The sequence below is a fragment of the Diceros bicornis genome, unplaced genomic scaffold (assembly GCF_020826845.1).
Source record: "Diceros bicornis minor isolate mBicDic1 unplaced genomic scaffold, mDicBic1.mat.cur scaffold_96_ctg1, whole genome shotgun sequence".
NCBI lineage: Eukaryota > Metazoa > Chordata > Mammalia > Perissodactyla > Rhinocerotidae > Diceros > Diceros bicornis.
In genome coordinates this window covers 1298205-1370293 of record NW_026691855.1, presented here as the reverse complement: position 1 = coordinate 1370293, position 72089 = coordinate 1298205, and the positions used below count along the sequence as shown (strand labels likewise).

The window sequence follows — 72089 nt, the reverse complement described above, 5'->3', positions numbered from 1 at the left end:
TGAAGGGCGTTGTATTTTGTGAAATTCTTTTCTATATATATGGTTGAAAATACGTGGTATTGGCCCTTATTCTATTAATATGGTGTATTATATAATCAAGTTTTCAGATATTAAGCCAACCCTTCAACTAGAGGTGAGAGATTAAGATGTTCTCAAGTCTGTCCTGGGCCTGCCACATCCCTGAGCCTTTGTGGCCTTCTAGATGCCCACAAATACACTGCAGCTTTCAAAGCCCCCTGTGGACATCTCATTCCCCCAATTTTTCTTCTAAGTTTTTGGCTCACCTCTTACCTGCCTCAGCTGGAATCACTCCCTCAGGCCACTACAATAGAAAACAATTAGCGCTGATTGTTTTCACCAAGTGCCTTGGGGACCAACTTTCCACCATGGGCAAGCTCTGAGTCAAATAAGGACAAGCCCTGAACATGGCGATTTTCAGGGAGCTACCAGGCAGGTCAGCTAGTGACAGTTCGATGGGGATGGTTCTTTTCAGAGCTCTAAACCCATTATGGCTGCTGGGCTGCTGGTTGTCTCAGCTACCATGGTTCGAAGACTGATAGTTTTCAAAGTTATGGAGGATATTGTGAGAGCAGGATGGGAATAGTGAAAGTTATAGTGCCACAAAATTTGCTACCTTTATCAAGATTCCACCGTGTGTCTTCACTAAACCCTCCTCAGATTCTTACAAGCCGTTGATTAATTTCTAGGCTTCTGAAAATTTGATTTTGACCATTTTTACCAGTGTTCTCATGGTTTTTATGCATTTTCAAAAGTCCTTACTCCAAAATTTCAAAAATGTTCTCCCTGTGGTTATTTATTTATAAATTACTTACTTGAAATTAAATTACATGAGAAATTCAGTTCCTCACTCACACTAGCCACATTTTAAGTGCTCGATAACAACATGGGGCTAATAATGAGTGTATTTGGGAGTGCAGACTTATGTTTACATTACTGCAGAAAGTTCTCTTGGACAGGACCCAGAGGCAGGGTACGTAAAATCAGGGTAGAATTCCAGACACCCTTGTTCATCCTTTGTGCCCTTCCAGGTCTGTCCCCCACAGTAACTACACTGGAGTAGACTCCCTGTGTACCTTGCCACCTTGGCACAGAGACTGGACAGAGTTGCCATCTATCAGGAATTCCTGTGGCTGACCCAGAATGGTACCCAGCTGCAGAGCTTGACCCTGGACAGGGAGAGTGTCCTTGGGGATGGTAAGGTTCCCTGGTCATTGGGAAAGGAAGTGAGACCTTTCTGGGGACTCTGGATGCCTGGGGCTGAGAGAGCATTGAACTTTCTCAGGCTAGCAGGTAGTAGCACAGTCTCCCAGTCTTTCCCCACCATTGAGAGAGAGAAAAGGACACCAGTGTAATATAGGAGGCCCTCACCTTCTCCTAGACAGCTCTGTGACCTCAAACTAGTCACCGCCCCTCTCTAGACATTTGTTTCCTTATCTCTGCACTGACAGCCACTGAGCCAGATTGTCAGTGAGGGCCTCCAGCTGTGTGTGAAGCAGACTTACAGGTTTGGGGGTGAATGTGTTTCCTGATCCACAGGCTATAGTTTGCCAAGTCCCACTCTAGATGAGCACCAATGCTCTAGAACTTTCTGCAGTGGTGGGATGTTCTATATCTGTGCTGTCCAGTGCATAGCCTCACGTGACTGTTGAGTGCTCGAAGAATGATATTGTGACTCGTCTTTATTGTTACTGATTTTTAACGTTACTGAGGTACTAGAATTTTTATTTTATTTAACTAAAGTTAATTTTAATTCAAAAAGAGACTTGTTGCTGCTGCATATCAGACAGCACACCTCTAAGTGGTTGTCTGGGTAGACGTACACGTAGGGGGACCTGCACCCATCCCCCCATGCCCACTGGGTGCTGTGTGTCCTCCCCTCCTGGATTTTATGTTGTAGCTGGCAATGACAAGAATAGAGAATTGAAACTTATCAATTATTTGATGTGAACAAACTCATACTTGCAGGCGGAAATCAGAAAAGACTTCCTGCAGGAAATTACATTGTAGGTTAATCCTAGAAAATGAATATTAAGCAAATAGATAAAGGAGAAGGGGCTGATGTGTTTCTAGGCACAGAAGAACACTTTTCAGTGTGAATTTACAAATTTAGAGAGATCCCATATGCTTGCCAACTGTGATGACCCATTCTCCCCACGGCCGTTGTAAGAAAGTCCATTCAAATTCAGTCCTCTGTGCCCAGAGGTATGAATTTGGTTTAATTAATTACACTTTTGTTCTGTGATAATGGCCTTGGATTTTGTAGCAAAGTGTGCTCACTTTTTAGAGATGGAACTAAAATGGGGTGAAACATCATGATGTCTACTTGACTTTAATATTTCATTGAATACGTGGGATGAATCAAATGTGGCAAGTGTTAATAATTTATACATTGATGAAATATTGTTTTAATTGGATGGAATATACATTGGTAAATCTAGATGATGGATGTTTATGAGACTGTTCCCTTTATTTTTCTGTGTGTCTAAAAAGTTATATTAAAAAGAGTGAAACACACTCACATGCATTCTCCATTTTATTCACTTCCAGAATATTCTCCCAACAGAGATGACACCTTGATTGTGAAGCCTGGTAAGCCTGCAGGAAGCCCCAGCCCATGGTAGGAGACGAGTACCTTGAAGCTGTGCCTCATCGAAGAGAACCATGTGAACAGGTTTTTGGATGATGAGGAAAGTTGGCCAATCCTTGTCAAGGATGGTTGAGGCACAGTGGGGTCAGCAGGAGTCCTGGGGTGATGACGGGAGGTGGTTCACCCCACCACTTGTCTCCCCAGACCTCCTTTTCTGGGCCCTCATCCTCATCTTCTTGGCGGAACTCTTGGTGCTTATACAGGCCTGACCTGCTCTCTCCTGGTAAGACATGACGTGTTGCTTGTCTTCTTACTATTAGGTTGTAAGAGCTCTTTATATACTATAAATACACGTCCTTTTCTAGGGATATGTTTTGCAGATATTTTCTCCCAGTCTGTGCTTGGCTTGCTTTCTCCTTCACAACTAGAGTCATTGGGGATATGTAAGTGACAGTCATCATGAGATTCCACCACACTTGAGAATGGCTATAATTAAAAAGACTGACTATAGCAAGAGTTGTTGAAGATGTCAAGTCACTGAAACTCTCATCGAGTGCTGGTGAAAAATAGCTTGGATGCGGCTTTAATAATTCCATACGTCTACCCAGGCATTCCTCTCCTAGGAATCCATCCAAGGGAAATAAACCCATATGTCTATACACAGGCTTGTACACACGTGTTGATAACAACCTATTTATAGTAGACAAAAACGGAAAACAACACAAATGTCCATCTACTGGTGAACGGATATGCAAAGTGTGGTATATCCCCACCTTGGAATACTATTCAACCATAAAATAGAATGAATTATTTTTTCTTTTTTAATTATTTTATTGAAATTATAAAGGGTTTTAACATTGTATAATTTCGGGTGTTCATTATTATTTGTGACATTCTGTATAGACTGCATCGTGCTCAGCACCAGTAGTCTAACTTTTATCCATCACCATGCATATGTGGCCATTTAACTCTTTCACTCAACACCCAGCCCCCTTCCCCTCTGGAAACCACTAATCTGTTCTCTTTATTCTTGTGTATGTTTATATTCTACATATGAGTGAAATCGTGAATATTTGTCTTTGTCTGGCTTATTTCATTTAACGTCATACCCTCAAGGTCCATCCAGGTTGTTGCAAACAGGACAATCTTGTCTTTTTTTTCTGGCTGAGTAGTATTCCATTGTATATAATACATACCACATCTTCTTTATCCATTCATCTGTAGCAGGGCACTTGGGTTTCTTCCATGTCTTGGCTATTGTGAATAATGCTGCAGTTAACGCAGGGGTGCATAAATCTCTTTGAATTGTTGATATCAATTTCTTCGGATAATACCCAGTAGAGGGATAGCTGGAAGGTATGGTATTTGTATTTTTGTTTTTTTGAGAAATCTCCATACTCTTTTCCCTGGTGTCTGCACCAGTTTGCACTCTGACCAGCAGTGTGTGAGGGTGCTCTTTTCTCCTTATCCTCTCCAACATTTGTTATTTTTTGTCTTGGGAATTATGGCCATTCTAACAGGTGTAAGGTGAACTCTCATTGTAGTTTTGATTTGACTATCCCTAATAATTATTGATGTTATACAACTTTTCATGTGTCTGATGGCCTTCTATATATCTTCTTTGGAAAAATGTCTGTTCATATCCTCAGCCCATTTTTAGATTGGATTGTCTTTTTTTTGTTGTTGGGTTGTATGAGTTGTTTATATATTTTTGAGATTAACCCCTTGTCAGATATATGATTTGTAAATATTTTCTCCCAGTTGGTGGGTTGTCTTTTTGTGTGTTTTTTTTTTCCTTGTGAGGAAGATCAGCCCTGAACTAACATCCGAGCTAATCCTCCTCTTTTTTCTGAGGAAGACCGGCTCTGAGCTAACATCTATTGCCAATCCTCCTCCTTTTTTTTTCCCCCAAAGTCCCAGTTGATAGTTGTATATCATAGTTGCAAATCCTTTTAGTTGCTGTATGTGGGACATGGCCTCAGCATAGCCGGACAAGTGGTGAGCCTGTGCGCGTCCGGGATCCGAACCTGGGCAGCCAGAAGAGGAGCGCGCGCACTTAAACATTAAGCCATGGGGCCGGCCCTGTCTTTTCGTTTTGTTCATCATTTCCTTTGCCTTGCAGAAGGCTTTTAGTCTCATGTAGTCCCATTTGTATATTTTTTCTTTTCTTTCCCTTGCTGGAGTAGACATGGTATTGGGAAGTGTGCAGCAAAGACCGACGTCAAAGACTGTACTGGGTATATTTTCTTCTAGGAGTCTTATAGTTTCAAGTGTTAGATTCAAATTTTTTATCCATTTCGAGTTAATTTTTGTGTATGGTGGAATATAATGTTCTACTTTCATTCTTTTGCATGTGTCTGTCCGGTTTTCCCAACAACATTTATTGAAGAGACTTTCCTTTCTCCATTGTATGATCTTGGCTCCTTTGTGAGAGATTAACTGACTACAGATGTGTGGTTTTCTGTCTGGGCTTTCAGTTTTGTTCCATTGATCTATGAGTCTGCTTTTGTGCCAGTACCATGCCATTTTCATTACTATAGCTATGTAATATATTTTCAAGTTAGGATTATGATGCCTCCAGCTTTGTTCTTTCTTCTCAGGATTGCTTTGGCTGTTTGAGGCCTTTTGTTATTCCATATATATTTTAGGATTCTGTGTTCTATTTCTATGAAGAATGTCATTGGGATTCTGATAGGGATTACATTGGATCTGTAGATTACTTTAGGTAATATGGACATTTTAACTGTGTTTATTCTTCCAATCCATGTGCATGGAATATCTTCCCATTACTTCAGATCATCATTGATTTCTTTCAATAATGTCTTACAGTTTTCATGGTATAAGTCTTTAACCTCTTTGGTTAAATTTATCCCTAGAAACTTTTTTCTTTTTGTTGCGATTGTAAATGAGATTGTATTCTTGAGTTCTCTTTCTGTTAGTTCATTATTAGAGTATAGAAATGCGACTGATTGGGGTAAGTTGATTTTGTACGCTGCAACTTTGCTGTAATTGTTGATTATTTCTAATAGTTTTCTGATGGATTCTTTAGAGTTTTCTATATTTACAATCATGTCATCTGCAAACAGCAAGAGTTTCCTTTCTTCCTTTCCAATTTGGATTCCTTTTTTTTTTCTTTTTCCAGCCTAATTGCTCTGGCCAAAACCTCCAGGACTATGTTGAATGGGAGTGGCGAGAGTGAGCACCTTTGTCTTCTTCCTGTTCTCAGAGGAATGGCTTTAAGTTTTTCACCATTAAGTATAATGGTGGTTGTGGGTTTGTGATATATGACCTTTGTTGTGTTGAGGTACTTTCCTTCTATACCCATTTTATTGAGAGTTTTTATCCTAAATCGATGTTGGCTCTTGTCAAATCCTTTCTCTGCATCTGTGGAGAGGATCATGTGATTTTTATTCCTCATTTTATTAATGTTGTGTATCACATTGATTTGCGGATGTCGAACCATCCCTGCATTCCTGGTATAAATTCCACTTGATCATCTTATATGATCCTTTTAATATATTGCTGTGTTCGATTTGCTGATATTTAGCTGAGGATTTTTGCATCTGTGTTCATCAGCGATATTGGCCTATAATATTCCTTCTTTGTACTATCCTTGTCTGCTTTTGCTGTCAGGGTGATGTTGGCATCATAGAATGAATTAAGAAGTGTTCCATCTTCTTCAACTGTTTGGAATAGTTTGAGAAGCATAGGTATTAAATCTTGTTTGAATATTGCGTAGAATTCTCCATAAAAGCCATCTGGTCCTGGACTTTTGTTTTTTGGGAGTTTTTTGATGACCATTTCGATGTCTTTACTTGTGACTGGTCTGTTCATTTATTCTATTTCTTCTTGAGTCAGTTTTGGGAGGTTGTATGAATTTATCTATTTCTTTTAGGTTATCCAATTTGGTGGCATGTAAGTTGTTCAGTGTATTCTCTTACTGTCCTTTGAATTTCTGTGGTATCTCTTGTAATTTCTCCTCTTTCATTTCTAATTTTATGTCTTTGAGCCTTCTCTCTTTTTTTCTTAGTGAGTCTGGCTAAGAGTCTGTCAGTTTTGTTTCAATCTTCTCAAAGAACCAGCTCTTTGTTTCATTGATCCTTTCTACAGTATTTTTAGTCTCTATTTCATTTATTTCTGCTCGAATTTTGATTATTTCCCTCATTATGCTGATTTTGGGCTTCATTTGTTCTTCATTTTCTGGTTCTATTAGGTGTAGTTTAATGTTACTTATTTGGTATTTTTCTTGTTTGTTGAGGTGCGCTTGTATTGCTATGAATTTCCTTCTTAAAACTTCTTTTGCTGCATCCCATAAGAGTTGTTTTGTTGTCTTTTCATTTTCATTTGTCTTCAGGTATTTTTTGATTTCTCCTTTGATTTGTTCATTGAGCCAATGTTTCTTCAGTCGTGTGTTCTTTAGTCTCCACATATTTGTGACTTCCCCATCTTTTTTCTTGTAGTTGATTTCTAGTGTCATAGTACTGTGGTCAGAAAAGAAGCTTGATATGATTTCAATCTTAAATTTATTCAGTCTTGCCTTGTTTCACAACATATGGTCTATCTTTGAGAATCTTCCATGTGCACTTAAGAAGAATGTGTATTCTGCTGTTTTGGGAGGGTATCCTCTCTCTATATCGATTAAGATCATCTGATCATATGTTTCATTTAATTCCACTATTGTTGCCATTCTCTGCATCATCTATCCATGGATGTAAGTGGGGTGTTCAGGTCCCCTGCTATTATTGTGTTGCTGTAAATTTCTCCCTTTAGGTCTATTAATAGTTGCTTTATATTCTTTTGTGCTGCTGTGTTAGGTGCATACATCTTTATAAGTGTTATGTCCTCTTGGTGGAAAGTCGCATTTATCATTATATACTGCCCCTCTTTGTCTCTCATAGTCTTTTTGATCTTGAAGTCTGCTTTGTCTGATATAAGTATGGCAACACCTTCTTTGTTTTATTTGCCATTTGCTTGGAGTATTGTCGCCCATCCCTTCATTCTGAGCCTGTTTGTTTTTAGAGCTGAGATGTGTTTCCTGGAGGCAGCATATTGTTGGGTCTTGTTTTCTAATCCACCCCACCACTCTGTGTCTGTTGCTTGGAGAATTCAATCGATTTACATTTAGAGTGATTACTGATACATGAGAACTTAATCCCACCTAATCCATATTTCCATTGTTTCTCTTCCTTTGTGTTTCTGACTACCATTTCATTTTGGGGGTTTTCTGTGGAGGTTTTCTCTTTTTTTATGATCTATGGCTCTGCTCTGATTTTTTGTTTGCTGGTTACTGTGAGGTTTGTATGAAGATCTCATAGATGAGATAGTCCATATTCTGATAGGCTCTTATCTCCATTAGTCTAAGCAGGTTCCATCCCTTTCCTCTTCTCCTTCTGAGTTATTGTTGTCAAAAGTTATTCATTTTTGAGTTGTGCATTTGTGACTAATTTGAAGTGTTTATAGTTACTTTTGATGCTTTCCTTCCCTTCTTCTTTTAAGTTATAATTAAGTATTTGTTACCCTTTTGTAAAACACAGCTGTAGCTTTCTGATTTTGTCTGTCTATTTATCACTCTGGTCAAAGATATGTAGACATTTGTCTTCTTTTTGTTTCAGGTATGAGGGCATTCTTGATCATTGCTTTTATGGGAGATCTAGTGGCAATGAAATCCCTCAGCCTTTGTTTATCTGGGAAAACTTCTATTTCTCCATTGTATCATAAGGATCATTTCACTGGATACAGTATTCTTGGCTGAAAGGTTTTGTCTTTCAGTATTTTTAATATATCATTCCATTATTTCCTTGCCTGTAAAATTTCTGCCAAGAAATATGCTGAAAGCATGATAGGGGTTCCTATGTAGGTTAGTTTCTTCTATCTTGCTTCCCTTAATATTTTTTCTTTGTCATTGGCTTTTGCCAATTTTACTATTATATACCTTGGAGAAGGTCTTATAACATTGATGTAATTAGGCATTCTCTTGGCTTCATGTACCACGGTTCTTCCCCAGGTTTGGGAAGTTCTCATCTGTTATTTCTTTGAACAAGCTCTCTGCTCCTTTCTCTCTCTTTTCTCCCTCTGGAATACGTATAATTCTTATGTTGCTTTTATAATTGAGTCATATATTTCTCCAAGAATTCCTTTAATTTTTAAAAATCTGAGTTCTCTCTCCTCGTCCACTGGAAGCATTTCTATATTTCTATCCTCTAAATCACTAATTCTTTCATCCATAATATCAGCTCTGTTTTTTAAGGATTCTAGATTCATTTTTATCTCATTAATTATGTTCTTCACATCCAGAATTTCTGCTTGTTTTTTTTAATAGTTTCAGTTTCTTTACTGAAGTATTCATTTTCCTCATTAATTTTATTCCTGAGTTCATCAAACTGTCTGAACATTCTTGTAACTTGGTGAGTTTCTTTATGACAGTTATTTTGAATTTTCTGTCATTTAGATTGTAAATTTCTGTGACTTCAAGGTTCATTTCTGGAGATTTGTCATTTCCTTCTGCTCTAAATTGTTAGTGTAGTTTCTTATGGTGTTTGATGAACTAATCTTTTGCCTGTGTGTTTGTGGTAGTATCAGGTCACAGATTTCACCTGCTACCGCTGTGGGGGAAGCATGAGCTGTGTCTCTGATCCCACCCCACATGTTGGAAGTTGTGTGGGTATAGTGGCTGTTCCCACCCGTTGGGAAAGCATTCACAATGGGCTCAGAGCTGCCGCTACACAGAGACACGTACCCAGTTGTGAGACTGCTGCACTACTATGGGTATTTGTGCCATCTCAGAAAACTTTTGCATGTGCGCGTATATCTGCTGCTGCCTTTTCTTATGCTCATGCCAGCCTCTGTGCTTGGCAGGTGGGGCTTCTTCATGGGTTTTGAGCATTCCCCAATCATTGGGACTGCAGTGACACGGTGGGATTTCCAACCATCCACGAAAGCATTCATGTGCAGGACCAGGGCTGCTGCCAAACCCTCCCAGGGTTGCACCAAGACGCATTCCTACTTTTGCGGATGCAGCAGTACTATTGGCTCTCATGCCAACCTGGGAAGCACTCAGAGGTGTATACAGTGCTGCCAGGGAAGTCTTGGGGATAGGAATGAATTCATAGTACATGCAATGACAATCATAAATCTCAAAATAATTATGCTGATTGAAAGAAGCCAGTAAAAAATGAGTACATAATATATGATCCCATTTATAAAAATTCTTGGAAAGTACAGGAAAATCTATAGGGACATATACCGGATCACTGGTTGCCTGGGAATGAGAATGAGTTTGCAAACGGCAGGGAAGTAGGAATTAAAATGAGCATGAGGAAATTTGGGATGGATGGGTGTTCCTTTTCCTGATTGTGGTGATGGTTCAATAAGTTATAATCAAAATGTATCAAATTGTTCACTTTAAATGTATGCAGTTTACTGTATGTCGTTAATACCTCAATTATGCTAGAACATGTAGGGGAAAGAGAGGGAGAGAGAGCCAAAAGAGGGAAAAGGGGAGGAAAAGAGGACTGAGGGTGAAAAATTAAGTGGAAAAAAGGAAGAGGGAGACATAGGAGGCATCGGGTCTCTGTGACTTTGGCATCTCCTTCCCCTGGAGTCTCCCATACTGGGCAGCTGACTGGACCATTCTGATGCGCTCTCCTCACCTCACAAGTCACTGTCTGTCAGCGGAAGAAGGAGGGCAACTATGAGGTCCAGTGACGACGCCTGGGCTATTACCTGCCTCATGGCGACCTACGGAAGCTGCGATGACTAGATGTGACTAGGTCTGATGTCCTGTTTTCCCAGGTGGTGTCCAGAGGAACTTGGCGGGAACACAACGACCCTACATTGGACGGACACAGGCTCCGAGCCTTTCTAGACTTGGCCCCTAACTGGCTTAAAGGGGACTATGCTGAAAGATTTCACCTTCCTTAAGTCCTGAAAATGACTACAATTTCTGTCTTGTGGTGTCACACCAGTCCATCCCTCAGGGACACCAGAATTGGTGAAACCAACACAGATAGTGCCATCGTGTAAAATCGAATCCTCACTTCAGTGCAAGGTTTCCCTTCTTAGGAAACTTTGAAACATCCCTCCCCTTGACTTTGTGCAGCCATCACACCCCTCTCAGTTCCTCCATATTCCTCCCCCACTGATGACCTGGCAGTCTCAGGTTCCACTTTTCTGCTTCATTCTCTGAAGCTCAGATTCACCAGGACTTCCAAATCAATCTCCCTCGATGGCACCTCTCCCCACTCATGGGTCCTCCATGATGGGAAACAGGCCAAGTTAGGAGGAGTGTGTGAGACATGACTCTGCAGTCACCTTGGGCCTTGGGAGCTGAAATGACTAGGTGTCTGGGAAGCCTGAATCCCAGAGTAACACCAAGGCTCTGGGAAGAGAGTATCTGCTCTGGATGTAAAAGTGAATAAAACTCGGGGGGAGAAAACTGAGGGAAAAGAGTCTTTTTTCATCTTTCTCTGTACAGAGTCCAATTAGCCTCATAGCAGAGACTCCCCAACAAGCAGTCTATAGCATTCCAGGCATGAAGCAGGCTGTGCTATTCTGCCGTGGGTCTGTGGGAACAGATTACATTATCTTTACACACTGTGCAGACGACCACAGCTGAAGATACCGAGGGGCTGAGAATTAAATTCACAGTCATACCACTCTCTCATACTTTTTGTATGTGAGCTTCACATTCTCAATCTTAAGCAGTGATTCTCTGAGAATGCACACTTGAAGATTATAATGATTAATAATATTATTAATCATTGCATACATTATACGTTATACATTGTAAATTATAATTATAAATTAATGTTTAATTATTATTATATATTACATTATTATAATAATATCATTATAATGATTAATAATAGTTATCATTATTGACTAATTTCTGCTAAGCAACATGACTGGCAAGCTCTGCGTGTATTATCTCAGTTACAGTCACTATTTTTAGGGTTTTATTCCCATTTTAAGCTAAAGGTATGGAGGCTCAGATATATTAAATAACTTGACAAAGAAGGAAAATAATTACTACAAAGCTTAAATAAACACCTATTCAAACTATGTGTCAAAGAAAAAAAGACGTTATCTGACCCACAAACAGACTCAAAGTTGACCTCCCACAGGCCCGCAGTGAAAGAAGCGGTAAAGAATGTACATCAGGAAGAAGAAATGTGAACCCAGGAAAAAATAACAGGAGTCACGAGGAAAGGAAAAAACAGTCTGTCTAATTTAGTATTAATTTTAAAACAAGACATTAAAAACACATTAGAACCAAACTTCCAGATGATTACCACATGGAAGAATAGAGAAGAGAAGATTTAGCTAAAAGATAACTCATTTCTTAGGGAAGATATAAATACTAAGATACTCTATTATTGTTTAAGGCACTGCTCTCAGAAACTGATAAATCTGTGGGACAAAAGTAAGTAATGATAAAGAGGATTTGAAGAGTGCAACATACTCGATCAGGCAAATAGACAAATCCCAACACACTGGCTTATTGTGAGACTTGTGATGCAGAAAACAGTCGTTCTCCTGACAGCATGATACCGCAATGGCATATCAATTTTCATGTATGAAATTTCCAACACATATAAATCTAAAAAAAGGGACAATCCAGTATTTCGTTATGTGTGGGTGTGATTCAACATGCAACAAATACCAGAAAAATAGAGACCCAGAAGTAGGTGTCTTTTTTGAGAAGACAGATATAACAGCTCTTTAGTGAAATATTATGTTGGAATCTATTGGAATATTACACAAAAAGGACAATCCATTTGGACTATGTAGGTTTTCTCTGTGACTGTGAGGGCAAAACTCGAAAGAATCCACTGACTGTGATAACTCTCTGTTGATCTTAAAATACAAACGCATAACACTCAGGAAAGGAAAATGAGAGAACAAAATGAGAAAGAAAGATCTCCTTTCTCTCCTCACCTGAAACCCAATCTCTCACCTCAGAAGTATCACTGTCTGTATCTTCTCTGTTATGCAAAGTAATCAAAGAAAAGAAAACTATTGGTACATATTAAAGTTTCAAGCGCTCAAAGCAAGAAGACATCAGGACCCCTGCAGAGGCATTAATGTAGTGTGAGCTCCATGTCATCTGCACAGTTTTGTCTTTTCTTCATCGTGTTTGTCGGGATGTCCTTCTTGGCCCCTCACTCTCCCTGCCTCGCTAGCAAGTCTGTCTGCATGAGTGCTACCGCCAGACTCTCTCTTGCTGTCTTCACTTTCTCTTCCTGTTTCCTGATATCTTCCTCAGTCACCAGAAGTTGTTTGCAAAGGAGCTGTGGGATGTACAGTGCAGCTCCTGGGATCGTCTCTGCTGAATCTGAAAACCAGGCAGGGGTGGGCATGGGACTGGAGTTCGGACCACCTGTGAGCACACCTGACAGTGATGCACCTGTGCAACTAGGTGCAAGATTAAGCAGGGCTTTGGCAAGGTCCAAAGGACTTAACATTCTCCTGCACGCTGCAGAACTGGAGACCTTGCAGTCTCTTCTGCCCGCAGAGTTGTTGGGGCTGCTCCAAGGTTTCCTCCCTTTGATGGCATCTGACTTCATTGCCAGGATAGGATGAGATTCTAGTAACTCGCCTCTTGAATATGTAACTGGACATCCTCAAAGGGATGGAGATGCTCAAACAGGCTTTGGGTTGGATTGGTTTCCACAATCATGTCGCTTCCTCTGTGATGATTTGATCATCATACTTCTTTTCCTCTTACCCTATAAAAATTAATTGTGAATGTGGACCAGACTGATAAACAAAGCCTGTCTTCCCAGGACAATTATGTCAGATGCCTTGTACTTCTACCCTCCCTCTCTCCCTGTGGGGATTAATCTGACCTGTGTCCTGGGACATCATCAACGAGATTTGGGTCAAGAACAGAAAGCTCGAGGTCAAAACTCAGGACTACTGCATGTCATTTCTTCTCCCCCATGTTGTTAGACACTTATGAGTATGACTTTATTCTCATTTTGTCCTTGTCAGTCTCAACAACAAAATCCCTGGTGCTCCCTGTCAGGACACACTGTCCCCAGTTCTTTTCTAAATCCCAAGTCATACCATTCTTCTGTATTATATGACTATTCATTTGATTGGCCCATTGAACAGTTGGTGTTCATAGCTCCATTAGAGCTTAAGTCACTAGTGAAATTATCATCCACTCCACTCCTAGTGACTGTTATTTGACATCTGTGAACATTAAATCTCAATACAGAGAATATATCTGAAAAAACTCAACTTACAAATGGAGATTGTGCTGTAAGTGGGAAGTACACACTGGATTTATTAAACCCAGGAAAAAAATGTAAACTCTCTCATTATGAAGTTTTGTGTAGAGTGCACCCACATTGATGATATCTTGGTTATAGTGGGTGAAAAAATACTATTAAAATTAGTTTCACCTGTTGGCTTTCATTTTTTAAAATGTGGCTATTAAGAAAAAAATTAAATTCTATAATATATAGTTCTTAATGTTACTATTGGACAGTACCGTTGAAGCCATCAGTGAAAATAAAGTCCAGAGACAGTGGTTAGGGAAATTCTTTCCTTAGAAAATGAGTCTACACTGACCCACACTGCAAGATGCAGCAAAATCTGTCATACACACATACAGACACACAGACACACTGACAGAATGAAAAAAACCTCCTCCTAGAGTCCCACCTCTTCTCACATGGCATGAGGTTGCACTCATACTTAGTCCTAAGTGGACTAATCTCAAGAAAGAAGGCAGAAGTCAAGGTAATTTACCAGTTAGGAAGATCTAAAACCAGAGACTAAAGCTCAAGATATGTGGTGAAATTCCTGTCCTGGCTTCTGTTATTAATTCAATATGTTAGGGAGACTTTTCCAAGGAGAGATGTTTTAAAACTCCCTTTTTCTTTACTATGTAAAAATAGACAGGCTATGTAAAGAATAATTACTCTAGCTAATCAATCAAAAGGAGATGATAGAACACGAATACCCTTATTATAAGTCACTACTGGATTAAAGAGTCAGGGAACAGCTGACATTGGGTTAATTTGGCCTTAATTAGGCTGATTCTGATTTCATGACCGTCATATTGATTGTATTATACTAGAACCTACGAAACTTCCCAGCCCCACCTACTATTTAACCACCAAGGCCCACCAACCAGACCAGTCCTTGCTGACACATCCCCTGCCTCCATCCCTTCTGACAACACCTGGAGGATTTTCCCCAAATCCCACTCTGTCCCTGAGCTCTTCAACCTGCCCCAGGGCCAGGGAATCATTTTCTCCAAGGCTCAGGCTCTGCGTGTGCCCAGCTCTGGGGATGGCACTTTTGTCTCGAGTGAAGACAAGGATCAGAGCGCAGACCCTGTGAGCTGCAGCAATTGGACAAAGACTGGGGTTTGCTGACAGAAAAAACCTTTAGTGGGCACCGTTACCAGGGTCCAAGAAGCCCCAGTCATTCCTCCAGGGAATGTGATGCAGGACAGAGCAGGTATGTCAGCCTGTGTTTCGGCTTGGGAATGCCTGTAGGGTGACATAGGTAACACTGGTAATGCATTCGCCAATGTTGTTCATTCATTTATTCATCATATGTCATGGAGTGCTTTCTGCGTACATCCAGACAACAGGCTCACCCTCTGGGGCTCACAGGCAGTGTCAGAAAAATTTCTAAAATATAGGTACAGTACTGGTAATACACTAGGTGTTTCAAGCATTTTCCAAACATTAACTCCTTTAATACTCTCCATAAACCTACAAAATATGTATGCTGATCATTATTTCAAACTGACAGATGAAAAAACTGAGGCACCAATCAGGTAAAGAACTCAGTCAGTACAAATATCTAATAAGGGATTGAGCTGGAATTTGGACGTGAGGAGTTAGCTCCATAGTCTGTGCTATTAACCATGACATTTACTCTCTAAAGACTTCACATCATGAAAAAATTTGATCAGTTATCCATTTTCTTGGTGCATGGAGTAGCCACACTATTTTATCTGTGTCTGAAAAATAGAATACCTGCGTAGAAACTACTGCACATACACACTCAAATTACATCTACCAATGTCTCAAGTCCCTGAAAATTAATGCAGAGAACATTTCAGAATGTTTCTTGCCCAGGTTGGGAGGACTCTGAGGAAATCTCAGTGTTTCTATAAGAAGCTGAGGACAGGCTGGGAGTGGGTCTCAGTGGAAAGGTGTCCTCAGGAGTCACCATTGAATGACAACATTGATGGGTGAGTCTCAGCAGTGACTGAATTCAGGATCTGGTGGTGATATAACCTGGTGTTTATCATCTGACTGTGGGTTTATGGTGATGCAGCACAGGGAGAGGGGATGGTTCACTGTGTTCTTGGGGAAACCAGACCCATGAAAGAGAGGGAATGACGCTTTCCTTAAACAATGGACTCGTGGTGGGAAAAATTCGGCTTGGAAGAGACAGTCCTCTGCCTGGTATAACCAGAAGGAGTTGCCTCTGCTTCAGCCAAAGCAGACAGCCCTTCCTCATGCACTCATTTTATCTCAATGGGAGGAAGGAGGAAGATATCATGTAATGCTCATCTGGATGTGAGATATGTGATGGTAGAGACTGTGCTAGGAAGTTCTGAAAGGCTGCCCTGAGGCATTTCAGACCTTTGCTGTGACCAGAATGACAAGTGTAAACACCCCTTCTTATGTCTGGGGAGAGTTAGTGGTTCAAGGAGAAGGCTCCCTGTTGCAGAGACTCACAGGAAGAATCGAGTTTGACCAGGGAAGGTCAGAAATGTGACCAGTGTGGCTGGAGGGAGCCTGAGAAGAGAGAGGAGTGGAGAGAGGAGGGTGATCAGGCTGGATCCTGGGACATGGTAGACTGTTACTTTCTGTTCCTCTGTGACAACATTACTCCAAAACCTGCCACCTATAAAGTACAAATATTTAACATCTCACAATTTCTGTGAACCAAGCATCAAGCATGGCTTAGCTGGGTGCCTCTGCCTCAAAGTCTCTGTGAAGCAGAGGCTGTGGTCTCCACAGGGCTCCAATGGGGGAAGATTTCCACCCAAGATCACTCACATGGGTTTTGTCCGGATCCATTTGGACCGAGAGTCTGAGCTCCTGTCTGTCTGTTGGCTGGACACTCCCTCAGTTCTCTCCTATGGAGCTTCTACCTAGTGCAACTGACAACATCAGCACTTGCATTCCCAGTTCTGGTGATTTGATAGAGAACGATAGTAAGAGCGAGAGAGAGAGAGAGAGATGGAAACTTAAGGAGAGAGGTAAGTAGGGAACCCAAGTAAGTCAGTGAGTGGGAAGTCACAGACGTTTTGTAATTAAAACTTGGAAGTGACATCCCATCACCTTGGCTGTGTTCTGTTGTTCAGAAGCCAGATACTGACCACTTAGTGGTGGCAAAATGATGTGCACTCCAGGAGGCAGGGAGCATTGGGAACATTGTGGAGGCTCCCACCACATAGACCAATATGAGGCTCTTGGGACTGATTCTGAGTAAAACGGGACCGTGGAAGGCTTAATGCCAGTGGATCACAATGTCTGAATAACCTCTAATTTCAACCCCTTCAGGATGCAGACCTGAAAATGAGGTTCAGAGCGGCAGTGACTTACCAAAAATCACACATCTGGGACCCAGAGAAGTTCTGACTGGTATTCTATGGGATGTCCTACTTCTTGTACTTCCTCCATCTCTAATTGTGTGCATTAGACACATGTGACACCAGCCCACAGGTGTTGTACGTATTATCGCATATACACCTGATGAGGTCCCTAGGAAGCTGTTTTTAGCGCAATCCTCATTGTGCAGCTTGGGAGACTGGGGAGATCTTGAGAGGCACAGCAGCTTTTCCAGGACACAGAACTGGTAGGAACAAAGAGGTCTGACCTCATCTCTGTCTCCTCAAAGCTGGGGCCTGGATCCACTCCCAAGGAGCTGTGGGGAGGGTGGTGATGGGTATTTGTCTACTGTGTTGGAGATGACATGGGCAAGGAGGGAGAGCAGCCAACATCCTAGCGGGGGATTTGGGTGCGTCTCATTGAAGGAAGGGGTCAAGTAATAGAACCTTGAATAAGTGACCTCACTTCCTTGGTCACAGCCCCCAAGAGAACTTAGAACTCTGGTTACCAGGCACCCACATTGTAATCACAGACTCCTGTCCAGTTCAATTGAGTGGAGACACTCGACAGAGCAGGATGTTCTCGTGTTGTCCCATGAATTTCCGAGGCTCTGGCCCCCGGAAAGCCCAGAATGAGAGCGTGTTAAGTCACTTTAGACGTTGGCTCAGCCCTCACCTCGAATGTGTGTGGCCTTTTGGCAGGAGGAACCATCAGGTAACAGTTAAGGCCAGGGCAGGCCACTCTAGGTCAGGCCAGAACTGTGATCCCAAAAGGACAGCCCCACACCCCTTGACCCTCATTGTGTGTTTGTAGGGGGGAGGTGGAGTTAGGGAAGTTGGGGATGAGGAGGATCCAGGCTGGGCAAGAGCAGGAAGCTAGATGGTGGGAGTTGAGCAGTGTGTCATGTTGGTACTCAAGATCTTGGTTGCAGGAGAGTCACGTGAGTGCTGGGGACCAAGCTCCTCTATTCACATGTGAATGCCAGGACCTCAAAGTGAATCGCATTCCTTCACTGTTGGAGTCTGTGCAGATGCCGCTCTGTGCCTGATCTGTGTTGGGGTTTCCCACTGTGGCAAAGTCCAGGCAGGCCCCTGATCCGCCCTGGCCTGACTGTTGCGCACTGTCACTGCAGAGCTGCACCCAGGAGATGGTCGAGGAGCTGGTGGATGCTTTCCAGTTTGCCATCTCCCTGGAGTGGACACAGGTGCACCAGTCCATCAATGACCAGGGCTGGTCTGAGGTGAGTGTGGGTGCAGAGGGGTCTTCACACTCAGGGCCCTGAGATTATCAAGGCAGTACTAGAATCCAGACTCAAATCTGAGATTCTGCTGGGAACCGCTGCCCCAGAATTTTCTCACTAGAGTGCCCCACAGTACCACTCCCAAAGGAATCTGGACCTCCACTCCTTCCCACAAGCTACACAGGAGGGTAGAAAGTCACCTCAGTCATCCTGGTGGTTCACCATTGTGTCACTTGTTGTATGTCCCTCCTCCTCTCCCCCAGTGTGAGCATGAGTCCACTGTGAATTTAAATGAGGCCTGCAGGATGCGTGCCTTCCAGGCAGCATGATCGAGAAGCTGACAGATTCCATGGCACAAACTTTCCTGAGTAGGAACACCTCCAGCTTCACCACCTTCATGGTCAACTAATCAGCCTCAGACACATCCCACCGGGTCCTGGACCAGCTGTTTACTAGGTGAGTAGCCACTCCCTCCTCAGCACAGTGGTGACTCTGCCCTCTGCCAGCTGTGTACCTTGGGCAAATCCCTGCATCTCTCGGAGCCTCAGTTTGCTCTTCTGAAAAGTGGGGGGGGATAAATTTCATGGTGATCTTGTAGGGACTAATGGGATCAGCAATGGCAGGTGCTTACCTGGTGCCTGGATCTGCAGAGAGAGCTGTAGACATGCTGTGGTTCTTCATGGTTATTATTTCTCTCTTTGTCACGAAAAGTAGTCTGCATCATCCTTTTCTGGGATGTGGCCTTTCTGAGTTTGGAAAAGCACATGGAAACCACCCTGTCAAGGAGGTGGAGATTCTGTCCAGCTGGTCCTGGTCGTTTTCCTTGTGGTAGCCAATCAGGGGTCTCTGTGGCAGCAGAGGAGTCCCAGTCCCACTCAGGTGTCTGGGATGGTTCTGGTTGGACTTCAATCATGCAACCATGTAGATTAAGCACCTACTACATGCAGGACTTTTGGAGACACTTAGTAGAACTCAGTGAATAAAGGAGATACAATCGCTGGGCCTCAATTGTCGTCTGAGAGTCAGACAGTCACATTGGACATCATTCGCAGGTCCTGTCCTCCATTGCACATCCCAAGTGGTGCCTTGATAGCCTCCTTTACATCTAGAGGCATCTTTCCTTATTCCATCCAGGAGGGCAGAGCACAGGACCATCTGAAAATGTGAGTGGTCTTTGGGTCCCGAAGAACGGCTTCCTGTCTCTACAGAAGAAAGTGTGGAGGGAGAGATGGGAGCTGTGGCTGGGGCGGGCCTTTCAGAACCCACATCTCATGCATCTTTTGATTTCCGTGGGAAGGCCGAGGTCTGGTGGCTTCCAATCCGAAAGGGCAGGACTCAAAGAGCTTGGATGGGTGTCAGGACCCCTGGGAATCAGAGGGGTGGCTTGGCTGAGTTGTCCCCAAGAGACCCATTCCCACCACAGACCCATCAAAATCTGCCTCCCCACATCCACCTCTTCTGAAATCAACCTCCAGGCCCAAGATAGGAGATGTGTGAGCAACCTGCTCACAAATCTGCCTCAGTGCTCAGTCCAGTTATACAAGTGCATGGAGGGCTGGGCTGGGCTGTGTCCCAGCCCTTTGGGAGAAGAGTGTCAGCGAGAAGAGAGTCACGACAGAGTCTGTGTTCAACCTGCTGTATAACCAGACCTGCCACTGCCTGGATAGCCTCACAGGGACCACTGCTGCCGTGGGGCTCTCCCTTGGATGGGAAGGGGCAGGCATAGGGGCCCAGTCCCAAACCAGGTGCCTTGGGGGAGAAGTGTGGAGGGAAAGGCCAGGCCTCTGACTCTGTTGCCCACTTGCCTCCCCCAGTGCCATCTCTTCTCTGGTATGAACCTGCCTGGACCCAGGGCAGGATTTCTGGGAGCCCCTCCACTATCCCTGCTTCACGGTGAAGCTGACCTCTCTGCATGTCAGCTTGCCTGGCTCAGGGCTGCAGGGCCACGCGTACCTTCTCCAGGTCCAGCTGGAGCATCCACGGCTCATTGAGGCAGAGCTGGAAGGTGAGGTGACAGTAGTCTTGGAAGAAAACTTGCTGAGTGTTCAGAGGCTTTGTTCCCTTCAAGGCAGTGGGGTCTTTCCTGTCTTTGACAGGCACAGGGGAAGTCAGCTACGTGAGTGACACTGTTTCTTTCTCCTGCTGCAGTACCATCTCAAGAGCTCCCCCCAGCTCCAGAGCCAGAGCAAGGGCCAGCTCCACGGCTAGATCCAGCTCCAGCTCTAGTTCCACCACCTGTGCCAGAGCTGGAGCCAGTGTCACCTCCATCAGTCCCTCCAGGGCCAGAGCCACCACCAACATCAGCTCCAGCCCCAGTGCCAGCTCCTGAGCAGGAGTCAGATGGACCATTGGCTCCAGGGAGAATCCTCCTTCCACCTGGAGAGATAACAGCAGAGCCAGATCCAGCCCCAGAACCCACCTGCCCCTGGGACGTGACCACAAAAACCTTCTGAGGGAGGAGAAGCCTGACTTCTTGGAGTTCCCTCCCTGGCTGGTGGCAGATCAGTTGACACTGATGGATGTGGTGAGCAGTGGGGCTCTCAGGGCAGGTGGGGCCGGCCTTCCCTGTGCCATGAGCTGCCCCACACCTGCCATTTCCTGATCCAGAATCCTGTGATCTCGGTCCAGCTTCCTTGCTTACCCTCATGTAACCTGAGCAGCCTTCTTAACTCCCAAGCCTTTGCTGTCCTCATGTGGACAGTAGAGATGGACACTGAGAGCAGCTGCCATGCAGAGTGGCTGTACAGATGGATGAGGTGGAGCAGAGAGGAAGTTGGGCATAGTCTGTGCTTTGGTGAGGGATGGGAGCACACTGAAGTGCTGTCTGGTCCTTGGGTAGTTCACTCATTTGCCCAGGAGGCCTCAACAGGCTCAGCACCTATTAGGCACCTCAGGTGTACATGACTACATGGCAGACAAACAAAGCCCGTGGTTGTTGCTCCCTTGGGGGAATGTGCATCTGAAAGAGGAGTCAGACCCCAGGATGATCAGAATGGTTAGAAGATGCCCCTAGAGATGGTCAAGCAGGAGCCGAGTTCTGGTACTTGGACGAAGTGAGACTGGACGGTGAGCAAATGTCATTTCCCTGGGTCACAGTATCGGGTCCTGGGTCATCCTGTGCTGGGTACCCTCAGGGGACACAGGCAACACCCAGGGACTCCCACAAGTCTCAGGCCGCATTCTCAGCATCCTGAGCTCCAGCTCTCATCACAGACCCGGCCTGGGACTGGGGGCTGCGGACGCTGAGCTGGGCTGTGGCAGGGCTGGGTGACACTCCCTGTCCTCCCCAAGAGCTCTTCAAGAAAGTGATGCCCCACGACTTCCTGGACTCCATCTGGTCCCAGTGGGAAAATAGGGCCAATGAGCACCTTGCACCCACTATCCATGCCACCGTGACCCACTTTAGCAGAGTGGTCAAATGTGTCATCACCACCTGCCTCGGGGACCCAGCATGACGGCCCAGGACAGGGCCAGGGTGGTGGAGCTCTGGATCCAGGTGGCCAAGGTAAGATTTGGGAGTCCCTGGGAACCCCTCTCTGGAGTCGTGGTAACCGTTCCTTCTCCTTACTCAGTTCTCAGGATTGAAATCTGTGGTCTGAGCCTTCACACAATCCTTAGGCCCCTCCTGCCAGGGCCTCGATGACCTGACTCCTGGTCCCAGTGGTAGGAAGCTCACCCCATCCTGGGCTCTTTCCTTGGCTTGAGCTAAAATCCTCCTCCCTGGGAGTGTTCCTCCTCAGGGTCCAGCTGTGCTCTTCCCGGGTTTCTTGACCCTTGTCTCATCCAGGACAGGAGACGTCCATGAGGGGACAGAAGCCAGAGGAAGCAGGGCTCCAGCTCCCCCTCACAACACATTCTCTTCCCTTCCCCAGAAATGCCAAGGCCTGAGGAACCTGTCTTCACTCCATGCCATCCTCTGGGCAATGCTGAGCCCCTCCATTCAGCGTTTAAAAAAGACATGGAGACGGGTGTCCAGGTGGGTAGACCTCTCTCCATGAGAGCACCACCTGGGTGGACCAGACACCCCCCACAGTGCTGCCATTGCCCTTCAGTAAGCTGGGATCTCCTGGGAGACAATGAACCCTGGGGACAGGGTCTGACCTGGTTGGGAGGCATGGAGTCCTTCTGGAAACTTAGGCCAGTGGTTCTGCTTCAGGAAACAGTTTCCCGAAGTGCCAGACCCTGACTTGAACCAAATTGAAGATTTTCAAGTGTTTGCTTTGCAGCAACAGAACTCTCTGTCCACCTGAAATCAAGACTCTTTAAAACAGGTTTGTTCATTAGATAAGAGAATGAAGGCCCCAGGTGATAACAGGAAAGCCCCCTCCCCAGTCCCAGAGACCTCTGGGCTCAGAGGACACATTGAAAACGCTCATCCAGGCTGTCTGGATAATTCTGCGTTTTCAAACAAAAGGGATTTACCTTTAAACCACCCCACAGTGTTTCATTCCTTTTTTCCCTCCTCAGGAGGAACTGCAAAAAATTTAAAACCTTGTGCAGAATGGACCAGCGGGAGAGGAGGAAACTGCTCACGGAGGTGAGTGGAGGCTTGAGATCTGGAAGGAGGGAAGGTGAGGGGGGAGGAAGGACCAGGCAGTGTGTTCTTTGGTAAGTTTTTCACTTAAGGTTCCCTGAGAAATAACGGTGTGTCTTGTCAAGCTTGACAGGAAGTGGGGGATGTGAGCTGCAGGGGCAGGTGGGGCCTGTTGGGGGTAGGAGACCTTTGTCATGGCGTAGAGTGGTGTTGGTTGGACTGTTCCAGGAGGTGAGGAGCTGGCAGAATGAGCAGGTCTCTGGCTTCCATGCGGGCCCATCAGCTGGCCCTAATCTTCCTCCAGGCTGGCAGGTGGATGGAGTGGGTGGGGTTTCTTTCTTCCTAAAGCAGCCCAGGCTGTCCTCAGGAAGCCAGGTCCCTGCTGCTCTTTCGGTCTTCACTGCACCTCGCAGGGAAGAGCACCCTGCCTGCCCCAGGGACGGGCACTGTGTGGTCACACAGGCCAGGTGGACACACGGGCTGCCCAGCCTTGGAACGTATGGTGGATCTGGGACAGAACTGTGTGCTCTCTGGGACTCTGCACTCTATCCCGATAGTGGTCATTACTGACGACCCAGTGAGAGTCTACTCTGGTGCCTTGTTGACAAGGATACGCCCCAGATGGCAATGAGAATTATCGGGGAACCTACAGATTCTGAATGGACCTTCCTGGCAGGACATTAGAAGTTTCCAAATAAAAAAGGATGCAAACGTCACCATTACACAGCGCCCTGGTCACCCCCTACGCTGTCACTCAGATGTGGCTGAGAGGGGTCCCCTTCCTGAGTGAATGAAGGAGGAGTTCTGTGCAGGGACAATCCTGAGGGCATCCTAGGGAGCTGAGGCATTTGGCATGGCCTCAGGTCCAACCTGGAGTCAGAAAATCCCAGGGGCTGGGACAGGCAGAAGCCACTTGGATATGCCCCCTGAGACACCTTTTGCCTCCCCATCCATGCCTCAGCCTGACTAAGCGCCTAGGCACACCCCGAGAGTCCAGAGGACAGGACCTTGGTCAGAGGTGGGTCTGGAGGAGGAGTGAAGGCCGGGGGACAGGGCCTCTGGCTGGGAGGGGGAGCAGTCTCTCCTCTGTGGGCCCCTGAGCAAGTCACTGCCCCCTGTGGGCCTCGGTCTCCTCATCTGGGAAATGGAGGGGGATGATCTGTGATGCAGGCCTCACAGGGGTGATGAGGTACAAGGGGGAGAGGAATGTGCAGGAGCTTTGTGCTCCTCCTCGAGGGGCGAGGGGAGAGTACTGGTGACAGTCAGATGACACTCAGTCCTCAGGGGACCCTGAGAGGCATGGGGAGTCCTCCTCACACTTTCCTGATGAGGAGAGAGTCTTAGGGGTCTGGGAAAGCCTGAGGGCACAGAAGAGGGAGTGTTGGAGCTGGGATTGACTAGAACCAGAGCACTCTGGAATGGGAGCAGCCATAGACACCAGATGTCCAGGGTCCAAGATCAGAAGCCTGGGAGACACAGGGAAGGGAGCATGGCCTCCAGAGCCTGTCCTTGACCCTGCAGGATGTGACCTCTGTGAGGGCCACCCTGGAGATGGGCCCCCAGGGAGCCCAGGAGAGGTAGCAGCAGGTGAGGGGGCCTGAGGGGGAGGGTCCAGGTGTCAGAGGAGGGGATCTCCTCCCTCACGGCTGGAGGCCTCCCCAAGAGAGGGGTCCCTCCTCCTCCAGCCCAGCTCCTAGAGCCCCAGAGCTTGAAATACCTTCCCTGGAAGTGACCAGGAGGAGGCCTGGAATGGCTGGGCCAAGGATGGATTTGGGGGGGAGTGGCAGGGACCGCACAACCTGGGATTTCCCAAAAGCCGCCCCTGGTAGCTGACGGGGAACGTTGGGTTGTCCTGGAGGGGGCAACTGTGGGGAGGTTGCTGAGGGGCCTAGGCTGCTCTCTGTGGGAGTCTGTGGTGGGCAGGAGGATGGAGTGAAGTGACTTGGGGGAGGGTTCATGGGGGCACCTGAGAGGTGGGACTCATCACCCCTCCCACCCTGATTTCACAGGGTGTCATCCCCTTCCTGGGCATGTACCTCTATCACCTGAAGCTGCTGAACATTGAGATGGAGGATGATCTGGAAGTGAGTGAACCTGGAGTTGGGCCAGGGAGCAGGAACCTGAGGTTTGGGATGAGAAAGCCCTGCACTGGCCCCTGAGCTCTCAGTACCTGGCAAACCTCCTCTCATGAGAGAACCACGGCCACCCCTGGGAGCTGGGGAGTCAGGCTCATCTTAGCGATGCGGGAACGGAGGCTCCACGTAAGCCCCCCATGAGGCTCCCCAGCCTGGGAAAGCTCAGAGCTGCCTGCCTGCAGAGCTGCAGGAGGCTGTGTCTGAGCTCCACTCAGCCTCCCCATCAGGCCCTGCCCCTGGGGGAGTGCCATCAGTCCCTGCAAGTCAGGAAGCACATCTGTGGTCCAGCTGTCCCTTCTTGCCTGAGGCCTCAGTCTTCCCGTCTGTCATCAGAAATGGGTGGGCTACAAGGTCTCTGGCTTCAGCTCCCCTGTCCCTCCTGTTCTGGAGCCCAGAGCCTGGCCCAGTGTCAAGTTCTGTTTGTGGAAGTTCTGCCCTCTGCTGGGCACTGACAGTCCTGCAGCCTGAGAAGGGGTGGGATAGGGGCTGGTTATGGGCTTGGGGGGCTGTTTCTGATGGACATTCGCTGTCTCCTTTCCAGGGAAATCTGGTGAACCCCAGAAATGGCGTGAGGTGAGCATCTGTGGGGAGGGTGGGGAAGTGGAAATCACAGACCTCGCGTGGCAAGATGTTTCGTGTCCTCATCCCTCGGGTCTTACATTTATTGGATGAGTTAGATCCACAAAGTTGGGAATCCCATCACGTTGGCGGGTGCGGGAGGGGCTGGCATCAAGGACACCTTCCTGGATGAGGAACTAATTCAAGGCAACTGTGAGGACAGGCAAGTCCTGAATTCAGTGAGAAAGCAGGAGGGTTCCCGAGTGAGGAGTGATCCTCACTCCCCACAAGTTCCTGGCAGGTTTCCCCACCCAAGCCCTGTCTGCACCCTTTCCTTCCTCCCAGAAATGCAAAGTCATCAGGAGGATCCAGCTGCTCCAGCAGGCTGCAAATAAGTATGACCTGGAGCCCGAAGAGTGATTTGGGGCCTGGTTCCAGGCCATGGAGCCCCTCAGTGTCGATGAGAGGTGAAGGTACAGGAGTTGGGTGAGGGCAGGCCAGACTCTCTCTGATGGCCGGCTTCAGAGCGTGTGGCCTGGCTCCCTGATCAGCCCCAGACCTCAATGCATGGTGACCCATGGAGCACCGGGACTCAGCTGCTGTCAGGGTCTGGGAGGGACACCTGGGGTGTGGCTCCTGGTAGCTCACAGGCCGCTCTGTCCTGTAGATACTGCCTCTCCTGCCGGCTGGAGCACATACACCAGAAGGCAAGCAAATTGCGGCTCTTCAAGAGAAAGAACTGGCCATCCTCCAGTTCAGGGCCTAGTGAGTGTTGGGACCAGCAGCGACTGAATCCAGGGGCTCAGTATATCTTCGGGCTAAGCATGGACCTGGATCCCAGCTCCACTGCTGACCAGGCCTGTAAAGGCTGCTCCCCTCTCCTCTCTGGGACTCGGTTGTCTCCTCTGAAATGGGTGATGCTAAATGATGCCTGCCGCATCAGGGACAAACGGGGTGCTGTTGATGGACTGAGCACTCGGCAGAGGGTTTGGATGAGAGTGAAGGGGGGCAGGGAGGTGTGCCGTGAATCTCAGGGAGGCACCCCAAAATAGTCTGTTTGTTCTCTTCAGCCACCGTGCCCTTGGCAAGGAGCCATAACACTCCGGAGACCACAAGTTCAGCTCCTCCTGAGCAGCGGGGACACTGGTGCCCTCGGGGTGCACTGGGCCAGCTCTTCCCACCTGAGTGAAGGAGGACATCCTAAGACTTTCCCTGGTTTCCCCTAAAGCCCCAGAGGGAGGGCCCCACCCCTACCAACTCCCTGACATCTGCACCCCAGCGACTGTTAACCCATTGGTGAGGAGCGATATTATTTCTTTAATAGTAAATGGTAGATTTGACTCTTACATTATATCCTGCTTCTGTCACAGCCTGGGTGTTGTGGTGTGGTTCTTTCACTGCTTATGCTCATGTAAACAAGACACAGAATCTCACTTTCGTCCTTGAATTAAGAACTTGTGTATGGTTACATCTTATTGTATGTGGCAGAAAGGAGGGGGGAGGACCAGTCTCCTCCCTGGCTACTGAATGACACCCTGAAGTCCCCTTCCTCAGAAGACAGGTGTATTTCAGTGTTGTTCACCTGGGACAGGAGCAGAGACAGCCCCTCAGATCTCCCTGGAGGTAGAGGTTGGAGGGACTTTCCCAGGCAGAGCAACAACCACTGAAATGTGGGTGTTTTTCAAATAGCACTTACCAGGACCATGTCCTTCCCTAGGATAGTGGCTGTCTTTCTACAGCTTTCAAGGAAGAAGGAATGTCTTTTGCTTCTCTTGTTGAGGTTTCTTCTGATCAGATATTGGAACTTGCCATTTTCTAATCAGTCTCTCGATTTGCATCTACACTAAATGAGGAAAAAAGTAGAAAGAGAAAAGTTTGCCTGTGGAAGGGACAAGGCCAGAGGAAGACCATGTGCAGATAGACTAAGGGCCGACAGGACATCCACCTCAGGCCACCTCTAGGGCTCCCTGTTCACCCTTCGCCTCGATTGGAATCACCCTAGGATCCTGCCCCATGCACTTGGAAGTCTTTTTCCTGCTTTTTTCATATCCAGAGGGAAAGATTCAAGATGCAGCTTTTAAAGGTACAATCAGACTTTGTTCCATAAACCTCACTGCTCTCTGTGAACTAGGATTTATAGCATCCCCACACATCCTTTTATGATTCCTTTTACGCAGAAATTCGCTAGAAGGCCCCCAGCCTCCCTGTCAGGTACATCGTGGCCATTCCTCCCCGACTGTGCCTGATAGATCAGGGGTGAGCTCTGGTTTGCCAGGACAATAGACCTTAATCCTCTCCACTGAATGACCCACACTGTCCCTTGCTGCCCAGGGTGACATCTGGGACCGTGTGCTTCTGAGGTCCATGGTCTCAGACAATCACTAGGTTACACACTAAGTCGTGTTGTTGCTGACTTGTCCCAAAGGGACAGTTGGGCCTGAGCGCATAGAGCACATAGCCCCTGGGACATCTGTGTTCTTTTCTCCAGTCTGTGCTGTGGTTATGTGGATTTGTGTTACAGGGATGTGAAACTGTCCAGTTGGGAGTTTTGAAAGATGAGGCAGGAGAGGGGCAGGTATAGAAGTGGGTCCAGCAGGGGACTATCACCAATCTTAAACATCACAGACACAACAGACACAACCTTACCAATTAAAATACTGAAATGCTCCCCACGTGGGTGGTGAACAGACACTGCTCAGAGCTCACCCCAAGAACCCACCCCACGACCAGGAGCTAAAGTCTTACCACCCAGCATTTTGTACATCATGCCCTGGAAACACCCTGTAAGACAAGGGCCATTGTATTGACTTCCTTGATACTTCTTCCCCCTCCTTTCTGAAGGCTGCAAGTGTCACCCAGGGAGGCCTTTTCAGTTCAGCCAGAAGCAGAGTAGAAATCCTGGTTCCCAGAGAGCAGGCTCTTCTTTCCAGGGCCCTGTCATCCGGGAAAGAAAGAATTCACACATCGGTGTAGACACACAAAGACACACACTCATATCCCACCCAAATCCCAAGATGCATGAACTACTAAGAGATTAAAAGTGACTTCAGAAACAGATCAACCAATTGCAAAAGAAGGTTTTCATTAAGATCCTGACTCAAATAAAATGTAAAACCAAGAAATAACCTTGACAAATCTGGGAGACTTTGGATACTGACTAGATAGTTGATCATCTGAATGACATTTTTATTTTTGTATGTGATAAAGTTATTGTGTTTGTGTTCAAAAAATCCCTCAGCTGTAAGAGAAACTGAAATATTTACAGCTGAAATGATGTGCTCTCAGCCATCTCAGCTGGTTAATTCTTAGGGTCTTGGTGTGAGGATAAACAAAGTCAGATGGTATACGAGTTGACAATCTTTGAAGCAAGTAACAGGTTCACAGAGATTGATTTATCTCTACTCTGAGATTTTGAGATTTTTGAAAACCTTCAGAACACACTTTTGATAAAAGTAGTATACTTGGTGTTCACATTGCAATGTTAGAAACTAAACATCACAAATATAAAGGAATACTTCTCCATGCTGACCTAAGGAAGTTCTCTCTCAGTCTGGCTTCTGTGAATGACCTGATGATGCCACCAATTTTTCACTTATCCCATGTTTGTTGAGTAATTCATATGTATTCTGTGCTGTGTGCAAGGCAAACTCATTTCCAGGACTCTGGATCTAATGTGGGAAGGAAGGCAATGAGCCTGCTGCAAGGTTCTCTGAGTGGAACATAATGTCCCCAGGGGGTATGCTCATTCTTTAGATTCCAAAATCAAAGCTACACAAATTTGCCAGGGAACAGAGAAGAGATACTTAATTCATGATATAGAAATCACCTATGTCTGAATTACCAGGTGACAATGAAGAAAAAGATTGACCGATTTTATGTTATAATTAGATGCAAAATCATAGTGCTGGCCCCTGGCCGAGGGGTTAAGTTTGGCATGTTGTGCTTTGGTGACCCAGGTCCAGTTACCAGGCACGGACATACAATACTCATTAGCAGCCACGCCGTGACGGTGACCTGTATAGAAATTAGAGGAAGACTGACAACAAATGTTATCTCGGTGAATCTTTCTCAGCAAAAAAAACAAAAAACAAAAAAAACAAAATCACAATAAAAATGTATGGAATCGGATTTAATATACATTAAAAGACAAATCTCATTCAAGTAGGTATCATCTCTTCATTGAGTGTAAGTTCTAGAAAAAAACAAATGTAAGTTCAAAACACTAATTCCTCAGCTTCAATTATCCTATAAATTTTAATATAAAAAGGAGAAAACTCAGCAAGTATACTCAAATAAATAAATATTGAGGTTTACCATGAAAGGTCAAAATCATGATGGACGTTACAAAGAGATGCTGTGAGAGTCAAGCCTGTCTCATGCGGAATTTCTCAACGGCACCACTCACCTTTTCTTCAGCACTGAAGCTGCTCTCCTTACTGTGTTTTCAGGATGCCTTTCTTGGCTCCTTGCTCTGTCTTCCTACCCGGCAGTCTCGTCTGTCCTCGAGACCACAGTCTCTCGCATGCTTTTCTTCACTTTCTGTGTCTGTCTCCTGATATCTCTAGAAGATGCCTGTTGCCTGCAGAGTGTCTGTGAGCGATCCAGACCCATTCTTGGACTTACCTCTGCCCAATATGGACAGTGGGCTGGGGTGGGATCAGGGCTGGTGTGCAGATCCCTTGGCCCCTACATGGTCCAAGGATTCACATGGACCAGCCTGTGTGACTGTTTCGAAGGTATTTGCGACTCCAAAGATCTTAAGAGTTCTCCTTCACTGCTGCAGGCCTGGAGTACCTTCAGTCTCCTGTATCCACAGACTTGCTGCGGCTTCTCCAAGGTCTCATCCCACTGACTCCCTCTGACCTCACCGCCAGGTTGGGAAGTTATTCCAGTAACTGGCCTCTGGAATATGCAGCTCCTTAGGCTTCAGGGTGCATAGAACTTCAGTTTTCTGATTGTGCTTAGTTTCATGGTCTTACCGTTTCCACTACGAAGTCGGGGCATATCTTTTGATCTTTCATTTTCAAAACAAAATAAAATGTGAAATTTGAACAAAATGGAGGATGAAGATTACCATCCACGGAGAATGTTCTCAGCTCAAGTGGATATTCCACTTTCTTTCTATCCCTGGAGACGTGTCTCAAATCACACTGTGCATCACAATCATTGGAGGGTTTTTAAAACTCAGATTGCTGGACATCAACCCTAGTAGGTCTGGGGAAGGAATGGAGAATTTTCATTTCTAAGAGGTGATGTTGATGCTGCTGGTACAGGGACCACACGTGGAGAACAGGATTCAGTGACACCATCAAGCTGATGTGAGACAAGGTCAGAAAGCTCAAGGTCATTATCCAGTGTCAAATCCAGACCAGCTGCCGTCCGCCATCTTGCTTCAGTTCGTTCCTCTCCTCCTCTCTCTGTCATGGACAAATACACACATGCTGATGCCCCACAGCCCACTGTTATTGGGACACACGAGTTCCAAGGTCTCCATAGCTCCTTTTAGTGCCTCATCTCTAATGACATTATTCACTATTCCATCCCTAGTCATTCACTTCCACACCTCGAGCCTATCTTCACCCAAAATTCTCCTGCTTGCAAATCAGTAATTCTGAAACACCATATTCCCAACACAAATTTCCACATTTCCAGTTTTTACACAAAGAAATCCACTCTAAATAATCATTCTTTAATAAACTAGATTACTCCAACAGGAATATCTTCACAAGCCTCTCTTTCTTTTTTTCTCATACTCTTGTCTATTAAGCTCAGTTTCCACAGTCCATCATTTCAATCATCCACTGACCATACTCCCAGATTCTTTATTGCCATCATATCCACCCTGCACACTTTAGATGATTTCAAATACCTGCCATGCCATGTTGACACTTGCACTGAACAGAGAATGCACCAGAAGTCTGTGTATCCCAACAAAGAATAAACAGAAACCAATAGACCTGTATGCATTATTCTAATGCTTCCTGAATGCTCTACTCAATTCTTTCCATTGCTTGAGTTCCATAAATCTCTATATTCCGACCTCCTCCATATTTCACAGATAGATTGTTAACCCCCAGACAAGAACTATTTCACTCTCTAGTCATCAGATCTACAAATATTCCTCATGAGAAATTCATTTCTCACACCTTTTCTGTTGTTATATGCAAAGAAATTGATTTCTTGGCTGAAACCACTCTGATTTTTATCTTTTCCTTCCATTTCAATGACATTATGCCCTCAATATTTGTTGTGCTTTCCATAACTTCCCTACTGGAATCATCCCTTAAGTTTCAAATATGCACAAATCTCTACCATCTACAAACCAGTCTTTCATCCAGCATTCTTAATAGTCCTCAACCTCCACACCCCTCCTCTCCTCCTCCTGCCAGGGATCCATTGTGAAAAGTTCACATATATCCCAATGCCTCTGTTTCCACAGTGCCCACCCAATTCCACTCAGATTCTGCAGATGCTTCTCTTGTTAACTTCACAAGCCATGTCTCTTACTAATCCACTAGGGACTTTTCATGATTGATCTGAAACGCTCTGCAGTAGCACGTGACATTGCGGACTCCAATGTCCTTTTCAAAGACCATTTGTCCTTGGGATTCACCACCCTACACTATACTGTTCTTGCCTGTCTCAACTTCCTGAGCAACTTCCTGGCTTCTCTTTATGACCACCCCACAACGACTGATGCTTCCCAGAAGTCAGCACTGCCTTGACAACTGTTCCCCATCTGCACCCTCCTTCTGGGGCAACCCCATCCATTTCCCTGGTTTCAAATACCACTAATGAGCCAAACATATCCAAAGAATCAACAGAGACCTAACTCTGATCCCCAGACCCATTTATCTACCTGCCCACTCACCACATTAGTGATGACTCAACTCACAATGACCAGGTCCCAAGTTGAACAAATCGCTTCCCCAAATAATTTGCTTCTCTCTCAGTGTCCCCAAACTCACTTATTTGTGGTAATAACCTGTCTACCCCTGGGTGTCACTCTGGACACCCTGCCACCCCACACTCACATATCAATGAACCATCCATCCACCCTTCTGAATCTACCTACAGGTTATCCACTTCTGATTTATTTCCAATCAACTTTCAGGTCTCCTACAAATTAGCATTTCCACACAGTGAACTCTCTTGCTCTAGTAACCTAAATTACAAAACCCCATTTTTCCTCTTTGTTGATTTTTTTTCTATTTTAGTTATATGTGCATTTTTATCTATTTCTTTCAAGATTTGGTTATTTCTCACTAAATTAGATATTCCATGAAGACAAGACTAATATGGATTTTCCAAATTTTCCCACAATAGTGTTCACATATGGCTTTGCACACAAAAAGGGCTCACATATATTATGTGCACAATATATATTTTATATTTCTATAAATATAAAATTCAAGCACTAAAACTTTGCTGCATGAAATATTTTAAATCCATCCACTTAACTAATCTTCTTTTTTTTTCCAAGGTAGATCAGCCTTGAGCTAACATCAATGCTAATCCTCCTCTTTTTGCTGAGGAAGACTGGCTCTGAGCTGACATCTATTGCCAGTCCTCCTCCTTTTTTCCCCCAAAGCCCCAGCAGAGAGTTGTATGTCATAGTTGCACATCCTTCTAGTTTCTGTATGTGGGACACGGCCTCAGCATGGCCAGAGAAGCAGTGCATTGGTGTGCACCCAGGATCCGAACCCCAGCCACCAGCAGCAGAGCATGCACTTAACTGCTAAGCCACGGGGCCGGCCCCTCCACTTAACTACTCTTGTGCAAATATACCACCTTTATAGTGGTACACTGCAATAAATTAGCAAGAGTAGCTTAAGATTCCAAATCCTTTCCCCTGGTAATCCAATCACGAGACTCTAGTTTCAATGATCTGTTTAAAATGCAAAAGTGATCGGTTCATCTTAAATTTTAAATCCTCCATTTCTATTTTCAGCACATATTTCTCCTGGTGTCTTATCATAAATATTAATACTACCCTTTTCATTACCTGATATGTTCCAATTTGGAGGGAAAACTATTTGGTCATTCTATTTGTAAAGCACTTACTACATGCAAAGCTCTGGTATAAAACCCGTGATCTACAAAATAACTAAACAGACTGACTGCCCCTGTTTGATTTAGTCTTAGTGAGAGGAAAGAGATCATAAATGGCAAAGGATGTATAACATGCCATGTAGAAATCACTGCTGTGATGAACAATAAGGCAGAGACTGAGAGTTTAAGCTTGAGCGCATTTTCAAATTACTTGTCTTTGTGTGTGTGTGTGTGTGTGTGTGTGCACGTGCTCATGCCTGTTGCCTAGATGGGATGAATTGCTTCCTCCTGGGGGTTGGGGGAGCCACCTATGCCTTGGGAAATTTCCTCCAGGTGCACTTAATATGCACTTTGTTATCCATGTGTGTTAGTCAGTATTCTCTAGAGAAATAGAATCACCAAGACACTCCCATAATCAAGGCCAATAATCGGACTCTCAGCTACATCCTGCTCATCTCCCTCACCCTCTGTTTCCTCTGCTCCTTACTCTTCATTTGTCGTCCCAAGACAGCCACCTGCAGTCTTCATCAAATCACATTTGGAGTTGTATTTACTGTGGCTGTTTCCACTGTCTTGGCCAAAACTATGAATGTGGCTGTGGCCTTCAAGGTCATTGCACCAGGGAGAAGGATGAGGCAGTGGTTGGTGGCAGAGGAACCTAACTTCATCATTCCCAGCTGCTCCTTTATCCAGCTGAGTCTCTGTGGAATCTGGCTGGGAACCTCTCCTCCCTTCATTGACACAGATGCACACACTGAACACCGCCACATCTTCATCGTGTGCAACAAGGGCTCGGTCACGGCTTTCTACTGTGTTCTGGGACACCTGGGCTCTTTGGCCCTGGGCAGCTTCACTGTGGCTTTCATGGCCCGGAACCTGCCTGACACCTTTAATGAAGCCAAGATCCTGACGTTCAGCATGCCGGTGTTCTGCAGTGTCTGGGTCACCTTCCTCCCCTTCTACCACAGCACCAAGGGCAAAGTCATGGTGGCCGTGAATGTCTGCTCCATCTTGGCCTCCAGTGTGGGGCTATTAGGCTGCATCTTTGGTCTCAAGTGCTACGTTATTTTCCTAAGGCCAGAGAGAAACACATCAAATATGTTAACGAATAAAATACATTCAGCGAGAAAATAATCGAAATGTAAGTTATTTTCATAGGTTACAAGAACTTGCCTACACTTGAAAAATAAACTATCACATTTTTGCAGATCCACTTTAAGTACCAACTAAACTTACCTTACATCTCCACTTAATTTTTTGCTTTACGTTTGTTTTGGCTTTGTACAATTTTCCTCGGGCATTCAAATGAACAAATACAAAAACATTCATACTAATTCTCCTCTAAAATTATGTGTGAAAGATTGCGAAAATGGCCACACATTAGTCTTCTCCCACTGTCTGTTTTGTCGTAGCATCCCACGTTGACTCTGGGTAGACTTGGCCTTGTAACTTGCTTTGGCCAATGGGACATTAACAAATGACATGAGCAAAGGCATGAAAAACACTTGCTCATTGTTGGTACTTGTCCTTCTCTGGCTGCCCTTGGGAAGCCTGAGGCCCTCAATATGTGAATGAGTCTAGATAGACTGCACATCTCCATTACTCCAGGTGACTTCAAGTCAACAATCAGATATGCGAGTAAGGCCGTCCTAGACCAGCCAATCCCAGCTGAGCCACCAATATGTCCAGATCAAAATAACTGCCCTGTTAGCCCACAGAATCTTGAGAAAAAATAAACTATTCTTATTTGTAGCCACCAAATTTTAGGTTGATTTTTTATACAGCAGAAGCTAACTGATACAGTATGCTACCATTTATATATGTCCACTCATTATTTGTGTAATTATCACAGATCTATTTCTTTATCCAATATCGTAGACTGGAATATTTTTCTCTAGATTAAGTCTCTGAAAGAAAATCAGAGACCATATCACTTTCCATTTTACTTTTTCTCCTTCCTCTTTTCAACCAGACATCTTTAAGCATATATATTAAGAATATCTTCACTAATTTTAAGATTATGGATAGTCTTCTATATTGTCATCCACCACTGTTATACGTGGGGGATTTTTACTTTTAATTTTAGCTCTTATAATCCATTTAGAATGATTTACTTGTGAATAATGTTAGTTGATGGTCCAGTGTTTTATTTTACAAATGGATATCTTTTAGTCTATAAAACAAACACTACATCATTTTAAAAGAAGATTTGAAGCACATGGAATCTGAATAATGTTTGGAAAATTGATATCTTTGAAACACTGTTTTCAATCACAAGTATAGTATATCTCTCCATTTAATCAGAGCTTTCACACGCTTTGTATCTCTCTATAATCTTCTTCATATAACTAATGTGTAGTTCCAATTATTTGAACTACTCATCTTAAATAATTCATTGCTCTTAGGAATGGAATAATTGTTTACATGTTTAAACTAATTCTTGCTCATGTAACAGTATTTTCGATGTTTCATATAGGAATCTAGCTTCCTTATACATTACTGCACTTATTTACCAGTTCTAAATTTTATAAGTTATGTCCCACTAAATAATAGATTTTCTCTTCTTCTCTAATATTATTTACCTCTTATTCATTTGATTCTCATTTTTTCGTGACTGTGCTCTCCATTGCCACACTGAATCACAAGTGTTTTCCAGGAGCATTTTCCTCTTCTTAAGTTTAGCGTAAACATCAGATAAATGCCTTGTCAGGGCAGAGCAGGCATCTAAGCGAGAAAAAGTAAAAACGTGAAGGGGAATCATTTCTGCCTGGAAATCAACAGACTTGCTTCTCTTGTCTGTTTGTAGCTGGAGATCTTATGACAATGTGGCCAGCTGAGAATCAGAGGATCTTTCTCTAGTCTCAGGAATTAGTCTTGGTCAAATCTCTCAACCTCTTTAGACCTCAGTTTCTTCACCTGTAACATGAAGAGTTGGACGAGTCTTTTTGAGTTCTGAAATCCAGTGACAACAAGATACCCTTCACCCAGATACACTTGACAAAGACCAGAGAGAATTTTTAGTTGTCTTCTTCTGCATCAACCTTATTATCCATATCACCTCTTAAAGATATATCAAATGTCTACTTTCGCATGACACTGATAAAACAGGTTCCATACCAAATCGCTGTTCATTGGGATAACAAATCTATAGTTAATTGTTTAGAGGTAAGTATAGAGATGGGCCCTGCTGGAAACAGCAATCAATGGGCCAAAAAATCTTGCTTTATGTTACAGCAAGGCTGTGGAAACACTCCCTAATACACCAGAATGCTTAAATACTTAGAAAGTATGAAATAAATGGGAGCCTTGTATCCATGGTTACTAGCTAATAAGGATATGATTTTTAAAATTTTGTTAATGATGCCATTTGCCTGCTATGGGGCTGTTCTCTGGTGAGTAAAGAGCAGATGTATTCAAGGCCACTTTCATTCCTTTAATAAATATTTACTCAGTGCCTACCACTTGCTGCACGATAGCAGTGATCTACCCTAAGAGCATTTATATTCTAGTAGGGTGACACAGACCATAAACAAAAAGAGAATCTTGAGGTGATCAATAAAGTTACATATACGTCAAACTTTTTTCATTCTGGACTATTATTCACCCTTTCCCTTCTTTGACTGTTTACCAGAAGTCTAATCATGGACTTGAAAACCCAGAAAACATGGGTCCCAAGTTTCTTCTCATAACACCCCTGTTTCAAAGACATAGTGTTTATCATCTGAGAGTATGTCTCTTTAAGACTAAGTTCATATGAATCAGCATTATTTCATCACTTTCTTGAGAGGACCAATGATATTATGAAGGGGAAAAAATATCATATGGGATTTATACTTGAAATGATGTTTCCCCTCTAATTGTGTTATTTAATGTGGTGTGATTTGGGGAAAGTCAGTTACTCCTTCAGAGACACTGGTAATAATACCCTGAAAAGCATTCTATAGAGATTAAATGAAACAAAGTATGAGAAACTGCTTTGTAATTTGCAAAGCAATCCATTTCAGCTCATTTTTTCTAATAATATTTTCATTTATCCAATCCTTTTTGACTCTAACAAACCTGCCTAGACTTTTATCATTTATTCAACAATAATAATGGGTCAAAATGGTTGAATATTAGAAATTTCATATGGTTCAACTTAATTAATAGGCCATCACAATATTTAATTTGGTTATAATTACAGTTAAATTTTTCATGATGCCTTATCATGTGCCAGGCACTTTCTAGGCATCTGACATGTATTCACTCATTTAATCCTCACAACAATGCCATGGAGACAATACTATTAACCTCTATTGTATGGATGAGGAACATTAGAGGTTATATAAATGACCAAGGTCACACAGCTGGTACCCAGGCATTCCACCTCCAAAATCTCTTTTAGGGATCCATTAGAGGTTGTGGCACTTACATTGTAAAAGGATCACCCTGGTTCCTGGTTGACGAATGGATCAGAGGGGACTAAGGATGAAACCACATGGCTACTGAAATGATCCAGGCAAGCAATTCTGAATACAGGATTTCCTTTCTTTTTAAGGCTGAATAATATTTCATTGTATAGATGCCTCAGATTTTCTTCATCCTTTCACCCACGGGTGCACAATTAGGTAGTTTCCATCTCTTGATTATTGTGAATAATATTGCAGTGAATTTTGTCAAAGGATTTCCTGGAACTAAGTGAGTTTGAAAAAATTCTTATACACATTAGTTACTGTAATGAAATACCTTTCTAAATGTCTAAATTTTAAATATTTGTCATTCTACAGAAATAACTTGCCTAATCATGATTTGTGTCGCTATCAGTTCATGAATGATCTAAGATTTTTGTACAAAAAATTGTTATAATGGCTTTTTTTGCATGTATTCAGGAAGCTTGCATAATGTGGGTATTCCCTGATCCTTGATTTTTAGTCGAGTTTTCTAGTAAGTCTTTGGGATAGGAAGCATCTTCGTAGATGTGAGGCAGACAGCAGAAAAACAATAAAGTGACTGTTATATTTAATTATATCAAAAGAAAACTAGTTTTGGTAAATTGTTTTTACACAGTCTTTGCTTATTTGTAAGAGTGACACATATCATTTTATTAATGAAAAGAAAATTCAATAAACAATTTTAACATAAAACAAGATCTATTGAGAACTTATATGAAAATTTTAGCAATATGCTGTCATCAATTTCCTCATCTGCAAAATGGAGATAGATAATACCATCTTCCTTATGGGTTGCTGTGAGAATACTCAAGAGTAATGTATGTAAAAGGCTTATCAACATGTGAGTTGGAAAGTGATGCCCCATTCATTTTTCCACCGGGATGATGACAGCTTTTTTAATGCTTGAAGTCTGTAGTTTTCAAAATATGTTCTACTCTTGTAAAGTGAATCCTTTTTACAAATATTTGTAGAGTTAGATGATCCCTTTGGAATACAAATTCAGGCTTCTGTGTGTGTGCGTGTGTGTGTATGCATACGCACATCTCTCAAATAATACTCCAAGGCTTATAATGAAAAGCTACCTTCCCCACTCTTGACTCTGGTTCCAAAAACAACTTAATTTTCTGATTTAAAATCTATATTTCTAAATTAGCTACTCATACAGCTTTTTCATTTTTCAGCTTTTGACTATTTATATTTTATTTCTTCTCTGAAAAAATCAGCACGAAGAGTTCTTACATATGTTAAAAACATAATTCCCCTTGCCCAATATAACTATTTAATGAATTAGAATAAATCAAAATTCAATGTCTACTGTTTTATGACATCAGTGTTTACCATTTTATAGCATACGAATCTTATCCAGAGATGTGCTACGTCAGATAGTATGAATACATTTTCTTTCTCACTTTTTCCTTTGACGTTTTTAACGGTAAAATTCTCTTGTTTCTTTGTTGTCTTCCTATGGATTCATCACTGGTTCATCTCCTTCCACCAGAAAATTAAATCTCTTCTCATTAACTTCTGATGCATGAGACAATTCATGGGTTTCAGGTTTTGCTTGGGGACACCCCTCTTGGTCTTGAACATATACACAGTCCCACATATACACAGTATGTCTGGAAGGATAGAGGAGGAAAGAATGTTTATCTCTGTGCAAAAGTACCGGGAGACAGTGGTAGAGTGAGAATATTTGAAGTTTTCCTATACGTGCACCTACGACGTAGGCCTGCCTCCCCCCAGATTTTTAAAATTAAAATAGCGTTATATCCTTATCTACTGGTTTGGAACAGCAAGTTGTAGAGAAATGTGAATATATGATCCAATTTTTTAACGAAATTAAGAACAGCAAACGCACAAAAAATTTAGAATTCTAAATATGGGAACATCATTCTATGAGGCTGTGTAAAGGTGGGGAAAGGAATGAAGAACAGCTGTTCAACATCCAGCTACCTGTACAATGTAGGGGTCCACGGAAAGCCTCGCCTCCAGCCACGCCCCTGGAGCTGATTTCCTCCCCCTGTGAAGTCTGCCTGAATTATTCCAGCCACACCCCACCTCTTCCCGCCCCTGGAACTGGTCTCCGCCCACAACATTCGGGCCTGTCTCCGCCCACAGCCTGGTCCCGGCTCATTGCCCTGCCTGCACCCTTGTTCCCGCCCATAGAACTGCCTTCCCGGCCTGCTGTCACTCACAGAATTGTCCCCGCCCACAGCAACGCCCCTAGATTTTGTCCCTGTCCCTGATGCAGCCCCCAAACGTTCGTCCTCCCCGAACGCCCGCCCAAGACCGGAACCGGAAGCGCAGGCGGCGCCGTGGATGGAGCGGGCGTTCTGCGCAGTGTGTTCCATCTTCTCGGTGCGGATCGCATTCCTGTGGATGTTCACCCTCAGAGGCGGGGCTCGGTGAGCGGCGGGCTGTCCGGGCTCCAGTCGCGGTCCAGGGAGTGGGCTTGGCCGTGGGCAGCCCCGTCAGGGCTCCGCGTCTCTCCATCCCCCTGCAGCCCCGTTTCCCCCGGGCTGTTCGCTCAGGGCCCCAGAGGCTGCTGTTCCTCCTGGATCTGGGCGCCGCCGTCCCCTCCTCAGAGTCCCCGTCAACGTCCTCCGTGTGATTTTGTCCCCAGGGGGCTTTAGCCGCTTCTGGAGGCGATGTTTGGGTCGTTACAAGTGGGGCGCTCCTGGCATCTAGGGGGGAGGCAGGGATGCTGCTCAGCATCCTCCAGGGCCCAGCACAGCCCCACAGAGAATTATCCGGCCCCAAATGTCAGTTGTGCCAAGGTTGGGAAACCTGCTCCAGGGCCTGAAAATCTCCCGAGCCCTGAATGAAGTGTGGAAATTGTTGAGAAGTCAGCGAGTCACTTACAGGGTCCCTAAATGACAAGCTTGTTTAAAGTGTCCAGAGTCACGAAAAAGTCTCTGTCCAGCCAAGTGAGTTGAGCGACTCAAGTGCACACAGCACAAAGCTGCTTTCTCCCATCTCGGGGAGCAGCAGGTGGCTGGATAGGAATCTGGAAAATCCAGCCACAGCCAACAGTTACAGTTAAATCAGTAAGTAAAAATAAAGAAAAGTGAATGGGGTTGGCCTTTCCATCCAACAACCTATAAAAGGCCTCAAAAGCTTGTTTGCACTTTTTTCCCCCCTCAGACACGAAAAGCATCCGTGGAGCTCAAGTTTCAGGTGAAACCAGGCTCAGGGTCCACCTGTTCTTGCTGATCCATGGATTTCGTTGTGACCAGATGAGTACCCTGTGGACCTGGTACCAACAGGTTCCAGCAGCCTTTGCTGTGCAGAAGACCTGCTAGTGAGCTTTCCTGGGCTCAGGTTGTCACCACCTGGAGTCACTGAGAGTGAAGGTATCTTGAGGAAAATTATTGATGTTTGATGGATGGAAAGATGGTAAGCTGTGTGTGGTTCTGTGTGGTAAATATTTCAGTAAGTACAGTTATATGCAAATAAGAACATATGAAAGAAACGTAAATAACTGCAAATGTGGATTATAGTAGAAAATATAGATTTACTTGCATTGCATTATAGTCAAAAGTCAGGATTTATATATAATATGAATACAGAAATGTTTTGCGTGTGTATGTAGTATTAGAAGACATCCCATGAAATATTAGCAGGGATACTCAGCAACATTCCTTAGACCCATTCAATTTGACTTCTAAAGTCCTATAAATCCTCCACAAAAATTTGAAATAAAGGAACATTCAAGGAAAAAGATGATTGGAACTTCTTTGTATTAATAACAAATTTAAAAATTAATTTGCCAGTAGCCAGATTTATTTTGAGCATTTTTTTCTTTATGACATTTCAAATCATTTGAAGGAGTACTAAGCAACACTGTAGATTGAAGGGAAGGGCGCTAGTCTCCAAAAAGACTGTCCTCTCCACCTTGCCTTCTAAAGGGAATTAACTTTGTTTCTTGAAATTTTTCTGAAATAATGGTCTGGTGATTCACGTTGCAGAGAATCTTGTTAAGTAATTTTGTATTTAGTTGTTGGCCTCTACTAATTGTGTGTGTACGTGTGTCTGTGCCTTTTTCATTTTAGATTTCCTGTGATGTTCTTGAGGGGAATTTGTGCTTGTCATACAATAGACAGACTCTGAGTGTATAATTAATGGTGACCAACCATCCTCGTTTATTCAGGACAGTGGGGTTTTCCAGGACACAGGACATTTAGTGTTCAAACCAGGGCAGTCCTAGACAAACCGGGATGGTTCCTGATCTCATAAGCCAGGCCCTGGGACACATGCATGGGGACCTGGAGAACCAGAGAGACCTTGTTCCACCTCCATGGAATTTACATTGTATTTGGGAATTTGGATTTTGAAAAGTTAATGATGAGAGTGATGTGGGAGTTTGGCACAAGGGGAATCAACATGAGGAGGCAGAGAAGCCCTCTTGAGAAGGACTGATATTTATCTTGAGAGCTGGAGTTGGGACTGGATTTAGCTGGTAGGAGTGTTAGACTGGAGTGAGGGTGTGGGATTGTGTTCAAGAGAGTTTTTCAGGCAGAGGGACCGCATGAGGACACCCCTGAACCAGAGAGCCTGGTGTGTCCATGAACTGAGAAGAAGGATGGCTGAGCCGAGTCAACAGAGGGGGAGGAGTGTGAGCCACACCGACGAGGGGAGACAGGCAGGACCAGATGAGGGGTGATTGGGACTCTGTTCTAAGACCAGTGGGAACACTCTGGAGAGATGCGAGTAGAAGGATGATGTGATTAGCGTTTGGTCTAAGCATGTGGGTTAAAATGGACTTCATGGTTAAGAATGAAGACTTAATATGCAAGATGGGAGGTGCTGGGAATAAGATTAGGAATAAGATGATTGTTCCCTATGCCTGAGTGATGGCTGTGGAGTAGGAAAGAAGTAGAAAGAAAAGACCATGGAGTGTAGAACCGAGAGAACATAACGGTACTTTCTTGCCTGCATGTGTCAGATGGCACAGGGCACTGACTGTTCTCGCTGCTGTCTGTGCAGACCTGCAGGTGCCCCCTCACCCAGGTGTGTGTGTTCACCCCTCTTTTCCACTCACAGGCCCCCCCTTCCACATCCTAAAAGAAGTCAGGCCTTACTTGTGAGGGTGTTGTCTCACACGGGAGACACGTAGGAGAGCCCCTGCAGGCTTCAGAGCAGCCCCTTCAGCATCTCCATCACCTTCCTTCCTTCCCCTCTCTCGCTTTCCACACCCAGAATGACCCCTGCTCAGTATTCCACAGCTCCATGATCTTCCTCCCCCAGGCTTGAGAAGGGTGGGGTAGCCACTGGGGTGGACATCATCTGCACCTTCCACTCTGACCCCCGCAGGTCCCGGGCTGGACAGAGAGTGACTCTACTGGGAGCTGAGCCATGAGACTCAGTGCATCACCCACCTGGGCTCCTTCACCCTGGACTGAGAGAACTTCTACGTCAGTGGTGAGGGGCTGTGCTACAGCCATGCTGTCTCTCCCAGTCAGAGTTCTGTGTTCCCTCCGTTGCTCTAAAGTGAGCTATGATCCATCTCTCTATCCTCCTGGTCTGGGTTCAGTCTTCTCATCACTGTGTGATCACTGGGTCCAGCCACCTTCCATCTCAATTCCTTCCCCCTGAACACCCCTCCACTCGTCCCCTCTGCTTTCCCCTCTGTTTTTCCCACAAAGGTCCCTACATCCTTCCTCTCCCTTAATGTTTTATGTTCACCCCAACTCTTGCTGAGCTCCTCTCGCCTTCTCTCCACAGGTTACACCTATGGAGCCGTGGCCCCGACTACCAACAGTGAGTATTCCTGGCTCTGATCTCCTGTGTCCCATCTGCATTTGGGGTTTGGGAGCACTTGTTCTCCTTCACCTGCTGTCCTTGGTGAGGGAAGGACCTGGAAGGGCCCTAATTCATCCCTTCTCTCCCTCCCGGGTTCTGGTGGAGAGTCCCAGCCCAGTGTGAGAAAGCCTAAGACACAGACATGTTCTCCACCACATTCTGACCCCATGTGGTTTTCACTTTAATTCTCCTAAAGCCCTGCCCTTGGTCCTCCTTTTCCAGGTATCCCATCCATCTGCCCATTTTTCTGCCTATCTGCCTCTCCTCCGAGTTCAGTCACTCTTGTTCACCTCTCTCTCTCTCTTGGGCTCCTCTCATCCACAGGCTTACTCATCCCGCTACTCACACAATCATTCATCCCATCACTCTCATTTATGCTTCACCTGTGAATGGTGGTCCTGAGACAGCCTGTGCTTTAGCCCGTGTGAGCCTGGGGGCTACTCCCACTCTGTCCCTCCTTGATGACAGACTTATCCACAGCTCCCGAGCCGGCCAACACGTCCCTGCCTACTTGATCATCACCTGTGCCACCAGAAGCCACCACAGGTATCTGGGGGTCCCTTTTCCTTCCCAAGAGAAGCACTCTGGCCCCACTCCCCATGAGCCAGGTGTGATCCAGGAGCTGGGAAGCCAGGGTGTGAAATTCTGGTTTTAGGGCAATCATGCTGATCACAAAGATTATACCAAACATTCAGTCTAAGGTCAGCCATCAGAGAGTCCCTAGTCTTGTGAAATTAACACAACATTACAATACAATGTGGGATATTTCGGGGAGAGGCACCTGGCATAATTTGGAGGGGAGGAGCTTGCTAGAGAAAGTTTCACCAGAATGAAGTCTTTAAGAATGAGTAGGAGGGACCCTGGCAAATAGAGGATGAAGGGTTTTCCTGGCAGAGAGGATTCCATGAGCAAAGGCTCCGGCCAGAAACAACATGCCGTATGGGGAGAATTGAAACGAATTTGGGTTGCATGCAGCATAATGTTTAACCCGCAGTAGATGGATAAAATGAGACTGAAAGGTCAGCAGGAGCCAGATTGAGTAGAGCCTTGAGTGCCAGGTCACGAAGGTTGAACTAAACACTGAAGGCCAAAGGGAGCCATGGGTTGTACTAGAGAAGTGGTGGCCCTAGTGAGGTATTCATTTCAGAAAGATTCTTCTAGTAGTCCATGTAGAACATCCTTTAGACACAGCATCCAGTGAGCCTGCTGGGGTGTTGGTCCGGGTGAAGGAAGTTAAGACCTGAGCTAGGACAGGGAGGGAGAGAGGGAGTGTATGTGAGGACCAGTGTGCAAGGTGAATGGGTGTTACTGGGAGGGAGGAGGAGCTGAGCTGATATGCTGGTTCTGACTTGGGTGACTCCACGGTTGGGTGGTGGTGCCACTGGGACAGAAGACGACAGATTATAATGAGTGCAGGACTCTGGTCTGGTCTCAGACCAGCTTTCAGAGATGGCCATCGCTCTCCCTCTCGTCTTGCAGCTTTGGGGCACAACCTGAAGACCCTCACAGTCAACGTCACCATCTCTACCCTCCGGTATTTATCAGACATGAGCAACGGCTAGACCACGTTCAACTTCACTGAGAGGGTCTTGCAGAGCCTGGTGAGACCCTGGTCCCAGCAGCTCCTGGTAGTTAAATCCCATCCAGCCCCTCCCCCAACCCCTGTCCCTCCTGCTCCTCCTCCTCCTCCTTCCTCCCCAGCTGTATCCTTGTTCAAGAAGAGCAGCCTGCGCCCCTTCTACTCAAGTTGCAGACTGGTCTCCCTCAGGTGAGACCCTCCCCTCAGCATTTGCCCCTAATGACCTCTTTTGTGACCACCCCTATCTGTCTCCCCAGTGTCCTCCCATTTCCTCCTTCCTTTTCTGTCCCCCACCCCCAGAGGTTTCAGGAACTCTCTCTAGAGTCCCCACATCCCTCTCTCCCCAGGCCTGAGAAGGATGGGCCAGCCACCTGTGTGGACGCTGTCTGCACCCACCACCTTGACCCCGTGGGCCACCATGCCTTTGTGCTGGGAGCTGAGTGTCTCCACCTGTCTGCTCTTCCTCTCGGTGGCTCCAGGCTCTGCAGCCCAGAGTTTATCCATCCAGAGAGAGTATCAGCTACATTTCCGCATCATCAGCTGGAACCTCAGCAACTCGGAGCCCACATCCTCGGAGTACACCGCCATGCTGAGAGACACCCAGGACCAGGTGGGTTCTCCCTCTCCCGTCTCTCCTTGCCCTGAGGGCACCGTCATTCCTCCATCTGACTTACATCTGTTATGTGATTGTTTCAACCCTTCACTTTCCCTGCATGTCTGGGTTTTCTCAGTGTCCAGAGGTGATGTCCTATATGCCTTCCCCATTTCTCACATGGGTAAACTGAAGCTCAGAGAGGGGAGTATTGTGCCTAATGTCACACAGTGAGTTAGGGGCAGAGCCAGGATTTGAAGTCAGGTCTCCCTTGCCCCAAATTCTGTGATCTTTCACTGGCACCAGTGGCCCCCTGCGTCCCCAGGAGACCTCCATCTCACCCACTCTCCCTCGCGTTTGTTCTAGGTCACCAAGGTCTACAGAGGCAGCCAGCTTTGAGACATATTCCACTCCTGCCTGGTCACCGACTTGATGTATGTTGAGGAGATTGGAAGCATTGGCTGAGCTGGGTGGCTGATGACTCTGAGCTTCCGTGACACATCATTGATCTGGAAGTCACTTACATCGTGCCCAGTCTGCCCCACATCCCTGTCAGCTAATCCTAACATCCCCTTCCATAGGTTTTCGAGGGATGAGAAAAGCATTAACATTTGGTGCCACCAACCTCCAGCATCCTGCTCCTCCTCCTCTTCTGGAGACTTTCAACAAATATCAGCAGTCTAACTGTGCTCTCCAATAGTGGATCCGCTAATCACATGGGGCAATTTAAATTTTTTATACACCTGTTAGGATACGATTCACATATTGTGTGTGGAGAGGAGTGTATTTTTTAGGTTTTTCTATATACAATATATTCTCATCTGCAAAACTAATAGTTTTACCTCTTCCCTTCCAATCTGGGTTTCTTTTATTCCTTTTTCTTGCCTAATTGCCCTCATTAGAACCTCTAGTACCTGTGATTAACATACGAGATATGGGAAGACATCGTTGTCTTGTCCCTGGTCTTAGGGGGAAATTTTCAGTCTTTCACCATTGACTATGGTGTTAGCCGTGGGTTTTTCATTGATGCTGTTTATAGGTTGAGAAAGTTTTTTTGTATTCCTAATTTGTTGAGTGTTTTCTTTTTTAGACATGAAGGGCGTTGTATTTTGTCAAATTCTTTTCTGTGTATGTGGTCGAGATTGCGTGATATTGGCCCTTATTCTATTAATAAAGTTTTCAGATATTAAGCCAACCCTTCAACTAGAGGTGAGAGATTAAGATGTTCTCAAGTCTTTCCTGGGCATGCCACAGCCCTGAGCACTTGTGGCCCTCTAGATGCCCACAAATACACTGGAGCTTTTCAAAACCCCCTGTGGACATCTCATTCCCCCAATTGTTCTAAGTTTTTGGCTCACCTCTTGCCTGCCTCAGCTAGTATCACTCCCTCAGGCAACTATAATAGAAAACAATTAGCCCTGAATATTTTTAGCAAGTGCCCTGGGGACAGACTTTCCTCCCTGGGCAAGCTCTGAGTCAAGTAACGTCAAGCCCTGAACATGGGGCTTTTTCGGGAAGCTGCCAGGAAGGTCAGCTAGTGACAGTTCGATGGGGATGGGTCTTTTCAGAGCTCCAAACCCATTATGGCTGCTTGGCTGCTGGTTGTCTCAACTACCATGGTTCTGAGACTGATGGTTTTCAAAGTTATGGAGGATACTGTGAGAGCAGGATGGGAGTAGTGCAAGTTATAATGCCACAAAGTTTGCTCCCGTTATCAAGATTCCACCATGTTTCTTCACTAAACCCTCCTCAGATTCTTACAAACCGTTGATTAATTTCTAGACTTCTGAAAAGTTGATTTTGACCATTTTTACCAGTGTTCTCATTGTTTTTATGCATTTGCAGAAGTCCTTTCTCAAATGTTTCAGAAATGTTCTCCCTGTGGTTATTTATTTATAAATTAATTACTTAAAATGAAATTACATGAGAAATTCAGTTCCTCACTCACAAACACTAGCCACATTTTAAGTGCTTGATAACAACATGGGGCTAATAATTAGTGTATTTAATTGTGCAGACAAATGTTTACAGTATTGCAGAAAGTTATCTTGGACAGGACACAGAAGCAGGGAATCTAGAATCAGGGTAGAATTCTAGACACACTTGTTCATCCCTTGTGCCCTTCCAGGTCTGTCCCCCACAGTAACCACACTGGAGTGGACTCCCTGTGTACCTTGCCGCCTTGGCACAAAGACTGGAGAGAGTTGCCAGCTAGGAGGAATTCTTGTGGCTGACCCAGAATGTACCCAGCTGCAGAACTTGACTGTGGACAGGAAGAGTGTCCTTGGGGATGGTAAGGGTCCCTGGTCATTGGGAAAGGAAGTGAGGCCATTCTGGGGACTCTGGATGCCTGGGGCTGAGAGAGCATTGAACTTTCTCAGGCTGGCAAGAGGTGGCATATTCCCCCAGTCTTTACCCACCATTGAGAGAGAGAAAAGGACACCAGTGTAATATAGGAGGCCGTCACCTTCTCCTAGACAGCTCTGTGACCTCAAGCTAGTCACCTCCCCTTTCTGGACTTTTGTTTCCTTATCTTTGCAATGAAAGCCACTGGGCCAGATGGTCAGTGAGGGCCTCCAGCTGTGTGTGAAGCAGACTTACAGGTTTGGGGGTCATGTGGTTTCTGATCCACAGGCTATAGTTTGCCAATTCCCTCTCTAGATGAGCAGAAATGCACTAAAACTTTTTGCAGTGGTGGAAGTGTTCTATATCTGTGCTCTCCAGTACATGGCCATATGTGGCTGTTGAGTACTCGAAGGACGGTATTGTGACTGGTCTTTATTGTTACTGATTTTTAATGTTACTGAGGTACTAGATTTTTTATTTTATTTAACTAAAATTAATTTTAATTCAAAAAGAGACTTGTTGCTGCTCCATATCAGACAGTACACCTCTAAGAGTTTGTCTGGATAGAGGTACAAGTAGGGGGAACTGCACCCATCACCCCATGCCCACTGTGTGCTGTGTGTCCTCCTTTCCTGGAGTTTATGTTGTAGCTGGCAATAACAAGAATAGAGAATTGAAACTTATCAATTATTTGATGTGAACAAACTCATACTTGGAGGCGGTATTCAGAGAAGACTTCCTGCGGCATATTACACTGTAGGTTAATCCTAGAAAATGAATATTTTGCAAATAGATAAAGTAGAAGGGGATGATGTGTTTCCAGGCATGGAAGAACACTTTTGAGCGGGATTTTACAAATTTAGAGAGATCCCATAGGCTTGCCATCTATGATGACCCATTCTCCCCCCAACCGTCATAAGAAAATCCAGCCCAAATTCAGTCCTCTGTGCCCAGAGGTATGAATTTGGTTTAATTTATTACACTTTTGTTCTGTGATAATGGTCTTGGATTTTGTAGCAACTGTGTTCACATTTTAGAGATGGAAACTAAAATGGGGTGAAACATCATGATGTCTACTTGACTTTAATATTTCATTGAAAACATGGGATGAATCAAGAGTGGCATGTGTTAATAATTTATACATTGATGAATTATTGTTTTAATTGGATTGAATATACTTTTTTAAATCTAGATGATGGATGTTTATGAGACTGTTCCCTTCATTTTTCTGTGTCTAAAAAGTTTTATTAAAAAGAGTGAAACACACTCACATGCATTCTCCATTTCATTCACTTCCAGAATATTCTCCCAATAGAGATGACACCTTGACTGAGAAGCCTGGTAAACCTGCAGGAAGCCCCAGCCCATGGTAGGGGACGAGTATGTTGATGCTGTGTCTCATTGAAGAGAACCGTGCGCACAGTGTCTTGGATGATGAAGAATTTTGGCCAACCTTTGTCAAGGAGGGTTGAGGCACAGTGGGGTCACCAGGAGCCCTTGGGCGATGACAGGATGTGGCTCACCCCACCACTTGTCTCCCCAGACCTCCCCTTCTGGGCCCTTATCCTCATCTTCTTGGCGGGACTCCTGGTGCTCATCACAGGCCTGATCTACTGTCTCCTAGTAAGCCATGACGTGTTGATTGTCTTCTTCTTATTGCGTTGTAAGAGCTCTTTATATATTATAAATACACATCCTTTTCTAGGGATATATTTTGGAGATGTTTTCTCCCAGTCTGTGCGTGGCTTGCCTTCTCCTTCACCACATGAGTCATTGGGGGAATGTAAGTGACAGTCATCATGAGTTTCCACTACACTTGAGAATGGCTAACATTAAAATAACTGACTAAAGCAAGTGTTGTTGAAGATGTCAAGTCACTGAAACTCTCATCGAGTGCTGATGAAAAATAGCTTGGATGCGTCTTTAATAATTACATACGTCTACCCAGCCATTCCTCTCCTAGCAATCCATCTAAGGGAAATAAACACATATGTCTATACACAGACTTGTACACACATGTTGATAACAACCTATTTATAGTAGACGAAAACGGAAAACAACCCAAATGTCCATCTACTGGTGAACGGATACACAAAGTGTGGTAAATCCCCACAGTGGAATACTATTCAATCATAAAAAGGAATGAATTATTTTTTTTTCTTTTTTAATTATTTTATTGAAATTATAAAGGGTTTTACATTGTGTAATTTTGAGTGTTCATTATTATATGTGAATATCTGTATAGACTGCATTGTTCTTACCACCAGTAGTCTGACTTTTATCCATACCATACACATGTACCCCTTTAACTCTTTCACACAACCGCCAGCCCTCTTCCCCTCTGGTAAGCACTAATCTGCTCTCTTTATCCCTGTGTATGTTTATCTTCTACATATGAGTGAAATCATGCATAGTTCTTTGTCTGGCTTATTTCATATAACATCATACCCTCAAGGTCCATCCAAGTTGTTGCAAACAGGATGATCTTGTCTTTTTTTTCTGGCTGAGTAGTATTCCATTGTATATAATACATACCACATCTTCTTTATCCCTTCGTCTGTAGCAGGGCACTTGGGGTGCTTCCATATCTTAGCTATTGTGAATAATGTCGCAGTGAAAACAGGGGTGAGTAAATCTCTTTGAATTGTTGATTTCAATTTCTTTGAATAAATACCCAGTAGTGGGATAGCTGGAATGTATGGTATTTCTATTTTTAACTTTTTGAGAAATCTCCATACTGTTTTCCTTGGTGGCTGCACCAGTTTGCATTCCTACCAGCAGTGTGTGAGGGTTCTCTTTTCTCCTTATCCTCTCCAACATTTGTTATTTTTTGTCTTGGGAGTTATAGACATTCTGACAGGTGTAATGTGATCACCCATTGTAGTTTTGATTTGAATATCCCTAATAATTAGTGATGTTATACATCTTTTCATGTGCCTGTTGGGCTTCTGTATATCTTCTTTGGAAAAATGTCTGTTCATATCCTCTGCCCATTTTTAGATTGGATTATATTTTTTATTGTTGTTGGGTGTATGAGTTGTTTATATATTTTGGAGATTAACCCCTTGTCAGATATATGATTTGCAAATATTTTTTATTAGTTCGTGGGTAGTCTTTTCGTTTTTTTTTTTGAGGAACATCAGCCCTGAGCTAACATCCGTGCTAATCCTCCTCTTTTTTTCTGAGGAAGACCAGCTCTGAGCTAACATTTATTGTTAATCCTTCTCCTTTTATTTTTTTCCCCAAAGTCCCAGTTGATAGTTGTATTTCATAGTTGCACATCCTTCTAGCTGCTGTATTTGGGACGCGGCCTCATCTTGGCCGGACAAGCGGTGCGTCTGTGCGTGTCTGGGATCCGAACCTGGGCCGCCAGTAGTGGTGCTTGCCCACTTAACCACTAAGCCACGGGGCTGGCCCTGTCTTTCCGTTTTGTTCATCATTTCCTTTGCCTTGCAGAAGCCGTTTAGTCTCATCTAGTCCCATTTGTATATTTTTTCTTTTCTTTCCCTTGCCTGAGTAGACATGGTATTGGAAGGGTGCAGCTAAGACCAATGACAAAGACTGTACTGCGTATATTTTCTTCTAGGAGTTTTATGGTTTCAAGTGTTAGATTCAAGTCTTTTATCCATTTCGAGTTAATTTTTGTGTATGGTGGAATATAATGATCTACTTTCATTCATTTGCATGTGGGTGTCCAGTTTTCCCAACAGCATTTATTGAAGAGACTTTCTTTTCTCCATTGTGTGATCTTGGCTCCTTTGTCAGAGATTAACTGACCACAGATGTGTGGTTTTGTTTCTGGGCTTTCAGTTCTGCTCCATTGAGCTATGAGTCTGTTTTTGTCCCAGTACCATGCCATTTTGATTACTATAGCTATGTAATATATTTTCAAGTTAGGATTGTGATGCCTCCAGCTTTGTTCTTTCTTCTCAGGATTTCTTTGTCTATTTGAGGTCTTTTGTTATTCCATATATATTTTAGGATTCTGTGTTCTGTTTCTATGAAGAATGTCATTGGGATTCTGATTGGGATTGCATTGAATCTGTAGATTACTTTAAGTAATATGGACATTTTAACTGTGTTTATTCTTCCAATCCATGTGCGTGGAATATCTTCCCATTACTCCAGGTTATCATTGATTTCTTTCAATAAAGTCTTATAGTTTTCATGTATAGTTCTTTAACCTCTTTGGTTAAATTTATCCCTAGACACTTTTTTCTTTTTGTAGCAATTGTAAATGGGATTGTATTCTTGAGTTCTCTTTCTGTTAGTTCATTATTAGAGTATAGAAATGCAAGTGATTTTTGTAAGTTGATTTTGTACGCTGTAACCTTGGTATAGTTGTTGATTATTACTAATAGTTTTCTGTTGGATTGTTTAGGGTTTTCTATATTTACAATCATGTCATCTGCAAACAGCAAGAGTTTCATTTCTTCCTTTCCAATTTGGATTCCTTTTATTTCTTTTTCCAGCCTAATTGCTCTGGCCAAAACCTCCAGTACTATGTTGAATGGGAGTGGCCAGAGTGGGCACCTTTGTCTTCTTCCTATACTCAGAGGAATGGCTTTAAGTTTTTCGCCATTAAATATGATGTTGGCTGTGGGTTTGTGATATATGGCCTTTATTGTGTTGGGGTACTTTCCTTCTATACCCATTTTATTGAGAGTTTTTATCATAAATGGATGTTGGATCTTGTCAAATCCTTTCTCTGCATCTGTGGAGAGGACCATGTGATTTTTATTCCTCATTTTATTAATGTGGTGTATCACATTGATTGATTTGCGGATGTTGAACAATCCCTGCATCCCTGGTATAAATTTCACTTGATCATGGTATGTGATCCTTTTAATACATTGCTGTGTTCCATTTGGTGATATTTAGTTGAGGATTTTTGCATCTGTGTTCATCAGCGATATTGGCCTGTAATATAACTTCTTTGTGCTGTCCTAGGCCGCTTTTGCTGTCAGGGTGATGTTAGCCTCATAGAATGAATTAGGAAGTGTTCCATCTTCTTCAACTGTTTGGAATAGTTTGAGAAGCATGGGTATTAAATCTTGTTTGAATATTTGGTAGAATTCTCCAGAGAAGACATCTGCTCCTGGACTTTTGTTTTTTGGGAAGGTTTTTGATGACCATTTGAATCTCTTTACTTGTGATTGGTCTGTTCATTTTCTCTATTTCTTCTTGAATCAGTTTTGGGAGGTTGTACGAATCTAATAATTTATCTATTTCTTTTAGGTTATCCAATTTGGTGGCATGTAAGTTGTTCAGTGTATTCTCTTATTGTCCTTTGGATTTCTGTGGTAACTGTTGTAGTTTCTCCTCTTTCATTTCTAATTTTATGTCTTTGAGCTTTCTCTCTTTTTTTCTTAGTGAGTCTGGCTAAGGGTCTGTCAGATTTGTTTCAATCTTCACAAAGAACCAGCTCTTTGTTTCATTGATCCTTTCTACTGTTTTTTTAGTCTCTATTTCATTTATTTCTGCTTTAATTTTTATTATTTCCCTCATTCTGCTGACTTTGGGCTTCATTTGTTCTTCATTTTCTGTTCCCATTAGGTGTAGTTTAAGGTTACTTATTTGGTGTTTTTCTTGTTTGTTGAGATGTGCTTGTATTGCTATGAATTTCATTCTTAGAACTGCTTTTGCTGCATCCCATAAGAGTTGTTTTGTTGTCTTTTCATTTTCATTTGTCTTCAGGTATTTTTTGATTTCTCCTTTGATTTGTTCATTTATCCAATGGTTCTTCAGTCTTGTGTTCTTTAGTCTCCACTTATTTGTAACTTCCCCATGTTTTGTTTTGTAGTTGATTTCTAGTGTCATAGCATTGTGGTCAGAAAAGAAGCTTGATATGATTTCAATCTTAAATTTATTCAGGCTTGCCTTGTTTCACAACATATGGTATATCTTTGAGAAGGTTCCATGTGCACTTAAGAAGAATGTGTATTCCGCTTTTTTGGAAGGGTATGCTCTATATATATCGATTAAGTTCATCTGATCATATGTTTCATTTAATGCCACTATTTACTTGTTGACTTTCTCTGCATGATCTATCCATGGATGTAAGTGGGTTATTCAGGTCCCCTGCTATTATTGTGTTGCTGTTAATTTCTCCCTTTAGGTCTATTGATAGTTGCTTTATATTGTTTTGTGCTGCTGTGTTAGGTGCATATATCTTTATAAGTGTTATGTCCTCTTGGTGGAAAGTCCCCTTTATCATTATATACCGCCCCTCTTTGTCTCTCATAAACTTTTTTATCTTGAAGTCTGCTTTGTCTGATATAAGTATGGAAACACCTACTTTCTTTTATTTGCCATTTGCTTGCAGTATTGTCTCCCAACCATTCATTCTGAGGCTGTTTGTTTTTAGTGCTGAGATGTGTTTCCTGGAGGCAGCGTATTGTTGGGTCTTGTTTTCTAATCTACCCCACCACTCTGTGTCAGTTGATTGGAGAATTCAATCGATTTACATTTAGAGTGATTATAGATACATGAGGGCTTAATCCCACCTAATCTATATTTCCATTGTTTCTCTTCCTTTGTGTTTCTCACTACCATTTCATTTTGGGGGTTTTCTGTGGAGGTGTTCTCTTTTTTTATGATCTATGGCTCTGCTCTGATTTTTTGTTTGCTGGTTACTGTGAGGTTTGTACGAAGATCTCATAGATGACATAGTCCATCCTCTGAGAGCCTCTTATCTCCATTAGCCTAAGCAGGTTCGATCCCTTTCCTCTTCTTCTTCTGAGTTATTGTTGTCACAAGTTATTCAATTTTGTGTTGTGCATTTGTGACTAAGCTGAAGTGTTTATAATTACTTTTGATGCTTTCCTTCCTTTCCTCTTTTAAGTTATAATTAAGTATTTGCTACCCTGTTGTGAAACAGAGCTGTAGCTTTCTGATTTTGTCTTTCTATTTATCTCTTTGCTCAAAGCTTTGTAGACATTTGCCTTCTTTTTGTTTCTGGTATGAGGGTGTTCTTGATCATTGCTTGCATGGGAGATCTAGTGGCGTGGAACTCCCTCAGCCTTTGTTTATCTGGGAAAACTTTTATTTCTCCATTTTATTGTTGGGGGAAGAGTGAGAATCTCCCTCTGCCCTTTCCCTTAAGGTTCTTCTGGCTGGCCAAATAATCAACAAGACAGGTTAGCAGGAGAAAATAATACCAAGTTTAATAACATGTATACATGGGAGAAACTCAGAAATGAGCAACTCGTCCCTCTGTCTAAGCTGCTTGTTTAAGTATTGCAGCTAAAGGCAAAGGACCGTGTTGGGGTTGGGTAGTGGCCTGGGACTTCAGAGGGCAGAAGGACAATTCTTTTCAGGGTCAGCTATTGATAATTTGGTCAGGGATAGATAGAGTTTTTTGATAAAAGGGGCTTGGTGTCCCTCCCATTGCAACATCTATTTTACATTATCTTTATAGCCATCATGATAGAAGATCTGTTCCAGGAATGAGCCACTATGCCAGATTCTCTAGGCAGTTAGTGGGGGAGGTCAAATATCCTTATTGTCTTCCGTTCGAAATAATCCACATACCAGAGTGGTGCTTCCTGGAGCAACTTGCCCTGAGCACCATCAGTATCATAAGGATCATTTCACTGGATAGAGTATTCTTGGCTGAAAGTTTTTGTCTTTCAGTATTTTTAATATATCATTCCATTCTTTCCTTGCCTGTAAAGTTTCTGCCAAGAAATATGCTGAAAGCTTGGTAGGTGTTCCTTTGTAGGTTATTTTCTTCTGTCTTGCTTCCCTTTATATTTTTTCTTTGTCATTGGCTTTTGCCAATTTTACTATTATATGCTTTGGAGAAGGTCTTTTAGCATTGATGTAATTAGGCGTTCTGTTGGCTTCATGTATTTGTAAGTCCGGTTCTTCCCCAGGGTTAGGAAGTTCTCAGCTATTATTTCTTTGAACAAGCTCTCTACTCCTTTCTCCCTCTTTTCTCCCTCTGGGATACGTATAATTCTTAGGTTGCTTTTATAATTGAGTCATATATTTCTCCAAGAATTCCTGCATTTTTTAAAAATCTGAGTCCTCTCTCCTCATCCACTGGAAGCATTTCTATATTTCTATCCTCTAAATCACTAATTCTTTCATCCATAATATCAGCTCTATTTTTTAAGGATTCTAGATTCTTTTTTATCTCATTAGTTATGTTCTTCATATCCAGAATTTCTGCTTGTCTTTTTTTAAAGAGTTTCAGTCTCTTTGATGAAGTATTCCTTTTCCTCATTAATTTTATTCCTGAGTTCATCGAACTGTCTGAACATTGTTTTAACTTGGTGAGTTTCTTTAATGACAGTTATTTTGAATTCTCTGTCATTTAGATTGTAAATTTCTGTGACTTCAAAGTTCGTTTCTGAAGATTTGTCATTTCCTTCTGCTCTTAATTGTTACTGTAGATTCGTATGGTGTTGGATGAACTAATCTTTTGCTTGCGTATTTAGGGTAGTATCAGTTCACAGATGCCGCCTGCTACAGCTTTGGGGGAAGCATGAGCTGTGTTTCTGATCCCATTCCATATGCTGGAAGTTGCATGGGTACAATGGGTGTTCCCATACGCTGGGAAAGCATTCACACTGGGCTCAGAGCTGCCACCACATGGAGGCACGTACCCAGTTGTGAGACCGCAGCACTACTATGGGTATTTGTGCAATCTGGGAAAGCATTTGCATGTGCGCATATACCTGCTGCTGCCTTTTCTTATGCTCATGCCAGCCTCTGTGCTTGGTGGGTGGGACTTCTTCATGGGTTCTGAGCATTGGTCAATCATTGGGACTGCAGTGGCACAGTGGGGTTTCCAATAATCCAGGAAAGCATTCATTTGAGGGTCCAGGGCTTCCGTCAAGCCCTCCCAGAGTTGCACCAAGGCGCATTCCTACTTTTGGGGATGCAGCAGTACTATTGGCTCTCACTCCAACCTGGGAAGCAATCGGGTGTGTGCACAGTGCTGCCAGGGAAGTGTTGGGGATAAGAATGAATTCATAGTACATGCGATGTCAAGCATAAATCTCAAAATAATTATGCTGAGTGAAAGAAGCTAGTAAAAAATGAGTACATAGTATATGATCCCATTTATAAAAATCCTTGGAAAATACAGGAAAATCTATAGGAACATATACCGGATCACTGGTTGCCTGGGAATGAGAATGTGTTTGCAAAAGGCAGGGAAGGAGGAATTAAAATGAACATGAGGAAATTTGGGGAGATGGGCATTCCTTTTCTTGATTGAGGTGATGGTTCAATAAGTTATAATCAAAATGTATCAAATTGTTCACTTTAAATGTATACAGTTTACTGTATGTCGTTAATACCTCAATTAAACTAGAACATGTAGTGGAGAGAGAGCCGAAAGAGGGAAAAGGAAAGGAAAAGAAGGACTGAGGGTGAAAATTAAATGGACAAAAGGAAGAGGGCGACACAGGATGCATCAGGTCTCTGTGGCTTTGGCATCTCCTTACCCTGGGGTCTCCCATACTGGGCAGCTGACTAGACCATTCTGATGCACACTCCTCACCTCACAAGTCACTGTCTGCCAGCGGAAGAAGGAGGGCGACTATGAGCTCCAGAGATGACGCCTGGGCTATTACCTGCCTCATGGCGACCTATGGAAGCTGCGATGACTAGATCTGACTAGATCTGAGGTACCCTTTTCCCAGCTGTGGTCCAGAGGAGCTTGGCTGGAACAGAGCGCAACCATATTGGATGGCCACAGGCTCCGAGCTTTTCTAGACTTGGCCCCTGACTGGCTCACAGGGGTCTAAGCTGAAAGGTTTCACATTCCTTAAGTCCTGAAAGTGACTTCAACTTCTGTCACACCAGTTCATCCCTCAGGGACACAAGAATTGGTGAAAACAGCACAGACGTTGCCATCATGTAAAATCGAATCCCCACTTCAGTGCAAGGTTTTCCTTCTTAGGGAAATTGGGACAACCCTCCCCTTCACTCTGTGCAGCCATCACACCCTTCTAAGTTCCTCTATATTTCTCCCCCACTGAAGGCCTGGCAGTCTCAGGTTCCCCTTTTCTGCTTCATTCTCTGAAGCTCAGATTCATCAGGACTTCCAGATCAATCTCCCTCAATGGCTCCTCTCCCCACTCATGGGTCCTCCATGACCGGAAACAGGCCAAGATGGGAAGAGTGGGTGAGACATGACTCTGCAGTCACCTTGGGCCTTGGGAGCTGAAATGACTAGGTGTCTGGGAAGACTGAATCCCAGAGAAACACCAAGGCTCTGGGAAGAGAGTATCTGCTCTGGATGTAAAAGTGAATAATACTCAGCAGGAGAAATCTGAGGGAAAAGAAAGAGTCTTTTTTCATCTTTATCTGTACAGAGTCCATCTAGCCTTAAAGCAGAGGTTCCCCAACAAGCAGCACAGAGCATCCCAGGAATGAGGCAGGCTGCGCTGTTCTGCTGTGGGTCTGTGGGTACAGATTACATTATCTGTACACACTGTGCAGACGACCACAGCTGACGATACTAAAGGGCAGAGAATTAAAGTCACAGTCATGGCACTCTCTCAGACTTTTTGTGTGTGAGTTTCACATTCTCAATCTTAAGCAGTGCTTCTCTGAGAATTCACACTCAGAAGATTAAAATGATTAATAATATAAATGTATTATTATACATTGCATACATTATACACTGTACATTATAATTATAAATTAATGTATAATTATTATACATTAATATATTATTGTTATATATTACATTATTATAATATCATTATAATGGTTAATAATCGTTATCATTATTTACTATTTAATTTCTCCTAAGCAACATGACTGGCAAGCTCTGCGTGTATTATCTCAGTTACGGTCACAATATTTAGGGTTTTATTCCCATTTTAAGTTAAAGATGTGGAAGCTCAGAAATATTAAATAACTTGACAAAGAAGGAAAACAATTACTACAAACCTAAATTAAACAGCTATTCAAACTATGTGTCAAAGAAAAAAAGACGTTTTCTGACTTACAAACAGACTCAAAGTTGACCTCCCACAGGCCTGCAGTGAAAGAACAGGTAAAGAATGTACATCAGAAAGAAGAAATGTGAACCCAGGAAAACATAACAGGAGTCATGAGGAAAGGAAAATACCGTCTGTCTAATTTAGTATTAGTTTTAAAACAAGACATTAAAAACACATTCGAACCAAAATTCCAGATGATTACCACATGGAAGAATAGAGGAGAGAAGATTTAGGTAAAAAATAACTCATATTTTAGGGAAGATATAAATACTAAGATACTCTATTATTGTTTAACACATTGCTCTCAGAAACTGATAACTCTGAGGGACAAAAGTAAGTAACGATAAAGAGGATTTGAAGAGTGCAACATACTCGATCAGACAAATAGACAAATCCCAACACACTGGCTTATTGTGAGACTTGTGATGCTGAAAACCGTCGTTCTTCTGACAGCATGATACCGCAATGGCATATCAATTTTCATGAATCAAATTTCCAACACATATAAATCTAAAAAAATGGAAAATCCAGTATTTCATTGTATGCAACTAGTGATTCAACATGCAACAAATGCCAGAAAAATAGAGACCCAGAAGTAGGGGTCTTTTTTGAGAAGACATATATAACAGCTCTTTAGTGAAATGTTATGTTGGAATCTATTGCAATATTACACAAAAAGGACAATCCATTTGGACTAGGTATGTTTTCTCTGTGACTGTGAGGGTAAAACTCTAAAGAATCCCCTGACTGTGATAACTCTCTGTTGCTCTTAAAATACAAATACATAACACTCAGGAAAGGAAAGGAAGAAAAGATCTCCTTTCTCTCCTCACCTGAAACTCAATCTCCCACCTCAGAAGGATCACTGTCCGTATCTTCTCTGTCTTGCAAAGGAATCAATGAAAAGAAAAGTATTGGTATATATTAAAGTTTCAAGAGCTCAAAGCAAGAAAACCTAATGACCCCTGCAGAGGCATTGATGTAGTGTGAGCTCCATGTCATCTGCACCGTCTTGTCTTTTATCATCACGTTTGTCGGGACGTCCTTCTTGGCCCCTCACTCTCCCTGCCTCGCTAATGAGTCTGTCTGCATCAGTGCTAACGCCAGTCTCTCTCTTGCCCTCTTCACTTTCTCTTCTTGTCTCCTGATATCTTCCTGAGTCACCTGAAGTTGTTTGCAAAGGAGCTGTGGGATGTACAGACCAGCTCCTGGGATCGTCTCTGCTGAATCTGAAGACCAGGCAGGGGTGGGCATGGGACTGTAGTTCGGATCACCTGTGAGCACACCTGGCAGGAATGCACCTATGCAACTAGGTGCAAGATTCAGCAGGGCTTTGGCAAGGTCCAAAGGACTTAACGGTTCTTCTGCACTCTGCAGTCCTGGAGACGTTGCAGTCTCTTCTGCCAGCAGAGTTGCTGGGGCTGCTCCAAGTTTTCCTCCCCTGGATGGCAACTGACATCTTTGCCAGGATAGGATGTGATTCTAGTAACTGGCCTCTTGAATATGTAACTGGACATCCTCAAAGGGAAAGAGATGCTCAAACCAGGCTTGGGTTGGATTGGTTTCCACAATCATGTCGCTTCTTCTGTGATGATTTGACCATCATACTTCTTTTCCTCTTACCATATAAAAATAAATTGGGAATGTGGATCACAGTGATAAATGAAGCCTGCCTTCCCAGGAGAATTATGTCATATGCCTTGTACTTCTACCCTCCCTCTCTCCCTGTGGGGATTAATCTGACCTGTGTCCTGGGACATCATCAAAGAGATTTGGGTCAAGAACAGAAAGCTCGAGATCAAAACTCGGGACTACGGCAGGCCATTTCTTCTCCCCCATGTTGTTAGACACTTATGAGTATGACTTTATTCTCTTTTTGTCCTTGTCACTCTCAACAACAAAATCCCTGGTGCTCCCTGTCAGGACCCACTTTCCCCAGTCTTTTTCTAAATCCCAATCATAGTATTCTTCTGTACTATATGACTATTCATTTGATTAACCCATTGACTAGTTGGTGTTCATAGCTCCCTTAGAGCTTAAATCAGTAGTGAAATTATCATCCACCCCACTCCTAGTGACTCTTATTTGACAACTGTGAACATTAAATCTCAATACAGAGAATCTATGTCTGAAAAAACTCAACTTACAAATGGAGAATGTGCTGTAAGTGGGAAGTACACACTGGATTTATGGAACCCAGGAAAAAAATGTAAACTCTCTCATTATTAAGTTTTGTATAGACTGCACCCACATTGATGATATCTTGGTTATAGTGTGTAAAAATATACTATTAAAATTAGTTTCACTTGTTTGCTTTCATTTTTTAAAATGTGGCTACTAAGAAAAAAAATAAATTCTATAATATACAGTGCTTAATGTTACTATTGGACAGTGCCGATGAAGCCATCAATGAAAATAAATACTAGAGAAAGTGGTTAGGGAAATTTTTTTCCCTAGAAAAGGCGTCTACACTGGCCCACACTGCAAGATGCTGCAAAAACTGTCATATACACACACACACACACACACACACACACACACACACTGACAGAATGAAACTAAGGTCTTCCTAGAGTCACCACTTCTCACATGGCATGAGGTTGCACTCTTACTTAGTCCTAAGTGGACTAATATCAAGAAAGAAGGCAGAAGTCAAGGTAATTTACCAATTAGGAAGATCTAAAACCAGAAACTAAAGCTCAAGATATGTGGTGAATTTCCTGTTGTGGCTTCTGTTATTAATTCAATATGTTAGGGAGACTTTTCCAAGGAGGGTTGTTTTAAAACTCACTTTTTCTTTACTATGTAAAAATAGACAGGCTATGTAAAGTATAATTACTCTAGCCAATCAATGAAAAGGAGATGATAGAACACTACTGGATTACAGAGTCAGGGAACAGCTGACATTGGGTTAATTTGGCCTTAATTAGGCTGATTCTGATTTCATGACCGTCATATTGATTGTATTATACTAGAACCTAAGAAACTTCCCAGCCCCACCTACTATGTAACCACCAAGGCCCACCAACCAGACCAGTCCTTGCTGACACATCCCCTGCCTCCATCCCTTCTGACAACACCTGGAGGATTTTCCCCATATCCCACACTGTCCCTGTGCTCTTCTACCTGCCCCAGGGCAAGGGAATCATTTTCTCCATGGCTCAGGGTCTGTGTGTGCCCAGCTCTGAGGATGGCACTTCTCCCTCCAGTGAAGACAAGGATCAGAGCGCAGACCTTGTGAGCTGCAGCAATTGGACAAAGACTGGGGTTTGCTGACAGAAAAGAACCTTTAGTGGGCACGGTTACCAGGGTCCAAGAAGCCCCAGTGATTCCTCCAGGGAATGTGATGCAGGACAGAGCAGGAATGTCTGCCTGTGGTTCGGCTTGGGAATGCTTGTAGTGTGACATAGGTGACATTGGTAATGCATTCGCCAATGTTGTTCACTCATTTATTCATCGTATGTCATGGAGTGCATTCTACATACATCCAGGCAACAGTCTCACCCTTTGGGGCGACACAGGCAGTGTCAGAAGACTTTCTAATATATAGGCACAATGCTGGCAATACACTAGGTGTTCCAAACATTTTTCAAACATTAACTCCTTTAATACTCTCCATAAACCTACAAAGTAAGTATGCTGATCATTATTGCCAATTGAGTGATGAAGAATCTGAAGCACCAATCAGGTAAAGAACTCAGTCAATACAAACATCTAGTAAGGGATTGAGCTGGAATATGTACATGAGGAGTTAGCTCCATACTCTGTGCTCTTAACCACGACATTTACTGTCTAAAGACTTCACATCATGAAAAAATTTGAACAGTTATTCATTTTCTTGGTAAATTGATTAGCCCCACTATTTTATCTGTGTCTGAAAAATAGAATACCTGCGTAGAAACTACTGCACATACACACTCAAATTACATCTACCAATGTCCCCAGTCCCTGAAAATTAATACAGAGAATATTTCAGAATGTTTCTTGCCCAGGTTGGGAGGACTCTGAGGAAATCTCAGTGTTACTTTAAGAAGCTGAGTACAGGCTGGGACTGGATCTCAGGGGAAATGTGTCCTCAGGAGTCACCATTGAGTGACAACATTGATGGGAGGGTCTCAGCAGTGACTGAATTCAAGATCTGGTGGTGTTTTAACCTGGTGCTTATCTTCTGGCTGTGGGTTTATGGTGATGCAGCACAGGGAGAGGGGCTGGTTCACTGTGTTCTTGGGGAAACCAGACCCATGAAAGAGAGGAAATGACGGTTTCCTTAAACAATGGACTCATGTTGGGAAAAATTCGGCCTGGAAGAGACAGTCGTGTGCCTGCTATAACCAGAAGGAGTTGCCTCTGCATCAGCCAAAGCAGGCAGCCCTTCCCCGTGCACTCATTTTATCTCAATGGGAGGAAGGAGGAGGAAATCATGTAATGCTCTTCTGGATGTAAGATCTGTGATGGTAGCGACTGTGCTAGGAGGTTCTGAAAGGCCTCTCTGAGGCATTTCAGACCTTTGCTGTGACCAGAATGACAAGTGTAAGCACCCCTGCGTATGTCTGGGAAGAGTTAGTGTGTCAAGGAGAAGGCTCCCTGATGCAGAGACTCACATGAAGAAGCGAGTTTGACTAGGGCAGGTCAGAAATGTGGCCAGTGTGGCTGGAGGGAGCCTGAGAAGGGAGAGTGAGGGGAGAGAGGAGGGTGATCAGGCTGGATCCTGGGACATGGTAGACTGTTACTTTCTGTTCCTCTGTGACAACATTGCTCCAAAACCTACCAGCTATACAGTACAAATATATAACATCTCATAATTTCTGTGAGCCAAGCATCTGGCATGGCTTAGCTGGGTGCCTCTGCCTCAAAGTCTCTGTGAAGCAGGGTTGTGGTAACAACAGGGCTCAAATGGGGGGGGATTCCCACCCAAGATCACTCACATGGGTTTTGTCAGGATCCACTTGGACTGAGAGTCTGAGCTCCTGTCTGTCTGTTGGCTGGACACTCTCTCAGTTCTCTCCTATGGAGCCTATACATAGTGCAACTAAATACATCAGCACTTGCATTCCCAGTTCTGCTGATTTGATAGAGAGCGAGAGTGAGAGTAAGAGCGAGAGAGAGCGAGAGAGAGAGAGAGCGAGAGAGAGAGAGAGAGAGAGAGATTGAAACAGAAGGAGGGAGGTAAGTAGGGAACCCAAGTAAGCCAGTAAGCAGGAAGTGACAGATGTTTTGTAATTAAAACTTGGAAGTGACACCCCATCACCTTGGTTGTGTTCTGTTGTTCAGAAGCCAGATACTGACCACTTAGTGATGACAAAAGGCTGTGCACTTCAGGAGGCAGGGAGCATTGGGACCATTGTGGAGGCTGCCCACCAAATAGGCCAACGTGAGGCACTTGGGACTGATTCTGAGTAAAACAGGGGACCGTGGAAGGGTTAATGCCAGTGGATCACGATGTCTGAATTTCCTCTAATTTCAACTCCTTCAGGATGCAGATCTGAAAATGAGGCCCAGAGGGGCAGTGACTTTCCCGAGATCACACATCTGGAACCCAGAGAAGTTCTGACTGGTATTCTATGTGATGTCCTACTCCTTCTTGTACTTCCTCCATCTCTAAGTGTGTACATTAGACACTTGTGACACCAGCCCTCTGGTGTTGTACGTATTATCACATGTACCCTAACAAGGTCCCTAGGAAGCTGTTTTTAGCCCAATCCTCATTGTGCAGCTTGGGAGACTGGGGAGATCTTGAGAGGCACAGCAGCTTTTCCAGGACACAGAATTGGTAGGAGAAAAGAGGTCTGACTTCAGCTCTGTCTCCTCAAAGCTGGGCCCCTGGATCCACTCCAAAGGAGCTGTGGGGAGGGTGGTGATGGGTATTTGTGTACAGTGATGGAGAGGACACGAGCAAGGAGGGAGAGCACCCAACAGCCTAAAGGGGCTTTGGGTGGGTCTGATTGAATGAAGGGGCCAAGTATTGGAACCTTGAAGAAATGACCTCATTTCCTTGGTGACAGCCCCCAACAGAACTTAGAACTCTGGTTACCAGGCATCCACATTGTAATCATAGCCTCCTGTCCAGTCATTTGAGTGGAGACACTCTACACAGCAGGACGTTCTCATGTTGTCCCGTGACTTTCCGAAGCTCTGGTCCCCAGAAAGCCCAGAATTAGAGCATGTTAAGTCACTTTAAACATTGGCTCAGCCCTCACCTAGAATGTCTGTGGCCTTTTGGCAGGAAGAACCATCAGGGATCAGTGTGGGCCAGGGCAGGCCACTCTAAGTCAGGCCAGAACTGTGATCCCAGAAGGACAGCCCCACACCCCTTGACACTCATTGTGTGTGTGTGTGGGCGGGGGGGGAGGTGGAGTTAGGGAAGCTGGGGATGAGGAGGACCCAGCCTGGGCAGGAGCAGGAAGCTAGATGGTGGGAGTCGAGCAGTGTGTCATGTTCATACTCAAGACCTTTGTTTCAGGAGAGGAAGGTGAGTTTTGGGGACCAACCTCCTCTATCTGCATGTGAATCCCGGGCCCTCAAAGTGTCCTCGCATTCCTTCCCTGGTGGAGTCTATGCAGATTCCCCTCTGTGCCTGATCTGTGGGGGTGTTTCCCCCTGTGGCAAACTCCAGGCAGGCCCCTGATCCCTCCTGGCCTGACTGCTGGGCACTGTCACTGCAGAGCTGCACCCAAGAGATGGTCGAGGAGCTGGTGGATGGTTTCCAGTTCACCCTCTCCCTGGAGAGAACACAAGTGCACCAGTCCATCAATGACCAGGGCTGGTTAGAGGTGAGTGTGGGTGCAGACGGGTCTTCACACGCAGGACTCTGAGATGACCAAGGCAGTACTAGAATGCAGACTCAAATCTGAGAACCCTCTGGACTCCCCACCTCCAGAATTTTCTCACTAGAGTACCCCACAGTCCCACTGTCAAAGGAATCTGGACCTCCACTCCTCCCTACCAGCTACACAGGAGGGTAGAAAGTCACCTCAGTCCTCCTGGTGGTTCACTGAGATATCACTGACTGTATGTCCCTCCTCCTCTCTCCCAGTGTAAGGATGAGTTCACTGTGAATTTAAATGAGGCCTGCAGGATGCGTGCCCTCCAGGCAGGCATGATGGAGAATCTGACAGAGTCCATGGCACAAGCTTTCCTGAGTAGGAACACGTCCAGCTTCACCACCTTCATGGTCAACTACTCGGCCTTAGACACATCCTACCGGGTCCTGGACCAGCTGTTTACTAGCTGAGTAGCCACTCCCTCCTCAGCACAGTGGTGACTCTGCCCACTGCCATCTGTGTACTTTGGGAAAATCCCCACATCTCTCTGAGCCTCAGTTTGCTCTTCTGAAAAGTGGGGGGGGAGGATAAATTTCATGGTGATCTTGTAGGGACTAATGGGATCAGGAATGACAGGTGCTTACCTGGTGCCTGGATCTGCGTAGAGGGCTGTGGACGTGCTGTGGTTGTCCATGGTGTTTATTTTTCTTTTCGCCGTGAAAAGTAGTCTGCCTCACTGATCTCTAGAATGTGGCCTTTCTGCGTGTGGAAAAACACGTGGTAAGCACCCTGTCAAGGAGTTGAGATTCCATCCAGCTGGTCCTGATCCTTTTCCTTGGGGTAGCCAATTAAGGATCTCTGGGGCAGCAGAGAGGTCCTAGGCCCACTCAAGTGTCTGGGATGGTCTGGCTGGACTTCATTCATTCACGTGTGTAGATTAAGCACCTACTACATGCAGGACTTTTGGAGACACTTAGTAAAGTCAGTGAATGAAGGAGACACAATCGCTGTGCCTCAGTTGTCATCTGAGAGTCAGACAGTGACATTAGACATCTTTTGCAGGTCCTGTCTTCCAAGGTACATCCCAAGTGATGCCGTGATAGCCTCCTTTATAGCTGGAGGCATCTTCCCTTATTCCAGCCAGGAGGGCAGAGCACAGGCCCATCTGAAAAAGTGAGTGGTCTTTGGGTCCAGAAGAGGGGCTTCCTGTCTCTACAGAACAAGGTGTGGAGGGAGAGATGGGGGCTGTGGCTGGGGCGGGCCTGTCAGAACCTTGCGTCTCACACATCTTTTGATTCCCAAGGGAAGGCTGAGGTCTGGTGGCTTCCACTCCAGGAAGACAGGAGTCAAAGTGCTATGGATGGGTTCCAGGACCCCTGGGAAGCATAGGGGTGGCTAGGCTGAGTTGTCTCCAAGAGACCCATTCCCATCACAGACCCATCTTAATCTGTCTCCTCTTCTCCATATCCACCTCTTCTGACCATCACCTCCAGGCCCAAGACAGGAGGTCTGTGAGCAACCCGCTCAAAAACCGGCCTCTGCTCAATCCCGTTGCACAAGTACATGGAGGGTTGGGCTGGGCTGTGTCCCGGCCCTTCAGGAGAAGAGTATCAGCAGGAAGAGTCACGACAGGCACTGTGTTCAACGTGCTGGATGAGCAGGGGCTCATTGCCAGGATGGGAAGGGGCAGGCATCGGTGCCTTGCGTGAGAAGTGTGGAGGGAAAGGCCAGGCCTCTGACTCTGTTGCCAAATTGCCTCCCCTAGTGCCATCTCTTCTCTGGTGGGAACCTGCCTGGACCCAGGGCAGGATTTCTGAGAACGCCTGCACTTTCCCTGCTTCAGGATGAAGCTAACATCTCTGCATCTCAGCTTGCCTGGCTCGGAGCTGGGGCTCCATGCCTACTTTTCTCCAGGTCCAGCTCGAGTATCCAAGGCCCATTGAGGCAGATCTGGAAGGTGAGCAGACTGCAGTCTGGGAAGATGATTTGCAGGGTCTTCAAAGTCTAGTTTCCCTTAAAGGCAGTGGGGTCTTTCCTGCCTGTAACAGGGACCGGGGAAGTCAACTACTTGAGTGACACTGTTTCTTTCTCCTGCTGCAGTACCATCTCCAGAGCTCCCTCCAGCTCCAGAGCCAGAGCAAGGGCCAGCTCCACGGCTAGATCCAGCTCAATCTCTAGTTCCACCACCTGTGCCAGAGCTGGAGCCAGTGTCACCTCCATCAGTCCCTCCAGGGACAGAGCCACCACCAACATCAGCTCCAGCCCCAGTGCAAGCTCCTGAGCTGGAGCCAGCTGGACCATTGGCTTCAGGGAGAATCCTCCTTCCACCTGGAGAGATAACAGCAGAGCCAGATCCAGCCCCAGAGCCCGTCTGCCCCTGGGATGTGACCAGCAAGAACCTGTTGAGGGAGGAGAAGCCTGACTTCTTGGAGTTCCCTCCCCGGCTGGTGGCAGAGCAGTTGACACTGATGGATGTGGTGAGCAGCGGGGCTCTCAGGGCAGGTGGCGTCGGCCTTTGCTGTGCCATGAGCTGTCCCACACCTGACATTTCCTGATCCAGAATCCCATGATCTCGGTCCAGCTTCCCTGCTTACCCTCACGTGACCTGAGCAGACTTATTAACTCCCAAGTTTTTGCTGTGCTCATGTGGACAGTAGAGCTGGACACTGAGAGCAGCTGCCTTGCAGAGTGGCTGTGCAGATGGACGAGGTGAAGCAGAGAGGACATTGGGCAGAGTCTGCGCTTTGGTGGGGGAGCGGAGCACACTGAAGTGCTGTCTCGTCCTGGGTAGTTCACTCATTTGCCCAGGAGGCCTCAACAGCCTCAGCACTAATTAGGCACCTCATGTGTACATGACTACAAGGCAGACAAACAAAGCCTGTGGTTGTTGCTGCCTTGGGGAAATGTGCACCTGAAAGAGGAGACAGATCCTAGGATGGTCAGAATGGGTGGGAGATACCCCTAGAGACGGTCAAGCAGGAGCCGAGTTCTGGTGCTTGGAGGAAGTGAGACTGGGCAGCGAGCAAATACCACTTCCCTGCACCACAGTATCGTGTCCTGGGTCATCCTGTGCTGGGTGCCCTCAGGGGACACAGGCAACACCCAGGGACTCCCACAAGTCTCAGGCCGCATTATCAGCTTCCTGAGCTCCAGCTTTGACCTCTGACCCGGCCTGGGACTGGGGGATGTGGACACTGAGCTGGGCTGTGGCAGGGCTGGGTGACACTCCTTGGCCTGCCCAGGATCTCTTCAAGAAAGTGATGCCCCACGACTTCCTGGACTCCATCTGGTCCCAGTGTGACAACAGGGGTAATGAGCACCTGGCACCCACCATCCATACCAACACGACCCACTTTAATACAATGGTCGAATGTGTCGTCACCACCTGCATTGGGGACCCGAGCATGACGGTCCAGGACAGGGCCAGGGTGGTGGAGCTCTGAATCCACATGGCCAGGGTAAGATGTGGGAGCCCCTGATAGCCCCTCTCTGGAGTCAGGGGAACTGCCCTTTCTCCTTTTTCAGTTCTCATGTTTGAAGTCTGTGGTCTGAGCCTTTGCACAATCCTTAGGCCCCTCCTGCCAGTGCCTCGATAACCTGACTCCTGGTCCCAGTAGTGGGAAGCTCACCCCTTCCTGGGCTCCTTCCTTGCCTTGAGCTAAAATCCTCCTCCTGGAAGTATTCCTCATCATGTTCCAGCTGTGCCTTTCCCGGGTTCCCTGAGCCGCTGTCTCATCCAGGACAGGAGATGTCAATGAGGCGACAGAAGCCAGAGGAAGCAGGGCTCCAGCTCCCCCTCACAGATCATTCTCTTCCATTCCCCCAGGAAAGCCAAGGCCTGAGGAAACTTTCCTCACTCCATGCGATCTTCTGGGCTCTGCAGGTCCCCTCCATTCAGCGTTTAAAAGAGACATGGAGATGGGTGTCCAGGTGGGTAGGCCTCTCTCCATGCTAGCACCACCAGGGTGGACCAGATGCCACACAGGGCTGGCATTGCCCTTCAGTCAGTTGGGACCTCCTGGAAGACAGCAAACCCTGGTGATAGGGTCTGACCTGGTTGGCAGGCTTGGAGTCTTTCTGAAAACTTAGGCCAGTGGTTCTGCTTCAGGAATCAGTTTCCCTAAGTGACAGATCCTGGTTTGAGCCAAATTGAAGATTTTCAAGTGTTTTCAGCAACAGAACTCTCTGTCCACATGAAATTAAGACTGTTTAAAACACATCTGCTGAGAAGATAAGAGAATGGAGGCCCCAGGTAACAATAGGAGTGACCCCTCCCCAGTCCCAGACACCTCAGGGCTCAGAGGACACAGTGAAAATGCTCATCCAGGCTGTCTGGATATTCTAGGTTTTCAAACAAAAGGGATTTACCCTCAAACCACTCCATAGTGTTTCTTTCCTTTTTTCCCTCCTCAGGAAGAACTGGACAAAACTTAAAAAGTTGATGAAAACAAACCAGCTGGAGAGCAGGAAGCTGCTCAAGGAGGTGAGTGGAGGCTGGAGATCTGGAAGGAGGAGAGGTGAGGTGGGGAGGGACCAGGCAGGATGTGCTTTGGGAAACTTTTCACTTAAAGTTCCCTGAGAAATAACGGTCTGTCTTGTCCAGCTTGACAGGAAGCGGGGGTTGTGACCTGCTGGGGCTGGTGGGGACTGATTGGGGCAGGAGGCCTTGGTCACGGGATATAGTGGTGTCGCCTGGACTGTTCCAGGAGGTGAGGAGCTGGCAGAATGAGCAGGTCTCTGGCTTCCATGCGGACCTATCAGCTGGCCCTCTTCCTCCAGGCTGGTGGGTGGATGGAGTGGGTGGGTGTTCCTTTCTTCCTAAAGCAGCCCAGCCTGTCCTCAGGAAGCCAGTCCCCTGCTGCTCCTTCTGTCTTCACTGCACGTCGCAGGGGAGGGCACTCTGCCTGCCCCAGGGATGGGCACTGTGAGGTCACACAGGCCTTGTGGACACAGGGGCTGCCCAGCCTTGGGCCAAATGGTGGATCTGGGACAGAACTGTGTGGTCTCTGGGACTGTGCTCTCTAACCAGATAGTGGTCACTGCTGACAAACCAGTGAGTCTCGCCCGGTGCCTTGTTGACAAAGATACGCCCCAGATTGCAATGAGAATTATCGGGGAACTTACAGACGCTTAATGGACCTTCCTGACAGGACATTAGAAGTTTCCAAGTAAAAAAGGATTCAAATGTCACCATTACACAGCGCCATGGTCACCCCCTACACTGTCACTCAGATGTGGCACAAGGGGGTCCCCTTCCTGAGTGAATAAAGCAGGAGTTCTGTGCAGGGCTCATCCTGAGGGGATCCTAGGGAGCTGAGGCCTTTGGCATGGCCTCAGGTCCAGCCTGGTGTCAGAGAATCCCAGGGGGCTGGAAAACACAGAATCAACTTGGATAGGACCCCGAGACACCTTGTGCCTCCCGATACATGGCTCAGGCTCACTGAGGGCCTCAACACACCCCGAGAGTCCAGAGGATAGGACCTTGGTCAGAGGTGTGTCTGGAGGAGGAGTGAAGACCGGGGGCCAGGCTCTTTGGCTGGGAGGGGGCACGGTCTCCTCTGTGGGCCCCTGAACAAGTCACTGCCCCTCTGTGGGCCTCGGTCTCCTCATCTGGGAAATGGAGGGAGATGATCTGTGTTGCAGGCCTCACAGGGGTGATGAGGTACAAGGGGGAGAGGAATGTGCAGGAGCTTTGTGCTCCTCCTCCTCGAGGGGGGAGGGGAGAGTATTGGTGACAGTCAGATGACACTGAGTCCTCAGGGGACCCTGGGAGGCATGGGAGTCCTCCTCACACTTTCCTGATGAGGAGAGAGGCTTAGGGGCCTGGGCAGGACTGAGGGCACAGAGGAGGGAGTTTTGGAGATGGGAGTGATCTAGAATCAGAGCACTATAGA

At 45.0% G+C, this 72089-nt stretch overlaps 2 long non-coding RNA genes across 2 annotated transcripts; both read left to right on the top strand.

Annotated features, from left to right (window-relative positions):
* Positions 1-20890: 20890 nt before the first annotated feature.
* On the top strand, positions 20891-26113 carry LOC131403931 (uncharacterized). Its single transcript, XR_009219648.1, has 4 exons — positions 20891-20963; positions 22907-22976; positions 25650-25681; positions 26012-26113. It is a non-coding gene; the product is annotated as an uncharacterized LOC131403931 (long non-coding RNA).
* A 15325-nt stretch (positions 26114-41438) lies between these two features.
* Positions 41439-45494, top strand: LOC131403932 (uncharacterized). Its single transcript, XR_009219649.1, has 3 exons — positions 41439-41501; positions 43873-43908; positions 45430-45494. It is a non-coding gene; the product is annotated as an uncharacterized LOC131403932 (long non-coding RNA).
* Positions 45495-72089: the final 26595 nt, after the last annotated feature.